Genomic DNA, 72,089 nt, shown 5'->3' on the forward strand with positions numbered 1-72,089 from the left:
GCGAGTCATCGGGAGCACAGAGGTGGTGCTCAAGACCACAGAGTTGATCCAGCAGGTCCGTAGCAGATTGTAGACTGCGTAGAGTCGACAAAAGAGTTACGCCGACAAGAGGCGTTTGGACATGGATTTTTAGGTGGGCGATATGATCCTCCTTAAGGTATCACCCTGGAAGGGTGTTATCAGATTCCGGAAGAGGGGCAAGCTGGGCCCCAGGTTCATTGGTCCTTTTAGGGTTTTGGCCTGGGTAGGTCGGGTTGCTTATCGGTTGGGTCTTCCGGCGGAGCTTAGCCAGATCCACAACACTTTCCATGTTTTTCAGTTGAGGAAGTATTTGGTGGATGAGTTAGCAGTTGTACCCTTGGGGAATATTCAGGTTTATAGCAGCCTGAATTATATTGAGAGGCCAGTTGCGATCTTAGATCGGAAGGCAAAGACCTTGAGGAACAATGTGGTTCAGTTAGTGAAGGTGCAGTGGCAGCACTGAAAGGGTTCAGAGTGGACGTGGGAGACTGAGGGGGAGATGAGGGAACATTAACTAGAGTTATTTTCAGATTTAGCAGCAGCGGACTTCGAGGACGAATTCTAGATAGGTGGGGGAGAGTTGTAACGCCCCCTTTTCTGGTATGTAATTTAAATAAGTATTTTCATTTCTTAAGGGGTACTTGACGAGTTTGTAGCCCGAATCGTCGAGTAGAGACGGGATGATCATGCAAATTGAGTTGGCTACTCGACGAGTCCATATGCTGGGACTCGGCGAGTCCGCCTGTCTGGATGAAGCCCTAATTTTAAGGGTAAGGGTCTTCACCCTATTTAAACACATTTATGCGCCCCAACCTCGCCTCCATCACCCTCAGAGCATTTCTTATCAAATCTTAGCCTCCTTAAAGAGTGTGTGAGTGATTGTTGCCTTGTGAAGGAACTTTTGGTGCACTTTGGAACAAGTAGAAGAAGGAGAAGGTTGAAGAGTTCAAGGAAGAAGTAGATCCGGAACACACTCCTTTGTGGTCATCTTTTCTGGTAATAAAGTCTCCATCTTGCTTATTGACCTTATAGATCTAGTTTGTCCCCAAATGGTTGATATTAATCTCAAAAACCCCAAATCCTTTATAATAAAGCCTTATGATCGAGTTATACTTCAGATCTAGCCTCTCTTGAACTCCAGAAGCTCATTGTAGCCACCTTTATGCAATCTTGGCCTTGTTCCAAACCCTAAGTGCTTAGTATTTGATGAGTTTGGGTATTTTAGCCTCATACCCTTGTGCATGCACGTAAAGTTGGAAACTTTACGTGTAAAACCAGTCCTAGAAGCTCAGATCTATGTTTTGGAAGCACTGAAATCGATTAGAATCGACTGTATAGTAATAGCATGCTTGGGACTCGACGAGTTGTTCTTCAACTGTAAGGCCCAATAGTTGTTTATGTGTTGTTGTATGGTATGTGGTAGTTTGGGGGAGCTCACTAAGCTTCGTGCTTACAGTTTTAGTTTTGCTTTCAGGTACTTCCGCTAGCAAAGGGAAGAGCTCGGGTTGATGGCATCGCACCCACCACAGCTTCAGTTTTATCCTGGGAGTTTTATTCAGACATTTTGTTATGATGGATACAGTTTTGTTTTGACATAGTTACTATGACTTTTGAGTACTCATTCTATGGTTCTTGTTATATATGACATTGGATGATGTGATTTTTAGTAATATTAAAACAAAAATTTTTGGGTCGTATTTTGGGTCGTTACACCTTAAGACCATAAAGTTGGAACCTTTATGCCAAAAGACCTCATAAAGACTATAGATCTGAAAGAATAAACCCTTGGGACTTCTATTTCCCCAACAACCACCCATCTATGGCTAAAAGCATGCAACTAATCCCCAATAAGAGATCTAAGAAATCATTAATCAAGGTTATAAATTTATACTCGAAAAGTGTTGGAAATGTAGCAGAGAATCAAGATCTGAAATCTCCTACTTGAGCCCCCACCTTGCACCAAGCTTTTCCTCCTTCAATGAGTTTCAAACACACCAAAACACACCCACAATAAGCTCACAACACTCAAGGAGGCTCTAGGGTTTCGAGATTAGTGTTAAGGGTTATGAAGGATGGAAATGAGGCCAACACAAGGGACTTAAGGTGTTTAAATAAGGTGCAAATCCCTAAAACTAGGGTTTCCTTCCCAGCTGCCAACTTGCCGAGTTGAGGCACCTCAACTCGTTTAGTTGACTCATTAAACTTTGCGGCCAAAACAAATTTGACACGTCGAGTTGAGGCTTCCAACTCGACGAGTCCTCCAAGAAAATGCAAATAATTGGAAATAAATTCATACCAGAAACCAGGTGTTACAATTCTCCCCCAATTGAATCAGATTTCATCCTCGAAGTACAATGTCTCAAACATTCCTAGGTAATGCTCCCTCATCTCCTCCTCGATCTCCCAATTCCACTCCTACCCCTTGCGATGAAACCACTGCACCTTCACTAGCTCCACTACATTGTTCCTCAAGGGTTTTGTCTTTCGATCTAATATTGTCACTGGTTTCTCAACATAATTCAGGCAGTCGTCCACCTGAATATCCTCCAAGAGTACAACTGCAGAATCATCCACCAAACACTTCCGCAGCTGAAAGACATGGAATGTGCTATGAATCTGGCTAAGCTAGGCTAAAAGATCTAGACGATAAGCAACCCGGCCTACCCGAGCCAAAACCCTGAAGGGACCGATATATTTGGGGCCCAGCTTGCCCCGCTTCCTGAACTGGACGACACCCTTCCAAGGTGACACCTTCAGGGGAACATTATTTCCTACCTAGAATTCCAAATTTGACTGGAGCTTGTCGGCATAGCTCTTCTGCCGAGTCTGAGATATCTGGAGCCTGCTCTGAACCTGTTGAATCATCTCAATAGTCTTGAGTACCACCTCGGTACTCCCCATGACTCGCTGACCGACCTCGCCCCAACAAATCAGGTAACTACATTTCCACCCGTAAAGCATCTCCAAAGGAGGTCGATCAATGCTAGCGTGATAAATGTTGTTATACGAAAATTCCGCTAATGGAAGATACGTATCCTAACTCCCACCAAAATCCAATACGGACGCACAAAACATATCCTCAAGAGTCTGAATCGTCCGTTCACTCTGCCCGTCAGTCTGTGGATGAAAAGTCGTACTAAAATGGAGACAAGTACCCATATCGTGATGAAACAGCTTCCAAAATATGGAAGTAAAGCGAACATCCCGATTTGAAACTATCACACCCCAAAACCAAGAACGGCGGAAACGTTCTAGGGTGGAGGACGTCATGTACAGTATCACAACAGTGTAAAGTAGTAAACAAGCAACAACATCATCCATTGCATTAAAAGTAAAGTTTTAATACATGTGTGTTCTTTCATTGTAATAAGACACCAAAACATACAATCAAAATAAAAGACGAGTCTTGTCTGTGCTCCATCTTCTCAAAACCTGGCCATCGTACCTGTCTACTGGTGACCTGAGAATACAAGTTATTTTGAAAGCGAGTATCAGCCTAAAGCTGGTGAATTCATAAGTACTTAAGTGTCATTGTCTTGTTTTGGAAAACTGTTATGAATGCCATGTAACTCCTTAAATGAAACAGTTGATATAAGTATGAAAACCCTAGAAAATCCCTTATTTCCTACTAGTATGGAATGTTGTCTTCTACCAAGACCCGAATGTTTTGCTGTAAAAATGATAGTTTTCCTTTCCTTTTTGACTATTACTAACAGTACTTAGTCTAACTCATAGTTTATGTGAATGTATCACAAAATAAAGTAATAGGAATAATGTAATCATGTAATTGTTATCCTTTTGTATTAGGATTAACACGACATCGCGATTTGCAAAATGTATAACCTTTGAACATCCGTAGATTGTTCAATTTTCCTTTGTAGCGACAGCAGGTTTAAGGAATGGTTAGTCCCGTAAAGGTACACCTAATATAAGTATTAACCGTAGGCATCCGTAGATGATCATTTACCTCTGTAGCGAACAGTAGGCTAAAGGAATGGTTAGTCCCGTAAAGGTACCCCTAGTATAAGTAATAATCATAGGCATCCGTAGATGTTCATCGACCACTGTTGCTAATAGGTGGGTTTCGGAATGGTTAGTCCCGTCTAGATATCCCGTTGAACTGGGATAGGCAGGACAATTTACACAGAAGGTACTAATAAATCATCCTCGTGAATCGAGATACAAGTATTCATGTAAGTGTATATAGGTAAATGTATCTATGTAAAGGTATTCACGTAAAGTATTCATGTAAGGTATTCATGTAAGCGTATTCATGTAACATGTAATGTATAGTATAGACTCATGAATGAACTGACTCTGATGTAATTCCTTGTAATAGGAATAATGTTTTGTATCTTCTAACTATCCCTATAATAGTTAACTGGAAGGTAATTGGTTGTCCAAGCAGGTTTATACACCCTTGCTACACAAGAGTGTGGGAAACGGAATGAAGAATGAAAACTATAACATCAATACATATATTAGAACATAAGTGTATAGATATAGTTTTGTTCAAGAAGGTAAAAATGGTTTTGTAAGACATTTATGAGTTTTTGAACAATAATAAACAATGACTTGATTTCATTTTAATAAACATTTCAAAACGTAATACTTTCGCTACCAAGGTATTTTTAAGATAGAAAAACCATTTCATGCATTACATTTTGTAGTATGTGAAATCTGCTGGATGAAAACACCGTTATAAATACATATGATTTATTTAATAACATGTTGTTTTCTACTTGTATTCCCCCCCATTAAAGCATTTAAAATCATTTAAAACATTAATTAAGGGGTATGAACTCACCTGTAGATGGTGGTTTGGATGAACTGAATGATGTAGGATAGCTAGGTGACAAGTGAAGACTTGTTCTCACCCAATGATCCTAGTTAACATATAATCCCACATATATGTATCCAATTAGACTTTAAATCACTAATTGACAAAGTTAAGACATCCTAAGGCATGTAAAACACCTTATATAAGTGCTACAATTCATAAGGATTGCATCTAAGTGCTAAAGGACCTTGCTATTGTGTTTAGAGGTGCACACAAAAACCGGATCCACGAAATGAAACCGATCCGATCCGAAAACCGGTTTCGGTCAAAACCGGTTTTGACCAAACCGGATCGGATTAAACCGGTGACCGGATTCAAACCGGTTTGACTTTACGGACTCAAAATCGGATTTACCCCCGGATCACAAACCGGATTCTACAAAAACTTGTTCTTAAACCGTCGAAAAATCTGGTAAAAGCTTAAAAAATCCGGATCAAACCGGTTTCAAATCGGATTCGGATTCTTGACCAGATTTGGATCAGATTTTGACCGGATTCGGATCGGATTTTACCGGATCGGATTGTTGACCGGATCGGATTCGACCGGATCAGATTGTTGACTGGATTGGATCGGATCGGATCCTGGGTTTGTGCATCTCTAATTGTGTTTGGGGTTCAAGGGTAAACTCCTTTGGAGTTTACGGTTTGGTGACCATAACCCCATGGGTTTACGGTCGTAAACACATGGTTTTTACGGCTGTAAACTCATGTTCTTTTTACCATTTGTTGTTTTTGAAGTTCTACAAGTCCTTTGAAGCATTTCTACTTGGTGGTTAGGCCTTTGGAAGAGATTAGGGCAACATTACACTCCTTTGAGGAGTTTACGACCCCAAGGCCATTTTCTTTTGGGTTTACTACCATAAACCCATATGGAAATTGGTATTGTTATGTTTTCAAGTCCCCAACTCATCCAGGTAATTGTCTATGTTGGTTTTTAGGCCTAAGGAAGGAATATGGCCCAAATAAACACACTTAAGGGTGTTTACGGTTTTGGGAGCTCCCCAAACCGTAAACACATAAAAATGTTGGACTTTGGTGTTTTTCAAGGCTTAGATACATCAAGGTAAGGTTCAAACATATCAAGGAAGGCTTAAACATCCAACTAGGGCTTAGATTAAGGACTTAGGCACACTTTGGTGCCTTTGTTGGTGTTTACGGCCCAAGGATATTCTTGGACCGTGAACACCTTGTTCCTTGTGTTCTTGGCATATTTTCTTGATGCAAACTTATAATACTAACTCAATAAGACTCAAGGATTGAAATACGTACTATAAGGAAGCTTGAAATATGCTAAAAATCCAAGAACACTTAGTGTGTGTTCTTGGTGTTTTTGGAAATCTAATCAAAACACAAGAAATGAATGGATGAATAGATGCAAAAACACTAGATTAAGTGTCATACTAAGTTGAAATGGCTAGAACACTTACAAGTTTGAAGATCTTGAATTGATTCTAGTTTGATACTTGAGAGGGTTTCTTGAGTTTACTCTTTCGGAGTTTACTCTTTTAGGGTGAAAAGTGAAAAGTGATTATTTTGAGGAGTAAACTCATGCTTATGCATGAGTCCACGATTTTTGGAAGTTTTTCCGACCCAAACATAAAAGTTTGGCCGTGAACTTCTAAGACACGAGGTGTTTGCGGTTTTTAAATTTCAAAACCCGAGTCGGCACTTTCTTTCACCTGTTCGTTTAAAGAATAATATTAAAAGAATCAAATGAACTTATTTTTCCCGAAAACAAGTAAAAGTGAACTTGACTTATAATATGAAGTGATTGACTTTTAGGGTTTGACCGAATAAAAATTCCGGGTTGTCACAGAAACTACTGATATCGGCACCCCATGATGTGCCACCACCTCCTGAACATAAATCTCGGCTAGCATCTATGCAAAAATACTCTCCTGGATTGAAATAAAATGCACGCTCTTAGTCAATCGATCCACGATGACCCAAATAGAATCCACTCTACGCGCAGTCCTGGGTAGTTTCATGATAAAATCCATCGTGATGTCTTCCCATTTCCATATGAGAATCTCCAACGGCTACATATTGCCATGGGGTCGCTGATGCTCGTCCTTGACTTTCCTACAAGTCAAGCACCGCTCCACAAACCATGATATATCCCGCTTCATGTAGGGCCACCAATACTCAGGGCAAAGATCCATATACATCTTCGTCGCCCCAGGATGAATGGAGAATCTTGACTTGGGAGCCTCCTTCATCATAACTTGGCACACCGCACCCCAATACGAAACCCAGACCCTCCGATGCAAAGTCAACAGTCTGCGACTATCATAATCGAAGGAAGCCACCTGTCCCACAATCCACTCACACTTCCGACGCTCTTCCTTCATAACCTGAACCCGTGCCTCCCGAATTCGTTCTAGTAACATAGTAATCACTGTCATCCTCAAGCATATACCACAAATCAGAGTTGCGACCGCCTTGGAGTTGAGAGCATCGCCCACCACATTGGCCTTCCCAGGGTGATAAAGGATCTCGCAATCGTAATCCTTCACCACATCCAACCAACAACGTTGTCTCATATTTAGGTTCGTTTGATCCATCAAATACCTCAGGCTCTTGTGATCCTTGTAAATAGTACAATGAACCCCATAGAGGTAATGCCGCCAACTCTTGAGGGCGAAAACCACAGCCCACAACTCCAAATCACGCGTTAGATAATTTGCCACATTAGGCTTTAGCTGCCTCGAAGCGTATGCGATCACACGACCCTGCTGCATCAAAACTGCACCTAAACCTGTGATCAAAGCATCATAATAGACCACAAAATCATCGAAACCCTCTGGCAAGGTCAGAATCGGCGCCTCACACAGCCGCTGTCTAAGAGTCTCGAAGGTTGGCTGCTACTCAGGCCCCCGACGAAATGTCACCGAATTCTTGGTCAGTCGGGTCAATGGAACAACAATCTTGGAGAAATCGTGGATGAATATGTGATAATAACCAACCAAACCAAGAAACTCCGAATCTCATATGGAGACCTCGGAACCTCCCACTGCATCACAACCTCGACCTTGGTCGGATCGACCAGAATACCCTTCTGATTAACAATGTGCCCTAGGAAATGCACCTCGCGCAACCAGAACTTGCAGTTGGAGAACTTTGCAAAAAGTATCACACTCCTCAATGTCTCCAGCACCTCCCTCAAGTGCTCCTCTTGATGCTCCTACGTCTTGGAATAGACCAAGATATCATCAATAGAGACTATCGCATTCCGATCCAACATCGGTCTGCACACGCGGTTCTTGAGATCCATGAACGCCGCAGGAGCATTGGTGACCCCAAATGGCATCACCACAAACTCATAATGGCCATAGCGAGTCCGGAAAGTTGTATTCTGCACATCCTCGTCCCTGAATCACATCTGATCATAACCTGATCACAAATCAATCTTGGAGAACCAAGATGCACCGTGAAGCTGGTCAAAAAGATCATCAATCCTCTAGAGGGGATAATGGTTCTTCATCGTTACCTTATTCAATTCTCGATAGTCGATACACATTCAATGGGATCCGTCCTTCTTCTTCACAAACAAAATCGGGGCTCCTCAAGGCGAACTGCTCAGTCTAATAAACCCCTTGTTCAACAGCTCCTGCAGCTGTATAAACAACTCTTGCATCTCAGGAGGAGCCAATCGATATGTTGCTTTGGCTATCGGAGCCGCACCTGGAATCAAATTAATCCAAAACTCCACCTGCCTCTCTGGAGGTACCCCAGGAAAATCCTCTAGAAATAAGTCTGGATACTCCTGCACAATCGAAACATTGCTCAAGGTCGCCTTACCCAAATCCTGGGTATCCATGACATAAGCGACAAAACCTGAACATCCCTGATGAAGATAACATCTGGCTCTCGTTGCTGAACACATAATCTGCCCACGCTGTGGTCTCTCACCATGAATCATCAACTCTCCCCCACTTGGAGTTCGAACCCGCACTAGCTGCTGCTCATAGTCAATCACTTCCCCATTAGGGCTCAACCAATCCGTGCCAATGATGACCTTGTTCCAACGCAAAGGAATGGGAACCAGATCACCTGAATACTGCTCACTAAACAACTAAAGGGTATAATCCCAATAAACCCTCGCGACCCTGACTGTCCTATCACCAGCAATCTCTACATCCAGAGGACGATCTAGCTCCACTAGTGCTCCAAAAAATCTTTTGCTAAGCGACTCCTCCGCCGTCAACTGAAACGCCCTGATCTTCACCGTTGGTGCATCTGCCCGGCCCTGACGGCCGTCAGTAATACTCAATGTCATAGGAGCGGGTGCTGACACCAGTTCTGCTGCAACGAACTCGGACAATGGACCTTCTTGTAGCCCCTATGATTGCACTGAAAGAAAATAAGGTCAGATAACAGAGTGATGGGGTGGTACCAGTACAATCTCTACTAATGTGACCAGTATGGCCACACTTAAAGCCGCCAGAACCCACCCCTCTGCACGTCCCCTCGTGCATATTGTCACACTTGCCACAGCAGCTACAACCCTGCTGGCCTCTCGGTCTAGAATTAGATACCCTGGGCCTCTTTCTCAAACCCTCAACACTCATCGTAAAATATCGATTCCTCTTCTTTTCCATCTCTAAGTCGATCTCTCTCTCTCTAACACTCACTATCATGTCTTCCAGCGTCTTGTAGCTGGATCTGCTAACAAACAGCCGAATATCGCTCCTCAGCATCTCATGGTAACGGGCCTTCTTCATCTCCTCATCCACCACATACTACGGAACTAGAAGTGCCCTCTCCCTGAACATAGTAGTGATCTCAGTCACCGTCTTAGTAGTCTGACGGAGATCCTAAAACTCTCGCGTCAGCTGCTGTACCTCAATCACTAGTTCAAACTCGGCTCGGAACCTAGTCGAGAAATCACTCCAGGTCATCGAATTAATGGCATCACCTCCTATAGCATGCCCTAACTCCTCCCACCAATCATGTGTCCTGTCCTTCAGGAGGCAGGATGATAGTCTGACCTTGTCCCCCTCGAGACAACGACTAGTACGAAAGATGTTGGCAACATCTTCTAACCACCTACTGCTCGCAATGGGGTCCCTAGCCCCATGATAGACTGGTGCTCCACATGCCTGAAACTCCCTGAAGGTCAGAGAGCACGTCCCGATCAATGCCACAATCTCAGCACGAAATGCGTTCAATATCTCATCAAGAATCTTCAGAATACCCTCCTTGATCGTGCAAAAGATCACATGAGTCTAATCAAGGATGCTACGCATAATCTCAGACGAGATGAACTCCTTCGTCTGGTCATCACGCTGCCCGACTCTAGAACCTGAGCCTGAATCCTCCCTGACACCGGAACTGCCTACTAGCATGCCTCGCAATAATGCCATACTGAAAATAGACCATAAAACTATCAGAATAAGCATCAACGCGTATATCGGGGAAAATCATACTACACAAGCTCCCTGACTTCATTACAACCCTCTTTGAAATGAGTACGGATCATCTGCTTACAGTAGTAAGAGCCCATACTACCTTCCATATCTATCTGTACTTTCCTCAAGAAGTGCCTTCACTCAGCCAAGTTACTCTATAACCAAAAAATCCCTCACAGCTAGGGCTCCTTGCACTAAATCTCATCCTAGGTTTTCCTAGGGCAATCCCCACTCCACTACCTGCCATCAACTAAAGAAGGAACTCATGCTAACCTTCTCTAACTAGCTCACGAATACAATCACATATTACAAAGACTAGATAATTTTTCGAATGAGAGATCTCTCCCTACAACGGTTGGACTCAAACAAGAGCTGTGCAATAGAGCTAAACCTAACCTTCTGAAATCATTTTGTTTTCAATATATGTAACTTAGTATATTCTCTTACTAACTAGTTGAGATTAGCAAGAACTCCTAAAAGCACAAAGCAAGCAGCATTCCAGCATCAAGTAATCAGAACAAAGCATAACCTAACCAGGCCATCCTATCACCGACGGATCAGTACTAGCATGCAATTCTATAAGCTCAAAAAAACAGGCATACAAAGGCATCTCTCCTAGATCCTTAGCCCTAATCTAGCATGCGATTCACAAATTCACAATTCAGAACATATCATAACATTTATGGGTATTTTGGGATAACTTACTTGAGCTCGGCTAATTGCATGCACCACACCCTTTTCTTTTTCTTTATATATAAAAATATTTTTCTTTTGAAAATTTCTGCCAAGTCCTCAGTTTGAGTTTAGACACACCGGAGAGTGTGCCCGAATCCCTCAAACCAAGGCTCTGATACCATCTTGAAACATCCAAAAATATGGTCCCAAAAATTTCTTTTTAATAACAGATAAAATAGTATATTTTAAATAACATCAAACCATTTAAGTAAAACCCAATGTATCATTTTTTCATAAAATCAGAGTAAACATCACAAGCGGAATCCCAACGGTGTGTGCAATGCAGTCATCTCGAGCTCTTCCCTTTACAACCGGAAGTTTGTGAAACATGAACTAAAAACGGTAAGCACGGAGCTTAGTGAGTCTCCCTAAAATACCACATAACAATCATACAATAAACATATAGTGGCCCCCGCCTTGTCATCGGGCCCCATCCGGCATTGGTCCCTTCTCGGCATCGAGTCGCGCTCGGTAAACGGGCCTCACCCAACATACAATAGCATATATCAAATAACCACATTTACATACAGTAATCACATAGCATACAAATATCCATCAGGCCCTAGCCCGGAAAAGACATAAACACAGGCACATGCAAGAGTCACAAAGAAGCTAGCATACTAACAACATAGCATTAACATGGCCGACATTGGTGCCTTCGACCCACTAAACCCGATAAAGAAACTCACCTCGAATACAAAAGATAGCTGAATGGATCCCGGATCCGAATATCGACTCTACTCAACCCATAAACATAAAAGATTTCCTTAAGTACAACACAAAATGCCCAAAAGCCCATCATAGGTCAAACTTGGTCAATGACTAAAGTTAAAGTCAAAATCAATGGCCTGAGTTGACCTAACTTGCCGAGTTACCCTTCAACTCGCCGAGTTTCTCCATCAGTTTGCAAAGTCGGGAAGAACCCGATCCAACTCGCCGAGTTTACCAGAAATCCAACATCTTAATTTATTAAGCCGACCTTATCAAAACTAAGAGCTTCATAACTTAGATCTTAACTAAAATGGCCTCAAGAAGGGTAAAGTTTCCAACTTTACCCCTAAGAACCACCAAAATGGGTTCAAAACCCAAAGCCTAGGATTAAAATGGTAAGGACTTAACTATTAAGCACTAAATCACCAAAGGCATAGCCCCAAACTACAGATCTGGCCCTAGAAGCTGAATGACTACGTAAAGTGTCTAACTTTACACACATGTTAGACTAGGATAGGCTCAAATGCTTAAAAGAGGCCAAAAGAAGGACTTAATGAATACATGAATCCCTTAAAACCATAAAGTTGAGACCTTTATGCCAAAAGAGCTCATGAAGACTATAGATCTGAAAGAATAAACACTTGGGACTTTTATTTCCCCAACAACCACTCATCTAAGGCTAAAAGCATACAACTAACCCCCAAGAAGATATCTAAGCAATCATTAAGCATGGTTAGAACTTTATACCCGAAAAGTGTTGGAAACAGAGCAGAGAATCAAGATCTGAAAGCTCCTACTTGAACCACCACCTTGCACCAAGCTTTCTTCCTTCAATGAGCTTCAAACACACCAAAACACACCCACAATGAGCTCACAACACTCAAGGAGGCTCTAGGGTTTCGATATTAGGGTTAAGGTCTATGGAGGCTGGGAATGAAGCCAACACCTGGGACTTAAGGTGTTTAAATAGGGTGCAAAACCCTAAAATTTGGGTTTCCTTCCCAACTGCCAACTCGCCGGGTTGAGGCACCTCAACTCGTCGAGTTGACTCATTAAAATTCGTGGCCAAAAAAATTTCGACACGTCAAGTTGATGCTTCCAATTCGATGAGTCCTCCAAGAAAGTGCAAATATTGGAAATAAATTCATACCAGAAGCCAGGCGTTACACTTTGGGCCTCTGTGAGTATTCAAGCTCCAAGATTTATGATTCTATGTGCCTAGATCTAGACTTTCATGCATTTTTCTGCATGTTTAGACTAGTTGGAGTGATCAGATTCCATAAAGTTGGAAACTTTATGGATCTTTAGAGTCTGTTTGTGCCTAAAGATGCTAGATTTGAAGTTTGGTGGAGTTTTTAATTCATGCAAGAGGCTTTGACCTCTTTTTCACCATATGTGCCCCGACTTGAGTTCAGGACGTGCATAGTACATGCATGTCTTTAAAGCATCGGTTTTATGGTCCTTTAGGGTGTAAGAAAGCCTTTAGGATAGTATAGATGAGTGGGTTAAAGGATTAAGAGCTTAATGAATTAAGTCGGCGAGAGTAGCTCCCATGATTTTGAGGACTGGCCTTCATGACGTGGCGTGAGGTGGCCTCGCGATTGTTTTGTCCTGAGGTCACCACGACGTGGTAGAAGCATGGCCACATCATGTCGATTGGCTGTGAGACCCTTGCCTGTTAACTTTAACTTTGATCGTTGACTTTTTGACCAAGTTTGACTTTAGGTCAATTTAGGGGTTTTTGGTTGTAGTTTGAGATTTGGTCCCTGCTGGTTGTATAAGTGAGCTATAGTTCCAGTTATTGGATCTGTGAGCGGTGTTGTTATCTGGTAGACTATGAGGAGACTTTTCTCGCTATACTTTGTACCAAGGTTGTCAAAATTAGGATCCTATATAGGATAGTTTTGGGTTTGCAAGATTGGGATTAGAATCCTAAGATCCCACAAAATAAAACATAATATTAATTTATAATTTTAAAACATGAAAAATATTTCAAACATTCAATTTTTCATTCAAAAGTTAAAAAAACTTCAAAATAATAATCATAAGTCACAATACAAAATGATAAAAGGTAAATTAGTAAAGGGTAAAATACATAAAGTAGTAAAAAAATTCATTTAAAAAAAAACAAGGTAATCTAGGATCGGATTGGATCCTGATCCTACGATCCTACCTTTGATTCTACCCCAAATACGATTCATTTACGATCTGAGCCTTGTTTTTTATACTTATGCTCGTAGGATTATACGATTCTACTGATGGGTTATGAGCATAACATCATTCCTTTGGTGTACATGCAACCCTAATTGCTTTGATCTAGGTTTTTCTAATTTGAACATACAACATTGAATACCAAAGCAATAACCCTATGACTAGCATATAACAATCGAAATTGACATATAAAATAGTTAGAATGATTACCTCAACTTGTTATGTAGTAATAACAAGAACTCCTTGACCTTTGAAAGCTTAGTGACTCAAATGTTGCACCTCTAATGGAATCACAAACACCACTAGCAACAAGGAAGAACAAGAGAGAGAGAGAGAGAGGAGAGGCTCAAATCAGCTATGTAATCCTTCTAGGGTTCTTCCAAAATCACCACCCAAGGGTTCTTTATATAGCTGAGCAATCAGGGTTTCAGTCAAAACCCTAATCCAGTTGCTTAGTCCTTAAACAACCCAAAGGATTCTTCCAGAAGGCCCCTTGGATGATTTCTATATGGACTCCCATATAGAATTCGTCCATTGCTTCCTTATGGATCCTAAAACCAACTTTGTAACTATCTTATAATTATAGTATCAGTCCCCTTGATTTAATTAATCTCTTTTGACCAAAAAACTAATTCTAAATTAACTCTTGATCAATATTGATTAAACCATATGATTTCTCTTTTAATATATTATTCACATAATATAATAATAAATCACAATTAATCATCTTTCTCCATGATTCATCCTATCAGTTGCTAAGGTGATGGAAACCCAAAAGGACCATGCTCATAATCAGGTCAAGTACATACCAAAATAGTTATGGGCTTAGACACATAATCCAACAATCTCCCACTTGGATAAGTCTAATAACTATTTTGCAAGTACGACTTCAGAACCTGATTAGCAATCGTAGCTTCCAAAAGCCACTGTCGAACTCTGATCTTATCAGTAACGTATCCTTTAGATAAGGGATCATATATTCCTCCATTCAAGATATAGTATAGAATGAGACATGGATTATAATTATTCTCTCTGTCTATGTGTTGTTTCCCGATTTCCGATTCAAGACGACTGACAATAGACTTCAGTTGAACACATCAACCTAGTACAGGATTGGCCAAGCGCTTAGGGTGTCATCACTAAATCATCGAGGAGTCCACAAATATCGCTTCTATCTCTCTTAGGGTAAAAGGAACGGATAAACTTCGACTCAAATGCTTGCTTGTACTTACTCATCAAATCACACACAACAATATGTTTTATAACACCAAGTTACTGATGTGTTTACATATGTCAATGTGCAACCGACTTGCAAACTACAACTCACATGTTTCCGTTTCAAGAATATAAGATATTATCGTCTCACAATCACCCGTGATAAAATCAATGAAGCGATTCACGTGAGCGTGGGTTTAATCAAATACTCAAATCTTATTTTAGGAGCACTCATGAACACTACAACAGACTTTTTCTATGTCTAAATCGCTTCAGACAATCTATAGTTGGATTCATGACAATCTTACCTCATTACCTACTTCCAAAGTATGATTGACTATGGATGTTTGAATAACCTAGTTATTATGGAGGTCAAAACATGCGAAGTGAAACACAAGAATAATTGAATCCAATATGGTCTCAAAACTTTTGATTATAAATAAAACACCTTTTATTTAATCACCATATCGATTACACATTATTCATTGTATAATGTTTCAGATAATCAACTTGATACTTGAATTGAAATAATAGTTATCGCATGCTCCAAGCATGCATACTATGTTTTTCTATGGTCTTTACTTTGTGAAATAGATCAATTTAACACATTTCCAATGTTGCTCATTTCATAATTCCCAATCCTTATCACAAGTGTAAGAATACCAAATTCTTGCCACTATTAGAATATGTTAGATTCTAACACTTCATGCAATGACCCTTTTGTAATGTCACAACACAGAAGTCACAAAGACTTCGCCAATGATATTACAAAGTACTCTATGAAGTCTCACATTCAAAGTACATTCCTTTGAACATCCTTCTTGCATAAAAGTTTCTAATCTACATAGATTCTTAACATCCAACTCCCATTATGGAAAGATTTCCATATTTTCCATACTGTTGGGCTTATAGTGTTACGTCATGGGCTCGGTTCTTAGCCCAGTTTTGGTATCCGGTTTCGGCTTGTCCAACCGTGATTGTTTTTATTCTAGGGTTTTAGTATTTAAGGTGCATGAATGCATCCTTAGTAAGTAACGCTTTTATTATCTCTCCTATCAAAGTATTGTAAACCCTAGCTCGCCTCTACAGTGGAAGTTCTTTATCGAGCTCTGTTGAGGCGTGACTATATTTGAATCATAAGCTTCATATTGATTCCATACTGTGTTCTTAATCGTATTGTGTTTGAATTGTTTGTTCTTTATCAATGTACCTGTGAAAGATCTAAACGATCTAGAGATTAATTCTCATCAATTGGTATCAGAGCAGGAGGCTGTGTAATTCATACACATCTCTTCTATTGAAGAAGTTATTAGTTTTTTTCCACATTTATTGATATTAATTGAGCCGTCATTCCAAATTGGCGTATCTCATTAATTATCGATCTTACTCTAACGATAAATTACAAGTCCGATCTTAAACAGGTTATCGATCAAACATCATCACAATGTCTTTGGATGATTCACAAACCAATCCAATCAACATCTCCAATAGTATTGGATCAAAGATAAGGATTCCAATCTTATACACTCAGGATTATGAAGTTTGGACGCACCACTTCGAAGATTATGTGATCGGCTCAGAGGATAACGGGTACTTGATCTAGGAAGCAATCGCAGTTGGTCCGTTTGCTCACTCAAGCACTTCAAAGATTGTCAAAACTCAAAAGGAGTACAATCAACTCGTGAATGATGTAAAAGACTTTCCTCAAGACGAGAAGGAGAAGTTTCAGTGCAACATCAAAGCCTTAAGAATGATTAGGTTTGCTTTACAATCGGACACATTTCGATTGGTGATTTCATGTGCTACAACAAAAGAGATATGGGATAGGTTGAAAGAATTATATTCTACTGATGAAGATCTGGAACATTCGATTCAAACCTTGCTGCTTTCTGAATTTGGCGATTTCAAACAGAAACCCGAAGAGAAACTCATTCAGGCCTTTGATCGGTTTAATCATCTTCTCAGTAAGATGATAAAGAACGGGATCGAAAGGAAGGTCATTGTATAGAAGGTTACCTTCATGAACGGTCTTAGACCTGAATGGATGGTAGTTGTGTCCACAGTGAAGGCACACGAACAGTTTAAATCGTATTCTCTGGCGAAACTGGTGGGAATTTTGAAGTCCCATGAAAGTGCGGTGTCAAAGGAAACGAACGTGGTTTCTAGTTTGGGGTCATTAGCTCTAATTTCAAAAGGAAAAAGTGTTGTTGAAGAAGAAGAATTGGATGTTGCTGACTATGATCTAACTGGTGAAGAGTATGCCCTGATGGTTTCCAATCCAAGAAAGTTTATCAAAAGAAAATTCTTAGCCAACAAGAACTGAAATTGGCAGGGAAGTTATAGTTCTGAAAAGGTGAAGGAGGAACCAAAGATGGGTTCAAAGTCAGAAGGAGACGAAGATTGGTGGTGACTTAGGCTTTGATTGCCATTATTGTGGAGGCAAGAATCACTTTGCCAAAGACTGCATGTTGAAGTAAAAGGCAGAAAAGGTTGATGAGGATGATGAGGAAGCGAACCTCCTGAGACGATTGGAGGAGATCAAGAAAAGAAAATCAGCAACTAACAATAACACCATGAATTCTTTGATTGTACAGGATACATGTGATAATGATAAGTTTGGTGGAGTGGAAGTGTGGTCCACGGATTCAAAGGACGAAGAAGTGTGAAAGCCGGCTCATGGCAAGGCTATGCTGGTGAAAGAAGAATATGTTGCAGGAAGATGTTTGATGGTGATAGAAGGTGTATCACAGATGCGAGGGTACACAACAGATGGTGGACTGGAAGATGAAAAGGAGCGAGAGGACAGGTGTTTCGCTGCGAAACCTGTTAGTGCACATATCAACGAATGTGATGAGTTGATCAAGAAGGTACAAAATATTCTTGCTTCTCTGAAAATACCTATTACTAACTATTAAAAGGAACTAAATAGCTTAAAATCTAAATTTTCTAGTATAATTAGTAGTCTTACCCAAACACGTGTCACAAACTCTAACCTGACTGATCAAATTAGCAGGATATCGTTGAAGAGTTAATTAGGTCTAGGGATGAGTCAATCTATTTGCAACGAGACAATCTTAAGCTTTTGAAACAGAGAAACGTTTTTTGTTTGATTGCGAAAAGACTTTATTTTAATATCACTCAATTGCATCTCGATTGTGAAACAGGAAAGAAGATACATTGCATGATTTTACCCTTCCTTGAGTTAAAGGAGGATGAAGTCGATGTCGAAGCTTACAACTGTGAAAATGTTGTATCTTCTGACGAAATCTCTCCTGCCTACAAAATTGGTCTTGACAAAATAGAGTCCTACATAAAGTCAAAATACCATAAGGACATGCTCAAAAATCTGTTGGATGAAAATGATAATTTGAAATTAAGAACCGCAACTGTACAGAAATTTGACTCGTTGAATGCCAAATTAACTTCAGAAAATAAAATTGATGTTGAAAATGCATCTGAACTTAATGAGGATGATGACATGAGTGAAATATATGTAGAGGATGTGGCGGACTGTTTAGAATTTGTCAAAAGCAAACTCGAACCAAACAAAAATCTGATCTCTGAAAACTCCGTTGAGTTCGCTCGCTCATCGACAGACAAGACCAAAATTCTCAAGGAAAAATCTATTGTATATCAAAAGGTTCAAATCACTCCAAATCAAGTCTACACAGTTCAGGGAGTCACTCCTCAACAAACAACAGAACTGATAGCAATGATAGAAGAAGATATTGCAAATGGATGTGAGGAGTTCTTCTGGTCAGCGGCAATAGATAACTCTAATGAAACAAAAGGCCTATCTAAGAAAACCTCATGGAGAGTAAAGGGTAGGTACGTGCCAGAACCACTTAATGAGCCTACAAGATATGATGTGCCAAGCACAAGTGGCACCAAAACATCTTTGGGCGAACATGTGATAACGTCCAGTGAGACATCTTCATCAAAGAGCGAAAGCCATGCTCAAGTACCAAAGAAAAAAGCCAATATTCATAAAAATCCAAAACAGGTGGTAGAACGAAAGCACCAACGTAGTCTGAGATTCAAGAAGAATCTCTCAGAAAGAAAACAGTTTTGGAGATCTCAGAATCCTCATTATGCAAGGTATGAAAAGACACATAAGTCACGAGGAGAACCAAGAAGCAACCTAAAGGAAGGTTTTGTTGCTCGGCATGAATGTAACCGAAAGGAAGGTTTCGGTTCTCGGCATGAATGTAACCGAAAGGAAGGTTTCGGTCCTCAACATGAAAGCAACCAAAAGGAAGGTTTCGGTCCACAACAGGTAAGCAACCGAAAGAAAGGTTTCGGTCCTCAATACAATAGCAGCCGAAAGGATGGGTTCAGTGCCAGGTTCAATCAGAAGAACCGAAGGGAAGAAAGTCCTCGTTCTCAACCAAGGAAGCGCAATAATCAACACTCTAATAACGCTTCTAAACCTTATTCTTCTCACTCTTACTCTAAATCTTATTCATCAAAAGATTTAAAGGGAAAAGGAAAGCTCTTTCCAAAAGATAACAAATGCCCGAAAGAGATCCAAAAGCATGCAGACGTCAAACTTTCAAATCCTATGTATAATGAATCTAAGTCAAACAAAATCAAAGTTTTTACAATAAAGAGAAAAGATGAAACAACTCTAATAAAAAGAACTTATATGGTTGATGTTTCACTTACTATTCCCTGTTCTGTAAAAGGCTCACAAGGACCCAAGAAACTTTGGGTTCCTAAATCTGCTTGATATTTTGCAGGTTATACGTAATGAACAGTTTGACGAAGAATGGTACATAGATAGTGGCTGCTCGCATCACATGACAGGTCGAAGGGAAGAATTGAGGGAGTTTCAGTCTCTGAAGGATGGTGGAAAAGTGAAGTACGACAACAATTCGTTTGGAACTATTAAAGGCTATGGAGTGATTACGAATGGTGATTTCTCAATCAGAAAGGTCGCATACGTTGAAGGACTGCAACACAACCTCATCAATGTATCACATCTAGTAGTTGGGACCGGATTGAAGGTCTCCTTTGATGATGAAGGCTCAGAGATAGTCGAAAAGAAGTCAAATAACATACTGCTGAAGTCGAAGCGAAAGGGGGAAATGTATCCTTTGAATCTCAATCCAATTCGAGGGAAACCTGCAGTCTTCTTGCTAACGAAGGCTCACTCAGACGAAAGTTGGGTATGGCATTGAAGGCTCGCTCATCTCAATTTCAAGGACATCAACAAGCTGGTACTTGGGGATCACGTTCGAGGTCTTCCGGTTCTTAAATTCGACAAAGAACATTTATGCACAACTTGTGAAATAGGAAAGCAAAGTCGACAAGGTCATCCTTCTATTACCAACACAAAGGTGATAGAACCACTGGAGCTGTTACATATTGATCTATGCGGTCCCTCCTCTATTGAAAGCATTGGTGGGAACAAGTACATTCTTGTCATAGTTTACGACTTCTCTCGTTTCAAATTGGTATTCTTCTAGAAGCAAAAATCAGAGGCAACTCCAAAGCTCAAGCTCTTCATAAAGCAAGTAGAGGTTCAACTGAGAAAAGTGGTTCGTAACGTAAGAAGTGACAATGGCTTGGAATTCAAGAACAAGGATTTCGAAGACTTTCTGGCTGAGAAAGGAACGACTTACAATTTCTCTGCTTCATATACTCCACAACAGAATGGAATCGTCGAAAGGCGAAACCGATCTCTGTGCGAAGCAGCTCGAACTATGCTAAGCTTCGCTTCCATGCCTTTATATTTCTGGGCTGATGCTATTGCCGCTGCATGTTACACTCAGAACAGATCATATCTAAACAAGCGATTCTCTATCATTCCTTATGAGATCTTGAACAATCGCAAGCCTAATGTGAAGTTCTTTCACGTGTTCGGTTCAAGATGCTTCGTCTTCAACTCAAAGGAGAATCGAAACAAGTTTGATGCTAAGGCTGATGAAGGAATATTTTTGGGCTATTCTTTGCACTCGAAGGCGTATAGAGTTCTGAATAAGCACTCCAAGAAGATTGAAGAGACATACTATGTCACTTTTGACGATAGCTATGTCAAGAAGTTGAAGACAACTGAAGGTGCAATGCAGGAAATCTTTCCAAAGTCTAGTCAAGTTACAGTACCTATCTCAAGCCTTTTCGATTTTGAATCCAAGGCGGAAGATAACAAAGTCGATAGTCTGAAGCAAATTATTGACAATGTTGCACAGAAGATGGCTGCTGATCAACCAAAGGCAACCGAAAGGCCTGACTCAAGAAAATCTTCTGGTGACCGTCCTTCTGTCCAGGGGAGGGTTCGTCTCTACCAAATAATCAAGGTTCTTCATTTCAGGGGAAAATTCATTGTCACAATCATCTAGCTCAACCGAAAGTCCAAATGAAGGGGAACATTCTGATCTAGAAATTGAACTCGTGTCATCATTCGAGGGGGATAATACAAATGTCAATGATGATGATACACTATCAGAATTTGAAGAAGAAGTCAATGCAGAACCGGATCCCTCCTGTGATCCAAATTACACACCTCTTATCAAATGGACCAAAGACCATCCTCAAAGTCAAATCATTGGGGAATCTTCAGAAAAGGTATTAACTCGATCACAGATCAAAGCGAAACAAGATGAACTATTCTCTCAAGTAGAATTTTGCATGTTCAACTCTTTTGTCTCCAAAGTTGAACCGAAGACTGTGAATTTGGCTCTTGACCATTCTGATTGGGTTCAAGCCATGCAAGACGAGCTGAACGAGTTCGAAAGAAACAAAGTATGGCGTCTAATTCCAACTCCAAAGGATGCTTCGGTTGTCGGTCTCAAATGGGTATTTAGAAATAAGATGGATAAGGAGGGGAATGTGATTCGTAACAAGGCCCGGTTGGTTGTAAAAGGATATTTCCAAGAGGAAGGTATAGATTATGAAGAGACCTTCGCTCCAATTGCAAGATTAGAGTCGGTTCGAATCTTTCTTGCTAATGCTGCACACAAAAACTTTGAAGTCTATGAAATGGACGTAAAGTGTGCCTTTCTCAATGGAGAACTTGAAGAAACTGTGTACGTTGAGCAACCGCCAGGCTTCATGAATGAGAAGCATCCTGATCACTGCTACATCCTAGACAAAGCAGTATATGGACTGAAGTAGGCTCCCAGAGCATGGTATGAAACTCTCACTCGATTCTTAAAAATGTCAAAATTTAAACAAGGTTCGGTTGACCCAACCTTCTTTCGTAAGAGAGAGGGTAACCACCATATGATAGTCCAAATTTACGTTGATGACATCATCTTCGGCTCCACGAATCCCAGCTTAGCAGCTGTATTCAGGAAGTTGATGGAAACTAAATTTGAGATGAGCTCAATAGGTCCAATTAACTTTTTCCTTGGCTTAAATATTAGACAGGGACCCGAAGGCATTTTTATCAATCAGGGTGCATATACAAAGACATTGCTTGCCAAGTTTGGCATGATAGGAGACTCCAAAGTGAAAGTTCCTATGGCTTTTGGGACTAAGTTACACCATCTTTGGAGAAGCCACCCGCTGACATGACGCTTTATCGTCAAATGATTGGGTCACTGATGTATCTCATAGCCAGCAGACCTGACATCATGTTCTCAGTCTGCTATTCTGCCCGATTCCAAGCTAACCCACGCGAACCTCACATGCTAGCCGTGAAAAACATCTTTCGCTATCTGAAGCGAACTTCCTCTCTCAGTCTATGGTATCCAGCCAACTCAGGTTTCTTTGTCCAAGCATTATCAGATGCTGACTTAGGTGGTTGTGGATTGGATCGTAAAAGCACTACTAGAGGTTGCCAATTTCTTGATGGTAAATTGGTTAGCTGGAAATCAAAGAAACAAACCTGTGTTTCTCTCTCTGGTTGTTTGGATACAGAGTCAGCTTAGAGACTATGGGCTGAACATGAAGAAAATCCCACTATATTGCGACTCTGAAAGTGCAATTAGGATTTGTCATAACCCAGTGCAACACTCGAAGACAAAGCACATAGCACTGCGGTATCACTTCATCAAAGATCATGTGGAAGATGGCAACGTGGAGATTCACTTCATTAGGACCACTGATCAACTGGCAGATATATTCACTAAGGCTTTACCTGAAGCAAGTTTCAACAAGATCTTACAAGGCCTAGGAATGATGGAGCAAAATCAGTACCAAAATCGCCTTCACTTCATTAAAGGTAAGAAGCGAAATCGAGAGAACCGAAATGAACCGAACGCTCGGTCTATTTCGGGTTCAGTTCAACTTAGAACCGAAATGAACCGAACGCTCGGTCTATTTCGGGTTCGGTCCTTCTGAACTCATTCACTTATTTTTCATAAAAAGGGATTTTTATTGTATTCTTTTGTACACTCTTTTATATACTCATTTTTATGTTTTACTTTTTATTTTTTTATTTTTTTTATTTTTTATTTTCATAAAAACCAAAAATATTTTTCCTTTTTGTTTTATCAAAAATTTTCCACAAAATACAAAAACATGTTTCCTTTTATTTTTCTAATGCTTTTCTTTGTATAAATGCTACTCTCCATGGTCAACCTCAAGAAGATATAAATTCTTTTCTTTGAATTAGTTAAGTGTCCCTAGATGCATGCTGCTGCATGTTGACCAAAGCCTCTAAGGATTTTGAGTGAAGCCTTAATAACATGATATACACAAATCATGTTTTCCCAAACTAGGCTGTTACATTCACTCTAATCGTGAGCTACCTTACTCTTCTCATATTGAGTTTAGAGTTTTCTGCTTGGTCCTTCTTTTATAGCAGAGGTACATTCGTTTCTTACACCACCTATATTATTTTTCTTCATTACAGTTCATCTCACTAATGTAACCCTTGAGACTCTCAGCACTTACCGCTGAGGTTTATGGTTATACAAAAATTTGTGTTAATGATCTTAGTCTCGTGTCACTACGTACAAAGTGAAACCCACAATTCAAAACCTTTAATGAATTGACGGTGCACCATTACCATGGTCTAGCTCTCATGAGTGAAATCTCTTTTTATTTTGAGTGATCCTTCTGAAAATGTCTATCACCAAGACTTTTCTTCCCCAAGGATCCAGTTATATTTTTTTTTGGAGATTTCTCAATTGTCAACAAGTCATTGCATATGTTTCCCACATACTTGTTTAACAGGCCACATTGGTCTCACAAGTACTTCGTTCAGTTTCGGTCTTATATCAAGAACCGAAATCATGAATTGAAGTGAAAGCCACCCTTTATAGCTTTAATTAAAAAGATGCCTTTCAGTGCTTCTTAAGAAGTACTTGATCGTTATTGTACGGGAAGCCACACAAGCACTTTGAAGTATCTCTTGACTTTGAAGGAAGAGATTCGTGCCCGAAATCAGTCGCTTTATGTCTTAACAAGACATCACAAATTCCCATAAAAAGTTTGATTTATTTCTTTATCATTCACACTCTATGCACGAAAATCTTTGGTTTTCCAAAAATCTGGTTCTATTAACGTTGAGCTAATTTTTACAGCTTCGTTTCTAAAATCATTACGGTGATCGATAAAGATAAAGGTGATGACGGTTCATGTAAATTTTGTGGGTGAAGTTTCAGATAAAGTTCTTGGATGAGTCAACAATTATCCAATCATTTTGAAGATTTCAAAAAGGTACTTTCTATGGAAAGGCGCGTAAAAGTGAAACGTCATTTCTCTCTCCGGCGTCATCATCGGGGCTGCCAACTGTCCACTCCATCGCATCAGGAACGGTTTCACATAATGCCAAGATTTCAGCCGGATATTTCTCTCTCCTACTCGTACGTATAAAAGGATTTCTCACCCTCCACTTTACTCTTTTATCACTCACAAATCCTCAAAAAGAAAAGGGCGCTCTCTCTCACTGTTCATCGTCTTCTTCTCAAGCTTCATCAATGGCGGGATCATCTTCTGTTCAAGATACATCTGCTCACTCCAACCTTCTCACCATCAAGCCTCAACAAAACCTCATCATTGATCTTACACCCTTCCTCTATGAACTCTACATGTTGTACGTCGTCGAATGCCTCAAGTACTCTCCTCTTGTTGATGCTTTTACAAAGGTGGAAGTAGTTCCCATGACCTGCCTCTCTCACATCCATTCAACCGCTTACTATGACAAGGTTGCTGAGAGGATTCACTTTGATATTCACAACGAGAAGACTTCCATCTCTAAGAATTGCTTATGTGCCCTAATTGGTCTTGCTTATGAACCCACTTTGGTAAACCCCGACTCGATTACTACTGGTCAACTGTTCTCCATGTTCTACCAAATGGGGTACACAGAAAACCTAACCACCATTACCAAATTTAAGAAGTCTTGCCTTCCTCCACAATGGAACGACCTCTTTACTCATCTTTTCAAGGGTCTCTCAGAACGTAGCGCCGGCTCAGACGAAGCAAGCAAGTCATTTATGACTGTGCTTTATGGGTTGTATAATGGGGTTACTCTGGACTATGGGGCAGTCATATGGCAACAACTGGTTCAGAGTTTATATTCTTCATCTCGACATTTTGAGATTTCATGTGGTAGGTACTGGTCTATTATCACATAGTGGGCGATGGATCGTCTTCACGTTCCTATCATGGCAGACTCCCTTCTTTCCTCTATCACAACCTTTCACACCACGAAGATCATCGTCATAGATCCTTCCAAGTATTCCTTCATTGGATCGATCCCAACAGCTATGTATGCCTATGTGACTGAGGCAAGCAAAGTCATTCACGAATACAAGAAACTTCCTTCTTCGGGCCCAAGGGAACTCACTCCTGCCCATGACTCACTCTATCGTGGAAGCAAACAAGCCTGCGAAGAGGGGAAAGAAACTAGACACACAAAAGGAGGTGAGAGTCAGTAAACCAACTAAGGGACAAACTCCCAAGAAGCGAAAGTCTGAAAAAATTGCTCCTTCCCAACCTAAGCAGAAGAAGCTGACAAATCCAGCCAGAAGACTCATTCTTCAATCCTCTAGCGATTCGGATTCTGAGTATGTTCCTCCTGGTAACAAACCTACTACTCCCACAGAATCAGAGAGCGAAAGCTCTAACGAGGAGACTTCGGATTGTGGTGATACTCCGCCTAGATCACCAACACCTGAAGTACATGTTAGCTCCCCAGTTCCTTCTTCTCCACCTGCTACAATCCCCATTTCCTTACCACCAACCTCCCCAGTTATTTCATCACAACCTACATCTACTATTCCCATTCCCACTCCTATCTTCTCAGACGCAACCAAAACCACCACCACTGGAGCTCTAACCAACGTATCTGATATGGGGGTTCAGTCTTCAGTCCCAGAAACAACCAAACCCTTATCTCCCACACCATCAGCCGAAACCAACCCTATCCTGGGAGGCGAAGACATGGAATTTGATTCCTTTTACTACAACCCTTATCGTGTTCAAAGTGACGAATATGACGATGCTCCTCTCACCAAAAAGCATCTAAAGGAGCTAAATGCCAAACTTGATACACTCATGGCCTCTTCTTCCTCTCACACTCCAAATTCTGAATCTGCTATTCAGAAAATGCTTGACTCTTTTGTCACAGCACATGAGGCTTCCATCTCTCGTGCCACAGAAGCCATTCACAATTCCACCAAAGTGTGTACAGAGGCGACCGAAAAAGTCGATTAACTAGTTCAAGATGCTAACATTTTTCTTGAGCTCTTACAGGGAGCCACTGCCTCAAATGCTTCCAGAGTGACCAACTCAATAACCACGCTTGAAGAAGCCTTTGCTGTTGAGAAGCAAAATTTTGTCCATCTTCCCCAGGATATTCAAAAGGACAACGCTGCTCTTCTTTCCTCTCTCAACGATCGTCTTACCAAGCTTCAAGATGACCTCGCTATGGAAAACTCCCTGATTGATGAACTTGCTCGCAAGACAACTCAACTCAAGACCAAAAGTGTTCATCTTTCTCAGGCGAACAATGAGGCCACTGAACTTCGTTCTGAAAGAGCTTTTGTCAAGAGTTGTGTCTCCGATATTCATGCCGTTCTCTTGGGAATTTTGGAGGCTCATGACCCTATTCTGACTATTACTATTCGACGCCATCTTGCTGACAAACTCCGTCCTTCCCTTGGGATGTAGAGTCGCATTGAAGGTGTTTCCGAGGCGATGTTACCTCCGAAACAAAGGGGAGAAGGACTCACATCTTCATCTCAACCTTCTCCTAAGTCTCAACCTCCTCTCACTTCCCAGCCAGAACTACAGAAACCTAATCATGCGTCAGGTTCGAGTCCTAAGTGTAAAGGCAAGGGTCCAATAGTGGATGACAGCGATGAGGAAGAGGAAACAATTGTTGATGCCTTGAAGCGAAAGGCAAGGGAAAGGGAAATCGATCTCAATGCCAAAATAGTGAAAGAAGCTGAAGAAAGAGAAAGGAGATTAAAGGAGGCTCAAGATCTCCTAGAAAGCAAGAAAACTCTTTTTCCTTTCTGAACGTTAGAGAAGCTGATCAAAGAAGCCATTGACTCTCCTAGCACTCATTGGCTTGAGCCAGTAGTGTCTTTGGACTGTGAAAACACAAAGGATTCACAATTTGACATTCCTATCACCTGAAAGGCGTTTGTGTTTCACTGCTTTCTTGCCGTTGCAGAAGTCTCACATCCAGACCCGAAGGTTGATCGTGAGCTCATCGATTACTACTTAGAGTTCTCTCAACCACAATATGTCACTTGGAGCGCTCAAAAAATCATCACCGTTCGGGTCCTTAAGCCTCAAGCAGCAGGAAAATTTATCAACGTCAAGTTCAAAGTCACAAGAAGTTCGTCTTTGTCTGAGCATACTTTCTCTCTTGCTGATCTGCCCAATCTTAATCCTCATGATTGGATTGTCCTGCACTACATTCTACTCTCCAACCCTGTTGAGTATGAGCCAATCATTGATCATCTTAAAAGATTGTTAGTCTGCTACGTTCTGTAGGTAGTTAAGATGGATTAAGAGGTCGCTTCGGTTCTTAAAAAGAAACCCACTATTCTGCCAGTTGGTTCTGCAAGTGACATCAACAAGATGAAGATAGGAACGATTGATCCAGTCTTAAATTCTGTGATGTTCACCAAACAGGATGGCAAGAAGTGTTTGTTTGCCTTAACGGATAAACATCTCTTCACTACTTCGTGCTTGGAGTATGTTCTAAGGATTATTCACAAATGCAAGCAGAACAATGAAAGCGACAAGAAGTACTTCACTGATATGATACGATGGTATATCCACTTTCGCCATGTTCTTCTTGCTGTAATTCCTTGCTTATTCAAAGTGGTGAAGCTAACTTCAGCTAATCAACCGAAGCGAAGGTCTCGCCCCAATTAACGCAAATGGGGAGATTGTTGGGCTTATAGTGTTGTGCCATGGGCTCGATTCTTAGCCCAGTTTTGGTATCCGGTTTGGGCTTGTCCAACCGTGATTGTTTTTATTCTAGGGTTTTAGTATTTAAGGTGCATGCATGCATCCTAAGTAAGTAACGCTTTTATTATCTCTCCTATCAAAGTACTGTAAACCCTAGCTCGCCTTTACAGTGAAAGTTCTTTATCGAGCTCTGCTAAGGCGTGACTATATTGGAATCATAATATTCATATTGATTCCATACTATGTTCTTAATTGTATTGTGTTTGAATTGTTTGTTCTTTATTAATATACCTGTGGAAGATCTAAACGATCTAGAGATTAATTCTCATCACATACGACAACACATTCTAAATAGAATCCTATCTATTCATAATAATGCTGATATGTTCCATCCAATACTATACTTCAAACTGCCCATAAGTGACCAATCCTTGGCGAACCTTAGATTGTCCTTGACAGTTGTTTAATTAATTTCAGTGATATCCGGTTCTAGTCCTTTTTCCCTCTTAATGCCCTAGGAATTTGGAAAATCAGAACGGTCGAATATTACAACATATGCAATCGATCCTATACCTGAAGCGTATGGGATACGATACGCAATGAAAACGTGATACTTTACCAGTCTCTTTCCATAATATTGCCATATATAGAATTCCATTCTGTTGAATCTTTTCAACATAACATTTATATATGTACTTTGACTATATTTGATTGAAATTTCTCGATCTAAGCTTTTAGATTTGAAACGAAGTATAATATTCTCTCCCTTAATTATAGCAAAACAACCTTTCAACCTCTGCAACTTTTCGAATTGAAACTTTTTTTTTCTATAATTAATATTGCTAGCTTGCAACACTTAACAAAATAATCATGCTCCCACTAACATGATAATTATTTCCTTACCAGCATAACACTTATGCTCCCACTAGCTTTGACATGTATTCAGAAATCAGCTGGACTTTCTAGAAATCAATACTTATTGACCTTCTTACCAAAGTTCATATTTCTGATACGTGATGCTTCGATAAGACTTTATCTAATCTCATAGTCCTTTAATTAGAAAGCTCATATGTGTATCTAAACTATTTCAGAACTTATATCAATAAGCTCCAAATGTTCAGACTAATTGCCAAATCTCACAATTCAAACTATGAAGAGGGATGCCGTGATCATAATCAAAATTTAGAATGCAATTTACATAATCGCTATCTCCTTAAAATCTTCTTAGTGAAAGCATTTCCTCACAATCATTTTCATGAAGCGGGGAGAAATCTTACCACTTAGATTTTATGGTGCATGTGCTCCTATCCATGTGAATTTGTCATAACCATTATCACAAGACAAGGTTGTGACAAATCAAACCTCATATGGACTGAACCTGTTCAATCTTAATTTCTTGCCACTTGGCAGAACGAATGGCTACCATTGCTTCCAAGTTGTTCAGTAGCTCACCTATACTAGTCAATGCACTTTCATTGAGAAATGTGTTTTGCCTTATACAATCAAATGACAACTCATAGAACTTACATGTGTAGTTAACTTATATAGAATGGGAACAGAAACATGAATATGTCAACATGATAGGTTATAAACCTCAAGTCGAGTGCTAGTGTAAAACAATAGGTTAACTCTTGATAAGTTCTTGAAATCCTTTTTTAAGATCTTTAATGCTCCCATTGACCTTTTGACACATATAATTCTCTTTTCAAGAATCATTTCTTGAAAAACAAATATTCAAAATTTGGTGCGGATTCTTATCAAGACTAACACTTTACACAATAGGTTTTAGTTGGTCTTTTCAAAATTTGGTGCGGATTCTTATCAAATATTCAAAATTTATTCTAACTATTATGCAGCAACTCAAAAATCCAATAATCGAACCATGCGATTGAAATCCATTTATTCGCAATCAGACTCAACATACTTTTCCTTTAAGCTTCCTTTCTTTTCTTCGATCCTACAAAACATCAAAATGCAATCTTATCACATCATGTAGTAAGAATCTACAAACAGGAACTTAATAGAGTTAGATAGTGGATTTTGTTGGGTTATGAGCAATCTAACACTCCTATGGTGTACATGCAACCCTAAATACCTTGGGTCTATGTTTTCTCTATTATACATGCAAATATCAATTTTTCCAACGTATTGTTCTAACTAGCATAATATAACGAACACATAATATAAATTCTAGTAGAATTACATACCTCTTGCTTGGTGATTGATTCCATGGAGCTCAAGAGCCTAGTGCCCCAAATGTGACACCTCAAATGGTTCACACAACATCATATGCACTTGGAATAACTTAGAGAGAAATCATCACTTCATGAAATCGGCTTGCCCTCCACACATAGACTTAGTCGCCGATTTTGACAAGAATGATATGTTTATATAGTGTGACACAATAGGGTAAACCCTAATTGTCATGGCTTACCATCTCCTTGGATCCATGGGTTCAAATACACCATGGAGCATCCTATGAGTTTTAGCCAAACTTGATAATCCATGGAGTATTAGCCCACTATACAAGTATGGATGATTTACACAATCAACCCATATATTTAATTAGTCTTCTTTTGATCACTTAATTAATTCTAGATTAATTCTTGATCAATAATAATTAAATAATTTTATTAATATATTAGAACTTTTAATATATTAATAAACCTTAAGTGTTATTTCTCTCATTTTAGTCTATCCAAATGCATGATGCCATCCAACCCAAATGGACCATGCCGGGTCGGGTCAAGTGTATACCAATTATAGTTATGGACTTAGACACTAATCCAACAGTCTCCCACTTGGATAAGTCTAATAACTATTATTGCAAGTACGCCTTCATAACCTGACCAACAATCGTAGCTCTTAAAAGCTGTTGCCGAACTCTGAACAAATCAATGACGTGTCCATTAGATAAGTGATCATATATTAAGTTGATTAATCGAAACATGAATAATGAGTAATCAATAAAAACACTTTTATCTAAGCACCATATTGATTACTCATTATTCATGTTTCGATTAATCAACTTAATACTTGAATTGAAACAATAGTCATGCCATGCTCCAAGCATGCACACTATGTTCGTCCAAAAATATAGCTATACCATACTCCAAGTATGCACACTATGTTTACATGTGGTCCTCTCTTTGTGAAACAGATCGATTGACAAGATTTCAATGATGCTCATTTCACAATCCCAAATCCCTTACAATAAATGTAAGAACACCAAATTCTTGTCATTTATCGTAATCTTGTTAGATTCTAAACTTATATGCAATGATCCTCTTGTAATGAATATGCACACAAGTCACAAAGACTTGGCAATAGACATTACAAAGTATTCCAATGGAAAGCAATTCCATGGAAATGAAGTCTCAAATTCAAAAGTACATTCCTTTGAACATCCTCCTTTGCATTAAGTTCTTTTAATCTTCCACCTATGGAAACAATTCCATATTCCCATTTTGAACATCACCTTTTGAACAATAGTTTCCTCTTTTCAAAATATGTCAATATGGTCCTTTCCAAAGTTTAACACTATACTTCCAATTGTCCATGTGCAACCAATCTTTGGTAAACCTCAGATTGTCCTCGATAATTGCTTAATCATTTTAGTCATATCCGGTTCTATTCCTTTTTCCCTCTTAACGCCCTAAGCATTTGGAAATTTTAGAATGGATAAATATTATAGCACATGTAGTTAAACCTATACCCAAAGCATATGGGACACGATTCATGCTATAAAATTTTTATTTGCCATATTCTCACAATTCGAACTATGAAGAGGTATGTCGTAATCATAATCAAATTTTGAGAACGCAACATATATAGAATTTCCTTATGTTGAACCATTCCAACATAACATTCTTATATATCCTTGACTGAAGTAGATTAAAATCTCAATCTAAGCTTGTAGAATTGGAATGAAGTATAAAATCCTCTCCTTAATTATAGCAAAACAACTTTTTCAAGGCGAATTGAAACTTTTGTTTTCTATAATTAATATGGCTAACTAGCAACACTTAACATAATAATCATGCTCCCACTAGCATAAGGATTATTATCTTACTAGCATAACACTTATGCTCCCACTAGCTTTAACATGTATCCAGAGATCAACTGGACTTTTAGAAATCAATACTTTATTGACTTTCTTACAAAAGTTCAGATTTTTGATACGCAATTGCTTTGATAAGACTTTATCAAAATCATACACCTTTCCTTAGATAGCTCACTTGTGTGTCTAAACAATTATGAAGCGGGATGACGTAATCATAATGTTTAGACCTTTTGTCATTCTCACAATTGCTATCTACTTAAAATCTACTTAGTTCCTCACCATCATTTTCATGAATCGAAGAGAAATCTTATGAAACTTAGATTTTATGGTGTAAGTGTTCCTATCCATGTGAATTTGTCATAACGATAATCACAAGACAAGGTTAGTGGCAAATCCAAAGACATATGGACTGAACTTGTTCAATCTTAATTTCTTGCCACTCGGCAGCACAAGGGCCTACCATTGCTTCCAGGTTTTTATGCAAACAATTGAGAACTCATAGAACTCATAAGCATAGTCAACTTTTAACTGGAATAGACACAGAATCAAGAGTATGTCAACAGGATAGGTTACAGACCTCAAGTCATGGGCTAGTGATTAATGAAACTCTTGATTAGTTCTCAAAACTATCTCAAGACTCCCACTGTCCTCTTGACATATAAGATTCTCTTTGTCAAGAACCAAACCTTGACAAAACAAATATTCAAGAGTTAGTGTGGATTCTTATCAAGTTAAACACTTCTCACAATTGGTCTTAGTTGGTCTTTGTCTTATCCAAAACATCACAACTTACCAATCTCAAATGTACAAGAATAGGAAACATCTTACTCTACATTTGACAAGTTTTAAAAACTTTCTAAAGACTATGTCACTCAAGTTACAATCTTGGAGTATAACTCCAAGATTTATTTTTGGAACGAAGTATGATTTATCTTTTGATTTAACCATTTCAACAATTCATGATTCCTCTCCTTAGGCAAACAAATGCACTAAGGTGTCCTTAGAGGATCAATTGTGATATGGTTCCATAATCACTAAGATAATCATAAAACAAGATACATTAGTACTCTCCCATCTCTTCAGATTGGAGAAACTTTTATCTTTCTGCTTTATTTGATTTTTCTTATCCGTTATGTCATACATTGAAACCTTTCTAATGTTTCAGAATTACACTTAAACTTGTAAGCATAACCATATTTACTAAGCTTTAGTAAATCATGACGAATAGTCTTTGTGGTGGACCTGATCAACGCACACCCAAGTGTACCCGATCCCTTTGTCCTTCACTTGACTCACATATACATGTGAACAAGGAATTAGTCTTAATTTCCCAAAGATGAAAAATTCTCATTCATCATACAATACAATTTGCATGATTCCAAGTTTCTATCCAACTGAACCTTGGGTGATGAGAATCTTTCCTTATTTGGTAAATTATGACACTACCACAAATGAAAGAATCAAATCCATTTACCAATATTGCTTATCAATGGAAACAGATAAACAACAATTTTTTTTTTCACAAATGCCATTGTATGGATACTTAAAAATAAATCAAAACAAAATTTTCTTTAATTTTCAAACTTGCAGAAAAAAACTTATCCTTACAATGAAAATACATATGAAAACTTCTTGTTATCTACTCCTAAGCAATATTCCATAACTCTTATGCAGTGGCTCAAAATTCTAGTCATCGAACCATGCGATCAGAATCAGCACACTCTTTCATTAAGCTTCCTTTGATTCTTCCAAAACATCAAAATGCAATTACATTTCATTATGTGTTAAGAATCTCAAAAGGAGACTTAATAGAGTTAGATAGTAGACTTTATCTGAATCAAAGTCAAACTTTTGACTTTTACCAACCTTATGAAATTTCAGGTAAATTGGGCAGCTTCGCAACCAATGTCCCTTTGATTGGCTAACGAAATATATGGACTCTTTGGAAATGGTGTACGGGACTATCACAGACTTAGCCATTCTCTTTACCATTAGGTCAAGTGACTTGACCATGACCGATCCCTTTCCATTGGGAAGAGAAAGCTTTTCTTGATTTCCAGTGTCACAATTGTCAATATCCATGAAGTTTTGGGAAGTTGATCGTCTAATCAAATTTGCTTTACCAGTGTTCCAAATCATTGCTGATTTAGCAGCACCAAGCAAATAGATAAGATCATTAAAGGGTCATGTCGTGATCTGTCATCAGGGAGTGACTGAAGAACCAAGTCAACAACTAGCTACCTCGAGACTTTGACACCTGACTCTCCCGACTTGTCAATATGTGACTTAACCTCTAATATGTAAGCACATATAGACTTTGCTTGCCAATAGGGATTGAGTGACTTAGAACTTATCAAGTCTTGAAACTTGTGGGATAGGGAGATTTATTGGAGGAGGTGAAGTGCAATTTCCAGTCCCACTAATGCGCAACAAAGGGATTGATCTTTCACCTTGGTTGCCATTTGGGATATCATCTTCATTAGGAAGCTTGTTCCTAAAGATTTGGGAAGACCATAGTTGTCTGAAGGAGACATCTATAAGGGAGAAATTCAAGTTAGTTGATTTAAAGTCCTTAATATAACACCCAATATGAAATATTAAGGCTAGGACCCAATAACCTATTTATAACTGGAAGAGGGATGCCGTAATCCAAATTATAAAATAGTTGAAGGTAGGTAAATGATGATTTACCAATTTCCAACATGAAAAATGAAATATAATTAAGTTTTAATTGGATTTGAAACTCCTAGATCTTTTGAGATACATTGAACTTTCAATGGCATGTTTGAATCTCGATTGTTCCCTCTCAAGTTTGTGACTGGGATGCCGAGGATCACAAACAAGGTGTGAATAACCATGCAAATTGACTTGGTACCCTTAACTTTATCACCTAATCGATGTGTCGGTTAACCACACACGCTCCACCGATCTATAATAAAGTCAAGTTACCCTTTGGCACTCTTACTAGTCCTTATTAGTGTGCCGGTTAACCACACACGCTCCACTAACGACTTGGTAAGGTACAAAGTGTAATTTCATGGGTTAGCACCTTTTTCACATTTTCCTAAGTAACTAAGATTGGGAATTTATAAGTGTTTAGTTACTTAGTATTGATCATTATACTTTTAATGAAGGGAGAATTATAGTCCTTTCCTACCCGTTCCGCTAACGACCCTCCACCAGTCAAGGAAGCGGTGGGTGAGAGTGGATACCCATTAAATTGTCATTTTATAGACAGTAACCTTATACCCCCCCCCCCCCCCCTTATAGACCGGCTTCGTGAATGAGGCCTACTAATGGTAAGATTGACTTTATCTTATACATATCTATATAATTAAAATTATAATAATAGTATAAGATTGTATTTTAAACATTTAAAATACTTGGTGGTTTAATCTATTAATTAAACTATACTCTTAATTTAATTAAACTTAAACCATGTCTTTATGGAATTATTAACTCTTTTAATTAAACACTTTTATTAATTTAATGAAGTCCATAAAGTTTTGAATTTTAACTTTTAAAATTGTAGAGTTTGGAATTAAAGCATTAATGTGTGTGAGTCTTTACAAATTCCAAAACATGAGGGCAAGTTTTGAAATTATTCAAAACCTTTCATTTCATAACTTATGATTTTAATGGTTCATTAAAATGAAGACTCTTCATTTTTATGTAACTCCTTATTTTTTAATAACAATTTTAAGGAAGTGAATTTTCAACATCCATAACTTGAGGACAAGTTATGGAGTCATCAAAACAATTTAATGAAAAGACTCTTCATTTTTTGTGTAACCTATGGAACTTTTATGAGCTTTAAGATTCATAAATGTAACCTTTAATCTAACTTTGATGACCAGTTATACAAACACCTTTTATGAACTTCTTTTAGATTAATATGGATTGAAAGCAACTAACAAATAATATTCTTCATCAATCTAAATTACTCATAAAGTAATGCAACACAAAAAATACTTTTGGTAATCCATAATTTGAGGACAAGTTATGGACTTCATACAATTTCATTCAGATCAAGAAGTATACTAACAAACAATTTGCACATAATTCCTATGATCTACCAAAACTCATAAGCAGGAACATTCATAATCAACATTTTTCAAGAATTACATAAACCCATATAAAACTTGGAACTTTGATTATAGCATTGAAATTGGTTTAGCATAATCATTACCACTTAAAAAACAGGTTTTATAAGTTCAAAACAGTCAAAGGTAATGATTCTAGACCAATTCCAGCACCAAAACTCGAAGATATATTGTCAGGGGGTCCAACTCATCGAGTTCATGAACGAAATCGGCGAGTTGGATGAGTTTACACTTGGAATCGTCGAGTCCCTTTATGGACTCGGCGAGTCTGCTGTGCAGACAACACCAAAATTCGATTTTCAGCCAATTTGCATCAAGTATAAGCGAAAACAAGCCTAGACTCTGATACCACTGTTGGGTTATGAGCAATCTAACACTTCTATGGTGTACATGCAACCCTAAATACCTTGGATCTATGTTTTCTCTATTATACATGCAAATATCAATTTTTCCAAGGTATTGTTCTAACTAACATAATATAAAGAACACATAATATAAATTCTAGTAGAATTACATACCTCTTGCTTGGTGCTTGATTCCATGGAGCTCAAGATCCTAATGCCCCAAATGTGACACCTCAAATGGTTCACACAACATCATATGCACTTGGAATAACTTAGAGAGAAATCATCACTTCATGAAATCGGCTTGCCCTCCACACATAGACTTAGTCACCGATTTTGACAAGAATGATATGTTTATATAGTGTGACACAATTAGGGTAAACCCTAATTGTCATGGATTTCCATTTCCTTGGATCCATGGGTTCCAATACACCATGGTGCATCCTATGGGTTTTAGCCCAACTTGATAATCCATGGAGCATTAGCCCACTATACAAGTATGGATGATTTACACAATCAACCCATATATTTAATTAGTCTTCTTTTGATCACCTAATTAATTCTAGATTAATTCTTGATCAATACTAATTAAAGAATCTTATTAATATATTAGAACTTATAATATATTAATAAACCTTAAGTATTATTTCTCTCATTTTAGTCTATCCAAATGCATGATGCCATGCAACCCAAATGGACCATGTCGGGTCGGGTCAAGTATATACCAATTATAGTTATGGACTTAGACACTAATCCAACATATTTTACCTGAAGCAGAGTCATACATCTTGACTCTCGCATCTTCGCAATCGTTCAGGTAGATACGACAGCTTCGCATCCAATGCCCCTTCTCTTGGCAATAGAAACAAAAGGACTCTTTTGGAATAACACATGCGACAATCTCCGATTTAGCCTTTCTCTTTACCATCTAGTCAAACGGTTTGACATAGGCCAATCCCTTTCCATTGGGAAAAGAAGACTTTTCTGGACTTCCAATGTTGCCATCGTCAATGTCCATGGAAGTTTAGGAGGTTCTACCAATCAAATTTGCTTTACCAGTGCACCAAATCATTGCTGATTCAGCAACAATTAGCAAATAAGTCAAATTAATGAGGGTCACGTCGTGGTCCATCATATAGTAATCTTTAATGAACTCACTATATGAGTGATGAAGTGATTAAAGAACCAAGTCAACAACCAGCTTCCTTGAGACATCGACACCCAACATCCGTGTTTGACAACCAATATGGCTTGAGTGACATTGAACTTTTCAAGTCGACGAACACGTGGGTCAGGGAGAATAATTGAAGGAGGTGGAGGAAGTGAAGAATGATTTCCATTTCCATGATCTAATTGTGGAACATCATCTTCATGTGGAAAGCTTTTTCCAAGGGTTCGGGAAAACCATAGTTGTTAGATTTTGACATCTACAAAACGGGAGAAATTCAAGTTAGTTGATTATAATCCTTGATACAACACTTAAATGAAATATCAAGGCTAGGATCCAACCGAATATTCTGCAATTAGGAAGAGGCATGCCGTAATCCAATTGCAAAATATTTGAAGGTAGGTAAATGATGATTTACCAATATCCACCATGAAAAACGAAAATTGAAAATTAGGTTTTAAATGAATTGAAACTCCTAGATCTTTTGAGATTCATTGAACTTTTCAATGGCATGTTTAATCTCGATTATGCCGTTCATGTTTGTGACCGGGATGCCGAGGATCACAAACAAGGTGTGGATAACCATGCAAATTAGCTTGGTACTCTCAAAGATGTTTATCAACTAATCAATGTGCCGGTTAACCGCATATGCTCTATTGATCTATGATAATCTACGAGCTACCCATTACCATCCTTCATTGGTCCCATATTAGTGTGTAGGTTAACCACACACGCTCCACTAACGACCAAGAAGGTGCAATGTGCAATTTCATGGATTAGCACCAACTCTACATTTTTCTTAAAGTAACTAAGATTTGAGAATTTATAAAAGTGTTTAGTTACTTCGTATTTCATTATACTTATAATGGAAGGTTGTGTCCTATCCTACCCGTTCGGGTAACGACCCTCCACTAGTCAAGAGTGCGGTGTGTAAGAGTGGATACCCAATGACGGTCATTTTACAGGCCGCTTCCTTAAACACCCCTTATAGACCAGCTTCGTGAATGAGGCCTACTAATGGTAAGACTAACATTGTGGCTTCTTTACTTCAATTTTAGGCAATAAAAATGAGTTTTGGTAATTATCCTCATCATAAACAACTCAAAAAATCGAAAATCCCGGCAATAGCACCCTGGACTCGCTGAGTTCATGCAACTCGTCGAGTCCACTGCTGGACTCGCCGAGTCGGCTTCTCAGACAGCAAAACTTTGACTTTTTGATCCTTTGGCAGTTCACTTTTGCATCTATTCAACTAGAAAAATGACATAGTCTTTGATACTACTGATGGGTTATGAGCATAATATCATTCATATGGTGTACATGCAACCCTAAATGCTTTTATCTAGGTATTTCTAATTTGAACATACAACATTAAATACCAAAGCAATAACCATATGACTAGCATATAACAATCGAAATTGACATATAAACTAGTTAGAATGATTACCTCAACTTGTTATGTAGTAATAACAAGAACTCCTTTACCTTTGAAAGCTTAGAGTCTCAAATGTTGCACCTCTAATGGAATCACAAACACCACTAGCAATAAGGAAGAACAAGAGAGAGAGAGAGAGAGAGAGAGAGGAGAGGCTCAAAATCGGCTATGGAATCCTTCTAGGGTTTCTAGTGGCCGATTTTGGCATGCCCAAGGGTTCCTTATATAGCTGAGCAATCAGGGTTTCAGTCAAAACCCTAATCCAGTTGATTAGTCCTTAAGCAGCCCAAAGGATCCTTCCAGAAGGCCCCTTGGATGATTTCTATATGGACTCCCATATTGAATTCGTCCATTGCTTCCTTATGGATCATAAGCCCAACTTTGTAACTATCTTATAATTGTAGTATCAGTCCCCTTGATTTAATTAATCTCTTTTGACCACAAAACTAATTCTAAATTAATTTTTGATCAATATTAATTAAACCATATGATTTCTCTTTTAATATATTATTCACATAATATATTAATAAATCACAATTAATCTCTTTCTCCATAATTCATCCTATCAGTTGCTAAGGTGAAGGCAACTCAAAAGGACCATACTCATAATCAGGTCAAGTACATACAAAAATAGTTATGAGCTTAGACACCTAATCCAACCATGTGTTGTAGGCATGGTGTGATTGCATTGTACATGTATTGTTGTGTGGGATATTTGGAGGATTTCACTAAGCTTTGGCTTACGGTTGTGGATTCCAATGTTTTCAGGTATTTTAGATTATTAGGGCAAGACGAATACGTGTTCGTACACATTCTTCTACTGATTTATGTTTCGGGAGATGATTTTGATACTTTGACTTCTATGGTTTTGTCTTCAAAACAATGTTTGATTACTTTTGAATTTTATGAAAATATCTTTTGAAGATGAAAAATTTTATTATGGTTTTTGAGACGTTACATATTAATATAATTTCTTATTTATTTATTTATTTATTTATTTATTTATGATAAATGATATGTTTACACACAACTAGTTTATTTTTTTAGTTTTTTAAATGTTATGTTTTACAAATCAAAAAATTGCTTATAAGTTACTATTTAAAAAAAAAATATACTATTATTTAAACGAGCTTATTAAATTTTGTTTTTAAATTCTTTAAAATATATCATTTATTAATTATATAAAAAATACAATCTTTTACTTGCATTTATATATTATTTTATATGGTCTCAAACTAGTTTTGTCAAATATTATGGACTAACAACTAATCGTTTATTTCGCCAAAAAAAAAAGACTCTGATTTTGGCCACTTGCTGACCAACCCTTCCAAAATGTAATCTATTGCAAATATTTATGTCATGCTTCACAACTTAAATATAAAAAGTGATTAATTTCGGATGCTTTTTGAAACATTGTCTTCTAGATTCGACTAGGTTCTAGAATGGAAATAACTGCGTTTTCTATTTTAAAATAAAAAATAATACACATAAATTTATTTATCGAATATATAAATCATGCGTTTTAAGTAAGAAATGTTTTCACAACATCATTTTAATAGCAAAATTATTTTAAGAAAACTTAGCAAATTAAACATGTTGGATCCTACGTAGCCAAACAATATTTGAGGTTCACGTTTTTACTCAACACAATATAGTGAAATGTATTCAATTACATTATTACCCTTGTAGGATATTCCCGCCAAATTCTTTCCCTTAAATATTACAAGCTTCCATTCCCCCTTCGTTTCAATATAAACCAGTACGCCCATTGTCGCTGGCGAAGTCCAATCACTCTTTCTCAAATACACTCCAACAGGAGGAGCTTTATCGAAAATGCATTCCATTTTTCCGATGATATCTAGATTCTCCGACCACCACAATATCCATCTCCGCCGCTACAACCGCCACTGTCTTTCGCATCCTCTTCCACCGCCGCTGCCACCTCATCACCAGAGCACAAAAATCCTACACCTCCCGCATAATTTCGGAATCTCCGCCATAGAAGCCGCTCAACCCTTGGACTACAAATCCAAAATCTTCGAACGTATCACCATATACAAAACTCTGAAAATTGGCATTGTAGGGTTCGGCAACTTCGGGCAGTTCCTTGCGAAAACCCTAGTCCGTCAAGGCCACACCATCCTTGCACACTCCCGCTCAGATTACTCCGCCATTGCTGCTGAGCTTGGCGTTTCATTCTTCTTTAACGCCGATGACCTTTGTGAAGAACACCCGGATGTAATCATTCTCTGCACATCAGTCCTCTCAACTGAAAAAGTACTCCGCTCATTACCATTACAAAGATTGAAACGTAGCACATTATTTGTTGATGTTTTATCTGTTAAAGAGTTTGCTAAAGATTTGCTCATGCAAATATTACCATTAGATTTCGATATTCTATGTACACATCCGATGTTTGGGCCTGAAAGTGGTAAAGATAGCTGGAAAGGTCTTCCATTTATGTATGACAAAGTCAGAATTGGCCATGATGAATCAAGAGTTTTGCGTTGTGAGAAGTTTCTTGATGCATTTGTAAAAGAAGGGTGTTTAATGAAGGAAATGACATGTGTTGACCATGATCAACATGCAGCTGAGTCTCAATTCATAACTCATACAATAGGGAGGATCTTGGAAAAGCTAGATTTGGATAGTACTCCGATTAACACAAAAGGGTATGAAAGTTTGTTGGATTTAGTTCAGAATACATCGAGTGATAGTTTTGAGTTGTATTATGGATTGTTTATGTACAATAAGAATGCAATGCAACAGTTGGAAAGGTTGGATTTGGCTTTTGAATCGTTGAAGAAAGAGCTGTTTGGTCAGTTACATGAGGTTTTGAGAAAACAATTGTTTCGGACAAGGGAACGACATTTGGGAGTTTTACAAGAACCACGAGCTTTATTGAAGCTACCTCCGAATGGGAATGGACATGCACTTCCACAACGATCAGGTTCTTCTATTAGTTGAGGACAACAAAAGATTTTCGAAATCATTGTTTATGTTAATTCTTGTTCTAGTGTTTGATTATATGTTAAATGTCTTAAATACCATTTGGTAGAGAGAAACAAAGGAATCTTGTGGGCTCAATTAATTGTAACATCCCTAATGATATGCTCCAAGATGGGTGGATCGACCAAAGGGCTTCTAGCCCAGCGGTATCAGGTGGTGTCCTCCCTCTTTGAGGTCGAGGGTTCAAGTCCCGTCGTGGACATAGGTGGAATTAGGTGTTAGTTTAAGAGTATATTAGTATATTTGTATTTGTCGGTTCAAAAAAAAAAAAGATGGGTGGATCGAGGGAAATCCACATGGCACATGTTGAGTTGCCTAAAGCAGAAAATATCTTCTGCTCATTGTGTATTACCCACAAACTTGAAAGTAATGTGTTGTAAGTTTTTCCTTTATGATGGTTATGTAAGAATTGTGTAACAAAAGGGACAGGTTGCTAGCTATCTAATTCTTGAACATTTGTGAAGCAAAAAAGGAGAGGGATATTGGTGTGTTGTTTGGTAGGAAATTTTTTAGAAATGTCCAAAATCTTGAGTTGCAGCGAAGTTAATTAAGTATCTACCTAGTGCTTCTGTTGAAGAAATTCTCAAAGTGATTAGTGCATAGGGGTCACTGGAAAATTCCTATAAATGCAAGCACATTTTGATGATATATTTAATAATTATCATGTTGTAGCTAGTGTGATATATAAGAAGTATATATAAGTGGAATCGCATTTTTGGGCAATCACGCAAAAGTTGGTTGGAACACTTTTTGACAACGACTAATGCATGGTTATAAGGTGCTCGGTTCTGTTGGAATATTAATCTACAGATGTTAGTTGTTTATGGAAGTTGAAGTTAGTAATCAGTTTTTTTTTTGGAACCGACAGACACTACAAGGAAAAAGATCATTAGTGGCGATTTCTGTCGCTGCTAAAAGGTGAAGTTGTCGCCGGTAATAGTAATAGTGGCGACGTGTTGCCGGTAATAAGTCGCCACTACTGCTTCGTCGCTATTGATCAACATGTCGCCCGTAATGAGTATTGTCGCCGCTAATAAGTTCATCGCCGCCAAAAGTCTCGTCGCCGTTAATGACTATGTCGCTGGTAATTACAATTTTCATTTTTTATTTTTTTTATTTTTTTAATCAACGATTTTGGTTGCCGGTAATAATGTCGTCGGTAATTACATAACAACATTCGATTAAATATAAAAAATAATAGTGTCGACGCTAATTACAAAACAAACATCTGATTAAATATAAAAAGTACTAATGTCGCCGGTAATAATGTTGTCCGATAATTACATAACATCCGATTACATATAAAATGTAATAATGTCGCCGTTAATTACAGAAAACAACCAAAAATTTTAGAATCTAACAATTGTAGCAAAGCGTGACAACAAGTGTAATATGCAAATAAAACTCATCCCTACATACCAAATACACAAATTTCACATTCATATACCACATTTACAACAAATATACATACATTCACATACACACACAATAACATCCTACTTATAACAAACACATATAATTTCACATATATATATATAGATAATAACATCATATATATACTTCTACCAAATACTCATATACCACAAATACATCAAACACACATAAATTGGCATATATACACCAAATTCACATATATTCATACAAATATCAAATATACACATAATTTTCACATATGACAATTTTCACATAATTTCACATACAAATACCAAATTCACAAAAAATTGAAATAATAGAACCTGTAGTGGTGGAAATCAATGGATATGTTGCCGGAAAAATTGGTCTTCACCCAAAATACCCTCACCCGTAAACCCAAAAACAACACCACCAAAAACACTAAAATTGAACAATTTCTTGCAATTTAATCATCAAATGCAGCTAGAAATCGAAGTTAAAATACAAAGACAAAGAGATACAAGAACTTCAACTTACCTTTCTTCAATAGATAGAGCTAGAAATCAATCACGGGAAGCCATAACCACCCTTGATCCCTAATCTCACACAATGTGGGGGGGGGATATGTTGTTGAAATCAACGAATCGAACACAAAATCGGGGGAATTTGGAAGAGCAGCAGTAAACAGATTGAAAATGGGAAGAAATGAGCAGATTGCGTGCGTTTTTTTATCTTCGAGAGCCTTTAGCGACAACGCTTTTAGCGACGACAATTAGGGCTTTACCGGTGACACGAGTCAATAGCGGCGACAATATGGAGGGAAGGGTACCACGTCATTTTTTAGGTAACTATTAGCGGCGATTTTTTAGACTTTTAGCGGTGACACAAATGTTGCCGGTATTAAGTTTGTGCCGATAAGGGACCCCAACCGTTGGATTAGATACTTGATCGAACGGCTGAGATCTATCAGAGGGGGAAACGCAGATTCGGGTGGTAAGCCTTTAACGGCGACACTATTATCGGCGACTTAGGCTTTTAGCGGCGACAAATGCTAGAGTCGCCGCTAAAAGGCTCTGTTGCCGGTAATAGTGTTGCCACTAAAGGCCGATATTCTTGTTGTGCGAGTTGCAAGTTAACCATTAATAGTTATGACAGTTAATTATCAATAGATCGATATGTACCATGGTTTAGAAATGATTATATAACATCATCTGTTCATGTCTCCTCCGCCACCACCTTTGACACCATCCGACCCCATCTTTGCTACCTCCATCACTAATACCACTGCCACATCAGCCACCATTGTCTATTATGTCACCAACTCTCATAATTATATATGATTACTCAATTTATGAATATATATATATATATATATATATATATATATATATATATATATATATATATATATTTATGATTACGCATATACGTATAAACATGTATAATTATATATGATCAGACCTCTTTACCATATAATCATTTATGATTAGGCATACCTAGCTACTGTCAGTACGCTGGAGCGTTAAAGCGTCAAATGAAAAACATGTGGCTAAGTTGAATCTCAATATCTCTATTTTTTTTAATCTCAAGCGAATCGTTCCATATATATATATATATATATATATATATATATATATATATATATATATATATAAAATAACATCTTGACGATGAGGTATTTCCAAAATTAACCATTAAGTATGAATGATTATGATTTGGATAGTACTCCGATTAACACAAAAGGGTATGAAAGTTTGTTGGATTTAGTTCAGTATACATCGAGTGATAGTTTTGAGTTGTATTATGGATTGTTTATGTACAATAAGAATCCAATGCAACAGTTGGAAAGGTTGGATTTGGCTTTTGAATCGTTGAAGAAAGAGCTGTTTGGTCAGTTACATGATGTTTTGAGAAAACAATTATTTCGGACAAAGGAACGACATTTGGGAGTTTTACAAGAACCACGAGCTTTATTGAAGCTACCTCCGAATGGGAATGGACATGCACTTCCACAACGATCAGGTTCTTCTATTAGTTGAGGACAACAAAAGATTTTCGAAATCATTGTTTATGTTAATTCTTGTTCTAGTGTTTGATTATATGTTAAATGTCTTAAATACCATTTGGTAGAGAGAAACAAAGGAATCTTGTGGGCTCAATTAGTTGTAACATCCCTAATGATATGCTCCAAGATGGGTGGATCAAGGGAAGTCCACATGTTGAGTTGCCTAAAGCAGAAAATATCTTCTGCTCATTGTGTATTACCCACAAACTTGTAAGTAATGTGTTGTAAGTTTTTCCTTTATGATGGTTATGTAAGAATTGTGTAACAAAAGGGACAGGTTGCTAGCTATCTAATTCTTGAACATTTGTGAAGCAAAAAAGGAGAGGGATATTGGTGTGTTGTTTGGTAGGAAATTTTTTAGAAATGTCCAAATCTTGAGTTGCAGCGAAGTTAATTAAGTATCTACCTAGTGCTTCTTTTGAACAAATTTTCAAAGTCATTAGTGCATAGGGGTCACTGGAAAATTCCTACAAATGCAAGCACATTCGTAATATATTTATTAATTATCATGTTGTAGCTAATGTTGTAGCTAGTGTGATATATAAGAAGTATATATAAGTGGAATAGCATTTTTGGGCAATCACGCAAAAGTTGGTTGGAACACTTTTTGACAACGAGCATAAGCTGCTCCGTTCTGTTGGAATATTAATCTAGAATTGTAATCTCTGTGGCATTTATTAGTTACTTAACAGATGTTAGTTTTTTTATGGAAGTTAAAGTTAGTTATCAGTTTTTTTGGAACCAAAAGTTAGTTATCAGTTAACCATTAATAGTTATGACAGTTAATTATCAATAGATCGATATGTACCATGGTTTAGAAATGATTATATAGCGCCACCATCCCCACCACCACCACCTTTGACACCATCCGGCCCCGTCTTTGCCACCTCCGTCACTTATACCACCGCCACCTCTGCCACCACCACCTATTCTGGCACCAACTGTCATAATTTTCATATATGAGTACTTAATTTGTGAACATATATATATATATATATATATATATATATATATATATATATATATATATATATATATAATGATTTATGATTAGACATATATGTATAAACATGTATAATCATATATGATCACATATCTTTTCCATATAATTATTTATGATAACGCATAGCTCGCTACTGTCAGTACGCTAGAGCGCTAGAGCGTCAAATGAGAAATATGTAGCTAAGGTTGATGCTCAAGATCTCTATTTTTTTTAATCTCAACTGAACCGTTGCTTATATATATATATATATATATATATATATATATATATATATATATATATATATATATATATATATATATATATATATATATAGTAACATCTCGACGATGAGGTATTTCCAAAATTAACCCTTAAGTATGAAGGATTTTGATTTTTAGCCCTTGAGTATGAGAAAGCTTGCAAAAGGGCCATAGTGGCATTTTTTGTAATTTCAGGCCAAAGTTGAGTACGTTGGGCGTACATGTGCGGGTCTATTACGTTGGGCGTACGTAACATCCTGTTTCCCGTCATTTCTTATTTCAGAGTCGTGGGCCAGAAGTTGATTGTCTAAAATCTTTGGGTCTTAAGGAGGTAAATATTAGATCTTGTGGAAGGAGGTAATGATGGTTGAGAGATCTAAACCTTGAATTGTGTTTTGGTTAGAAGTGTAAAAAGGGAAAAGTCTTAGGCCGGGTTAAAGCATGAAATATGGATTTTTGTCTGAGAAGTTTTTAGCCCAAGATATTTAGATAATATTGTAGAGCTCTTCAACACTTTTCCGTGGATATAAAGAATGTTAAAAACAGATTTGGAACGAAGAAGTTACGGTCGTTTGAATTTATGATGCTTTTTTAGGTTAGCCGTCTACGCTGGGCATACTAAGGCATCCTTAGTACGCTGGGCATACACAATCAGTGCCCAAACTCTATTTTTGTAGATTGAGCCCTATTTAAGCTGTTTAACTTCCCCAAACCTACTCCATTCTCAGTGTAACATCCCAAGTTCGGAAATGCAAGTTTAGGGTTCAAAGTGTAAATAAGGATGGTTAACTCGGCGAGTCCATGGGTAGACTCGGCGAGTTGAGTCGCGATTCTGGTCGCGTGTTAAGTGGCCAACTCGGCGAGTCGGCGACTGGACTCGGCGAGTTGGTGCTGAAGAGAGAAAAACCCTAATCTTCGGGATTGCACCCTATTTAAACGACTTAATGTCCTCCCTTCAGTCCCCTTAGCCCCCCTTTGAAGTCCAGAAAGCCCTAGATCCGTTGGTGAGAGCATTGGAGAGCAAATTGGAGCTTTGAGAAGTGATTGGTGAAGAGATTTTGAAGATTTAAAGGATTGGAGCAAGGGGCTTTGCAGAGATTGGGATTATTCTTCAGTTGGAGCTTTCTTTTGAGGTAATAATTCATTGCTTGAGCTTTTGTGCATCTAGATCTATCATTTGTGGAAGTTTTGGGAGCATGTCTAGTGTTATGATGGGTTTGGAGGTAGGATCTGAGGTTGCTACCTCAGATATGGGATTGAGATGATTTAGAAGTGCATAAAGTCCATGTCCTTGAGTTGTTGGTGAAGCCTTCTTGTCCCAAACCCTAGCCTTGAGTGTTTATGGCTTAGATCTCTTTGGATTCACGTAAAGTTTGCCATTTTATGTGATGGATGGCTTATAGAAGAGTAGATATATGGATTGGAACCCTTGCATGACTTGGAAGGCCACTGTATGGGTTAAGAACTAGAGGTACTCGGCGAGTCACATAGGTGTACTCGGCGAGTTGTATGACCATGAGCATGGACTCGACGAGTTTGAAGAACAACTCGGCGAGTCTGTTGAAGATTGCCTTGGACTCGGCGAGTCTGGTCGAGGTGTCCTAACCTTTTCTGGTTGAGCTGTGAACCGGTGAGTCAAGGGATGACTCGGTGAGTCGAGTGTGGAAGGACTCAGAGTTGTTGGACTCGGTGAGTCTTGGGGCGACTCGGCGAGTTGAGTCGTGATATGAGAGTTTTGAGTATGGGAACTCAACGAGTCAACGGGTTGACTCGGCGAGTAGGGTCAACCAGGAAGGTTGACTTTGACTGAGGACTTGGACTTTGTCCAAGGGTTGACCAGTTGACTTCCATGGGTATTTTGGTAATTATTGGTATTTATTGGTTTGGTTTTTGGTAATGATCAGTGGCGTAGTTCGGGCCGATAGTCGGAGTAGCGTGATCTTATTCTTCAGTCGGCAGTTGCAGGTGAGTTATCCTCACTATACTAACAGGGTCTACGGCACCAAGTTTGGCCCTCTATCGGATGGAAATCCGGGTATTGATGTTATGTTATTGCTTTGCTATGTTTGCATCCTGGTAGTTAGGATGGTATACGTTAGGGACCTGGTTAAGGTTGGTATCCTAATAGTTAGGAGGGTATATGTGTAGCCGGAGGGTCTTATGTGCTATGAAGAGTATGAGATATATGCTGTTAGAAGGTCTTATGTGCCATGAAGAGTATGAGATATATGCTATTAGAAGGTGTTATGTATGATGAAGAGTATGAGATATATGTTGTTAGGTGTTATGAGAGTTATATGTGTTATGTTACGATATGAGCAGCATGTTACGGACCGGAAGGTCATCATGTTATATGTGGTTATAGGATATGTATGTGCTATGTGTGTCATGTATGATAAGGACCGGCAGGTTAAGATGATATGTAACATCCCGGAATAGCAAAGAGTATAGTTGAAGGGCTAAAAGAGTAAAATTGGAAGGGAACTCGGCGAGTCCATGGGTGGACTCGACGAGTAGAGTCGCGACTTGGTCGCGTGTTAAGTGGCCGACTCGGCGAGTCAGTAAGGTGGACTCGGCGAGTAGGCGCCGAGTGGAGAAAACCCTAATTCTCGGGGTTGAGCACTATATAAAGAACATAACATTCATTCCCCCAGCCTCTTTACTCATCCTCAGGTCCAGAAACCCTTAGCCTTCGTGTGTGAGTGATCATATTGCATTGGGAAGCTTGGAGAAGCAATTGTTGAGGAAATCTTGAAGGGTAGGAGGCTTGGAGCAAGGGGCTTTGCTTGGATTCGAGTTCCATTGTAGTTGGGGCGTTCTTTTGAGGTAATATCTCTTCCTTGGGCTGTTATTCTTATGGATTCATCATTATGGGGTTTGTGGGGAGCTTATCTTTTGGTGTTTTGGAGTTTAGAGGTTAGATCTGAGGTTGCTACCTCAGATCTGGAATGGAGAAGGGTTGGAATGCCTGAAAGTCCCTGTGTTTGAGTGTGTTGTGAAGCTATCATGTCCCAAACCCTAGCCCTAAAGTGTTAAAGGCCTAGATCTCTTTGGATTCACGTAAAGTTTGCCACTTTACGTGATGGATGGGTTGTAGGAGGCTAAATCTATGTTTTGGATCAATTGCATGACCTGTAGTGCTTCTGTATGGATTCAGATCGGTGGTACTCGGCGAGTCACATGGGTGGACTCGACGAGTTGCTTGAAGATGAGCTGGAACTCGACGAGTTGGAAGAACAACTCGGCGAGTTGGATGAAGATGGCCTGGAACTCGGCGAGTTGTATGAACAACTCGGCGAGTAGGTTGAAGATAGCCTTAGACTCGGCGAGTCTTGTCGAAGAGTCCCAATATTTTCTGGTCCAGTCGAGAATCGGTGAGTCAAGGGATGACTCGGTGAGTTGTGTGCGAGTGGACTCAGAGTTGTTGGACTCGGCGAGTCTCAGGGTGACTCCGCGAGTTAGGTCGCGGATTGAGGGAAGTCCTAAGCTTGGGGACTCGGCGAATCATCGGGTTGACTCGGCGAGTAGAGTCAGTCAGGGGTTGACTTTGACCTTGTCCAAGGGTTGACCAATTATCTTCCGGGGGTATTTTGGTAATTAAGGGTATTTATTGAGTTGAGTGTTTTGGTGTTCAGTGGAGGAGTTCGTGTCGGAGTTTGGAGCAGCGGGATCTTATCCTTTCAGCCGGCAGTTTCGAGGTGAGTTATCCTCACTATATCAACAGGGTCTAAGGCACCAAGGCCGGCCCTTATCGGATTGAGATCCGGGTAGTTTTTGTTATGTTACTGCTTTGATATGTTTGCATCCTGAGCGCTAGGATGGTTTATGTTAGAGACCTAACTGAGATCGGTATCTTGAGAGATAGGGAGATGCTATGCTAGTGACCTGTTAGGTCGGTATCCTGGTTAGGATGATGATATGTTATGTGATCTGTTTGATCTGCTTGTTGACTGTGAATTGCTATATGATTGTATGTATATGTGTACATGGTTGTTTGGACTGGAGTTGGGTTGAGGCGGGTCCTGCTTTGTGCTGTAGGCCAAGATACCCAGGGCGGATCGATTGTTCCGAAGGCCCAGCGAGTGGTCCGGATAGGCTGTAGGCCCCAAGAGGGCGGACCAGACATGCCGAGGCTCGGAGAGTGGACTAGGCCGACTGAAGGCCCGGTGCGGGCGGTCCAGTCATACTGTAGACTCAGAGAGTGGACCAGGTGGATTGAAGGCCCGGTGAGGGCGGACCAATCACACTACAAACTCGATGTATGTGGTTAGATTCGGAGAGTGGACCAGGTGGATTGAAGGCCCGGTGCGGGCGGACCAATCACACTGTAGACTCGAGGTTTATGGCTAGACTCAGAGGGTGGACCAGGTGGACTGTAGGCCGGTGCGGTGGACCAGTCACACAGTAGACCCAAAGTGCATGGCTGTTCTGTGATCAGATATGTTGTGGCATGTTATGCATGTATGGTATAAGTGGTTGGTATTTTGGGGATATCTCACTATGCTTTCGGGCTTACAGTTGTGGTTTTATGTTTTTCAGGTTCTTCAGGAGACCGTGGCAAGACGAAGGCGTGATCGTACCGCTCCTCATGATTTTCTAGTAATGTGATTCTGGGAATACGCTAAATGTTTTGTATTGAAAACCTTTTTGTAATGATTTAATGGAATCGAGTTGTTTTTGAAAAATTTAAAATTGGTTGTATTTTTCGGTCGTTACAAGTTGGTATCAGAGCCTATGTTTGAGTGAATTGGAGAAACACTCGTGTGACTCCAGTCTCAAATCGAGGAGAGTTTTCAAAAGAGAGTTTAAAATGGTTTTCAAATGAGTAAAGGAGGACGCGGAGGTACGATCAGCCGGAGCCAGTAAGTAACCCCAAAATACCATGCATGTTATTTGTTTTTGAGCTTTGATAGAACAACATGCTAGTGTTAGGCTAGGGATCTTCAGGATTTCATGATAATGTTGCGTGATTTGTGATGCCTATAGCCTAGGGTTTCCTTGTGGGAGATTTTCAGAGTTCCTCTAGTGGTCAGGGTTGAGAGTTATTATGCATGTTTTCACTAGGGTGTTGTGGTAGTACTTCATAAAAATATGGGTAGGTGTGGAAGGTAGTATGGGCCCGTACTACTGAAAGCACAGGACCCATACGTGTATCAGGGAAACCATGACCTCTAGGGTTGGGTTGAGAGAGTTGGATCCCAGGATAATGGGAAAAGTCTGAGATTTTGTGTAGTGTTTTTCAGTATGGAGATTCCGAGGCATGATGAGAGTGGATCCGGATCAGGATCGGGAGCAGGAGAGGGAGTTCCGGGCGGGTCAGTACCGCCCGAGGTTATCGGTCAGATGAGCACGTGTGAGTTGAATGCGAGGATTCGTGAGATCCTGCGTGATGAGATTGCTGAGTTGTTCCTGGCTGAGTTGCCAGAGTTGTTTGGGTCGATCAAGACCGCCATGGTTGAGTATTTTGATGAGCGCTATGCAGCTCTCACAGAGACGGCTGTCGCGGCGGCTACAACAGCTGTAGCAGCGGCAGGAGGAGGAGCTGGTCGGGGCTTTCAGTATCGGGACTTCGACAATACGAAGCCTCCCACCTTTGATGGAGTTCAGGACCCGATTGTTGCTATGAGGTGGTTATCGGATGTGGAGGGGTGTTTCTTCACGTGTTCATTCCCTGCTGATCAGAGGGTGAGGTGTGCTCTGAACCTGTTGAGGCTCGGAGCGAAGGATTGGTGGAGATTGACCATGGGGTCATATTTGGATGCGCAGAGGGCTGCGGTTTCATGGGATCAGTTCAGGGAGATGTTCAGCACTCGTTATGTTCTGCAAGTTGAGAGGGAGAGATTGGCTCAGGAGTTCCTTGAGCTGCAGCAGGGATCAGAGTCGGTGACTGAGATCACCAGGATGTTCACTGAGAGGGCGATGTTTTGCCCAGAGTTCGCTTCGGAGCAGGCTCAGATGTCTCGATATCTGAGCATGCTCAAGAGGGACATCAGAAAGTTTGTGTCTGCGCAGAGGTGCGAGACCTTGTTGGAGTTGCAGGAGGCCGCTAGGCGGCGTGAGTTAGAGATTGAGTTGCAGTTGCGTGAGCTGAGATAGGCTCCAGTGCAGTCGCAGCCGGCGCCGAAACGGTCCAAGACCGTTGATGTTAGAGTGGGGGATCTGAGAAGCCACACTTGTGGGAAGTGTGGGAGGGGTCACACCGGAGTTTGTAGGTTCGGTGGTGCATGCCGCAAGTGCGGAAAGGAGGGGCACTATGCGAGGGATTGTAGACAGTCAGCGCCGGTTCGGGATTTGAGGATTTGTTATCATTGTCATCAGGTTGGACATTTGAGGGTCAACTGTCCACAGCTTGCTGTGGGACCGGTGCAGGCTCCAGCACCGGCCACTTTGAGGATCACGGGTGGAGGTCAGGGTGGAGCGGAGCCCCCAAGGGCTCAAGGTCGTGCTTACCAGCTTGCGGCAGAGGAGCTCAGAGCAGTGTCGGATGCAGCTGCGGGTATGTTTCTTTCTTGATATCTTGTTATCTTGTGATTATTGTGGTGTTTTGTTTATGTGCTGGTATCTTTGTGTGGTTTCGATGCGGTATTCGTCGTTTTGAGGGTTGTGGTTTGGTTATGGGTTATTGTATTGGGAATTTCGTTGGTTATCATTCATGAGGGTTATTAGTGGAAACCTGGCATTGCTTTGAAGGCCGGGTAGCATCTGCTTTCTGAGGAGTGGTTAGATGCAGATTGAATTTCTTTCGAGCGGGTTAATCAGTGTTGATGTGGGATCTTGTTAAGGTTGTTTATGCCTGTGTAAATCAGTCCGCGTGTAAGTGTTGGTTTTGTGCAGAGCTGTTTTAGGAGGTCGGTGATGGCGACCGGTGGTTGTTAATCAGTGCTACAAGTAGGGGAGAATTGGAAAATTCTCCGGGAGATTGATGAGTATTTGAGGGTGCTTAGCTGCTTGGATTTCAACAGTGGTTCTATCAGTCAAGAGTATAGGCTGGTACGAGTAAGCAGCAGGCATGCGGGGCGGGATACAGACCTAGGGCTTTCGATTGTGGAGGGTCTGGGAGCAGGCCGGGATCGAGCGTGTGCGATTGAGACAGAGTTCGGAACCCTTAAAGGGTTAGAACAGTATGCATGGGAGGATTTCCGGGAGAGATAGCTCGGAATGATGAATGCTAGTTGAGCGGTCCGGATAGACTGAAGGCCGGTAGGCATACCAGTCAGGCCGAAGGCTCGAAGAACGGTCCAGCCAAACTGATGGCACTGAGAGCGGTCCAGATTGGTTGAAGGTTCTGAGAGTGGTCCAGATTGGCTGAGGGCCTGGTGAGGCGGTCCAGTCATGTTGAAGACTCTGCAGGTATTGCTAGTCCGGTTGAGGAGATGGATTGAGTATGTTGCGATGTGTTAGCATCAGGAGGTTTGGCCCCAGGTATTGATCTTGATTAGTGGAGATGGTGCATGGACTCGAGAGTCCTTGCGAGCAGAGTCAGAGCATGTGTGTTGCATGGATAGCGGTTATGCTATAAAGGGGTGGTGCAGCGTTGGGTGAGCACCGTGGCACTTGTTGTGGTGACAAGGCAGCCAAGTGGATTTCCTTGGTAAGGAATGAGGGAGGAGTGTAACTCCGAGAGGGAGTGCAAGTTCATGGAAGTGAAAACGGCAGAGCAGAGATGATTAGAGCGATCCGAGTATGGTTATTGAGCAGCATGTTTGCGGCAGTGGAATGGAGTCACATCCGGATTGGGATGTCTGCTGAGGTCACGGAGGGAATTCCGCGGGTGTAGAGCCAAGAGGCTCGGAAGGGATGCAGGGAGAGAGTCTTGGGCTCTCAGTGTGATTCTGATCAAGGGTTGAGTGCATAGTAGTGGTTCACCCTGGGGGATGCTTGGAGATATCATCAGAGTATCGGGTTTTCCCAACCTGAGGGTGCTAGAGCTAGTTCAGCATGTGTATGTGATTACAAGAGGAGAACTCATGAGAGTTGCTCTGAAGAATGTGTCTTTCTGTCAGCAAAATGATTAGAGTTGGACTCGGATCGGGAATCCGGTGGTGCATGGTTATCTTCTAACTCATATGGGTCGAGTGATGGTTGTGATTTGGAGCAGTGATGCATCTTGGGTAATTCTCGATTGTTGAGTGTGATTATCAGAGGGTACGGCCGGTGCCTGGTTTGAGACGGTGGTCAGGACACCACAAGGAAAGAGGAAATGAGTTCGAGTTTCGATGGTTATGCCTTGAGGAACCTGGTTCGGTTAGGGCCAGGTGGTGCATCGTGGGAGTATTTTGGAGTTGAGTTGCCGTAGGCTTCGAGGATGAAGCCTAAATTAAGTGGGGGAGAATTGTAACATCCCAGAATAGCAAAGAGTATAGTTGAAGGGCTAAAAGAGTAAAATTGGAAGGGAACTCGGCGAGTCCATGGGTGGACTCGGCGAGTAGAGTCGCGACTTGGTCGCGTGTTAAGTGGTCGACTCGGCGAGTCAGTAAGGTGGACTCGGCGAGTAGGCGCCGAGTGGAGAAAACCCTAATTCTCGGGGTTGAGCACTATATAAAGAACATAACATTCATTCCCCCAGCCTCTTTACTCATCCTCAGGTCCAGAAACCCTTAGCCTTCGTGTGTGAGTGATCATATTGCATTGGGAAGCTTGGAGAAGCAATTGTTGAGGAAATCTTGAAGGGTATGAGGCTTGGAGCAAGGGGATTTGCTTGGATTCGAGTTCCATTGTAGTTGGGGCGTTCTTTTGAGGTAATATCTCGTCCTTAGGCTGTTATTCTTATGGATTCATCATTATGGGGTTTGTGGGGAGCTTATCTTTTGGTGTTTTGGAGTTTAGAGATTAGATATGAGGTTGCTACCTCAGATCTGGAATGGAGAAGGGTTGGAATGCCTGAAAGTCCCTGTGTTTGAGTGTGTTGTGAAGCTATCATGTCCCAAACCCTAGCCCTAAAGTGTTAAAGGCCTAGATCTCTTTGGATTCACGTAAAGTTTGCCACTTTACGTGATGGATGGGTTGTAGGAGGCTAGATCTATGTTTTGGATCAATTGCATGGCCTGTAGTGCTTCTGTATGGATTCAGACCGGTGGTACTCGGCGAGTCACATGGGTGGACTCGACGAGTTGCTTGAAGATGAGCTGGAACTCGACGAGTTGGAAGAACAACTCGGCGAGTTGGATAAAGATGGTCTGGAACTCGGCGAGTTGTATGAACAACTCGGCGAGTAGGTTGAAGATAGCCTTAGACTCGGCGAGTCTGTTCTTGGACTCGGCGAGTCTTGTCGAAGAGTCCCAATATTTTCTGGTCGAGTCGAGAATAGGTGAGTCAAGGGATGACTCGGTGAGTTGTGTGCGAGTGGACTCAGAGTTGTTGGACACGGCGAGTCTCGGGGTGACTCGGCAAGTTAGGTCGCGGATTGAGGGAAGTCCTGAGCTTGGGGACTTGGCGAGTCATCGGGTTGACTCGGCGAGTAGAGTCAGTCAGGGGTTGAATTTGACCTTGTCCAAGGGTTGACCAATTATCTTTCGGGGGTATTTTGGTAATTAAGGGTATTTATTGAGTTGAGTGTTTTGGTGTTTAGTGGAGGAGTTCGTGTCGGAGTTTGGAGCAGCGGGATCTTATCCTTTCAGCCGGCAGTTTCGAGGTGAGTTATCCTCACTATATCAACAGGGTCTAAGGCACCAAGGCCGGCCCTTATCGGATTGAGATCCGAGTAGTTGTTGTTATGTTACTGCTTTGATATGTTTGCATCCTGAGTGCTAGGATGGTTTATGTTAGAGACCTGATTGAGATCGGTATCTTGAGAGATAGGGAGATGCAATGCTAGTGACCTGTTAGGTCGGTATCCTGGTTAGGATGATGATATGTTATGTGATCTGTTTGATCTGCTTGTTGACTGTGAATTGCCATATGATTGTATGTATATGTGTACATGGTTGTTTGGACTGGATTTGGGTTGAGGCGGGTCCTGCTTTGTGCTGTAGGCCAAAATACCCAGGACAGACCGGTTGTTCCGAAGGCCCAGCGAGTGGTCCGGATAGGCTGTAGGCCCCAAGAGGGCGGATCAGACGTGCCGAGGCTCGGAGAGTGGACCAGGCCGACTGAAGGCCCGGTGCGGGCGGTCCAGTCATATTGTAGACTCAGAGAGTGGACTAGGTGGATTGAAGGCCCGGTGCGGGCGGACCAATCACACTACAGACTCGATGTATGTGGTTAGATTCGGAGAGTGGACCAGGTGGATTGAAGGCCCGGTGCGGGCGGACCAATCACACTATAGACTCGAGGTTTATGGGTAGACTCAGAGTGTGGACCAGGTGGACTGTAGGCCGGTGCGGTGGACCAGTCACACAGTAGACCCAAAGTGCATGGCTGTTTTGTGATCAGATATGTTGTGGCATGTTATGCGTGTATGGTATAAGTGGTTGGTATTTTGGGGATATCTCACTAAGCTTTCGGGCTTACAGTTGTGGTTTTATGTTTTTCAGGTTCTTCAGGAGACCGTGGCAAGGCGAAGGCGTGATCGTACCGCTAAATGTTTTGTATTGAAAACCTTTTTGTAATGATTTAATGGAATCGAGTTGTTTTTGCAAAATTTAAAATTGGTTGTATTTTTTGGTCGTTACATGATATTTATGTATGTGCTATGTATGCTATGTATTGTAAGGACCGGAAGGTTAATATGATATGGACCGGAAGGTCAACATAGATATGGGATGGAAATCCCCTGAGACATTCGGATCGGAAGATCCCATGGAGTTATGGCCTGGAGAGGCGTATGTGCTGTTATGGCCTGGAAGGGCGTATGTGTTGTATGTAGTATTTTGGGGGTAACTCACTAAGCTTTCGAGCTTACAGTTTTCAGTATATTGGTTCAGGTACTTCAGGAGATTGTGGCAAGGAGAAGGCGTGATCATACCGCACCTCATGTTTTATGTACTTAGGAAGTGGTTCTGGGAAATGCTATGATATTAAATGAATTGGAAACCTTTTTGTAACGAATTAATGAAAATGGGTTTTTTTGAAAATTTTAAATTTATTGTGAATTTTCACGATTTTACAAGTTGGTATCAGAGCCTTGGTTTGAGTGAATTGGAGGAACATTTGTGTGAACCCAGTCTCAAATCAAGGGGAGTTTTCAAGAAGAGAATTAAAATGGTTTATAAAATAAGTAAAGGAGGATGCGGAGGTACGATCAGCCAGAGCCAGTAAGTAGACCCCAAAATGCCATACAAAGTTATTTGATTATGTGATATGTTAGAATAGCATGCTAGTACTAGGTTAGGGATCTTCAGGAATTGCATGATAGAATTGCCTGATTGCATGATGCCCGCTAGCCTAGGGTTCCACGTTATGTAAAGTAGTTAGCAGTTCCTCTAGAGGTGAGGATTGATTGTTGCCATGTAGATGTTATCGCTAGGGTGTTGTGATGATACTTGATATAAATATGGGTAGGTGTGGAAGGTAGTATAGGCACGTACTACTGAAAGCACAGGACCCATACGCGTATCAAGGAAGTCACAACCCCTAGGGTCAGGTTGGGAGTTGGTTCCCGGGTTATTCGGGAAGCATCTGATTTTATGGCGGTATATTTCCAGTATGGTGGGTACGAGGCATGTCAGGGGTGGATCCGGGTCAGGATCGGGATCAGAAGAGGACGGTCAGGGTCGATCAGCGCCACCCGAGGTCATTGGTCAGATGAGTACGGATGAGCTGGATGCCAGGATTCATGAAATCCTACATGATAAGATTGCTGCTATGTTTCGGGCCGAGATGCCAGAGATGTTTGGGTTGATCAAGAGCGCGATGACAGAGTATTTTGATGAGCGGTATGCAGCTCTTACAGAGACGACTGTCGTAGTAGCTGCAGCGGCTGTAGCAGAGGTAGGTGGAGGAGTCGGACAAGGTTTTCAGTATCGGGACTTCGATAATGCAAAGCCCCCTACTTTTGATGGAGTTCAGGATTCGATAGTTGTTATGAGATGGTTGTCTGATGTGGAGGGGTGTTTCTTCACGTGTTCATGCCCTGCTGACCAGAGGGTGAGGTGTGCTCTGAACTTTTTAAGGATCGGGGCAAAGGATTAGTGGAGGTTGACTACGGGATCGTATTCTGATGCGCAGCGGGCTGCGGTTACATGGGAGCAGTTCCCGAAGATGTTCACTACCTATTATGTTCCACGGGTTGAGAGGGAGAGGTTGGCTCAGGAGTTCTTGGAACTGGAGCAGGATTCGGAGTCGGTGACGGAGATCACCAGGATGTTCACTGAGAGGGCGATGTTTTGCCCTGAGTTTGTCTCGAAGCAGAGTCAGATGCTTCGATATCTGAGTATGCTTAAAAGGGATATCAGGCAGTTTGTGTCTACGCAGAGGTGTGAGACCTTATTGGGGTTGCAGGAGGCCGCTCGGCGGCGTGAGTGGAGATTGAGTTACAGTTGCTTATGAGTTCTATGGTTCTCATTTTACTGCAAAAGACAGAGCATGTTGGTCAGTGAAAGTACATTGATCAATATAAGTGAACTGCTTAACAACTTGGAAGCGTTGGTAGGACCTTGTGCTACCAGAAGGCAAGAAATAAAGAATGAGGAAAGTAGAGTCCATGAAAATAAAAATAAATTTGATTTTGGATTTGTCCTCAACCTTATTTTATGATTGTAGGTTGGAAATGATAGATTCACATGGATGGGAACAAATACACCATAAAATCTAGGTGGAAAAAGGTTTCACTCTAATTCATGAAAAATGATTATAAGGAAACACTTTGGCTAGTAGATTTTAAGGATTTGATAAATATCATTGTGGTTAGTGATTGTGTTAATTACGTTCTCAAAATTTTTAATATGATTATGGCATCCCTTTTCCTAGTTCGAATTGTGAGAAATGGAAAGAAATAGTTCGAACGTTTGAGACTTATAACTATAAGTTCTGAAAGGGTTTAAACACACACATATGCAATCTAATGAAAAGTGTATAAGCTTGAGAAGATTGACTAAACACTTACCGAAGCATTACATATCTGAAATCTGCACATTAGTAAGAAATTCAAAAAGTATTGATTTCTAGAAGTCCAGTTGATTTATGGATACATGTCAAAGCTAGTGGGAGCATAGTTGTTATGCTAATAGGAGCATAATTGTTATGCTAAATATTTCAGGTAGGGAATATTGGTTATAGGAAACAAATATTTCAATTTGCAAGTTGCAAAGTTTGGGAATTGTTTCGCCACAAAAAGATTTAAGGGAGAGGGCACTCATACTTCATTTAAGAAGTAAAAGTTTAGATTGAAGCTTTAATAAAAACTTAGTCTTAGACATATATGAATAACTTGTTGAAATGATTCAACATAGGAAATTCGATATATGGAAATATTATAGCAGGATCAGTTCTTTATGTAAGACATTATGAATCGAGTCCCATATGCTTCGGATGTAGGATCAATCTCATATGCTATAATATTCACTTGTTCTAATTTTTCCCAATTCCTATGGCATTGAGACGGAAAAGGACTAGAATCAGATGTGACTCAAGTTGTTGAACAACTATCAAGAACATTCCGAGGTTTTACCAAAGGATCGGTTCCTTGTGGACAGTTGGAAGTATGGTTTGATTTGGAATAACCATATTGACATGTTTTAGATAAGGATGATTCTTGATCAAAATTGACGATCGTATGGGAATATGGATATGTTTCCATAGGGGAGTTGATCTACATGTGAGTTATGAACTTTAATGCAAGGAAGGTGTTCAATGTGTATACCTTGAAGTTGAGACTTAATTTCCATAGAATTGTTTTAAGTAACAAAGTTTCAATGGAACATTTTGTAATATCGTTGGCAATGTCTCTGTGACTTTGAAGCCTCGACATGACAAAAGGATATTGCATGTAAGGTTGAACTCTAACATATTTAGTAATAACAAGAGTTTGGAATTTTGAAATCAGCATCATTGGAATGGTGTCCAATCGATCTGTTCACAAAGGAAGGAACATAGAGAGACATAGTAGACATGTTTATAACATGGCATGACTGATGTTTAATTCAAGTATTTAGGTGATTACTCAAAACATCATACAATAAATAAAGTCTAGTTAACATGGTGATTAAATAACAAGGTTTTTATTTATATTCAATAGTTTTGAGACCATAGTTAATTAGGTCATTATTGTGTTTCACTTCGAATGTTTTACTTCCCGAATTATTGGAATATTCAAAACTCCACAGTCAATCGTACTTTTGGAAGTAAGTAGTGAATTAAGACTGTCATGAATTGAATTGTAGATTGTCTAAGGGTTTAGACATAGCAATAGTTTTGCTGCAATGTTCATGAGTACTTGAAAATGGAATTTTATGTATTGGATAAACCCATGCTCAAGTAATTACTTCATGGATTTTTTCACGAGTAATTTTGAGATGATAATAACTTATATTCTTGAAACCAAGATATATGAGTTGTTGTTTACAAGTCAGTTATGCATTGATAATACATAAATGCATCAGTAACTTGATGTTATAAAACATATTATTATGCGTGATTTGATGAGTAAATATTGAAATCATGTGAGTCGAAGTTTATCTGTTCCTTTTGCCCGAACAAGAAAAGCGATATACGTGGACCCCTCGATGATTTGATGATGACATCTTAAGCGTTTGGCCAAGCCCGAACTAAATTAATGTGTTTAATTGGTAGTTTGATTTCAGTCGTCGTAAATCAGAAATTGGGAAACAAATCTTAGCTAGAGAGATTGATTATAATCCATGTCTCATGTCCTTAATATATCTTGTAGAACAGAGCAATATTTGATCACTTATCTAAGGACACGTAGCTACTAGGTTAGAGTTCGACAGCAGCTTTGCGAGCTACAATTTGTTATTTGGTTTTTGAAGTTATACTGACAACTATAGTTATTAGAATTATCCAAGTGGGAGATTGTTGGATTAGGTGTCTAAGCCCATAACTATAATTGGTATATACTTGAATTGACAGTAGCACAATCCTTTTGGGTTGCCCTTAAAACTAGAAACTGGACATGATGACTTTTAGAGAGAGGTTGAATTTATTATTTGATTAATAAATTGAAATAAATGATTTCTTAATGAATTATGAAAATAATATACTAATTATAAATCATATTATTTAATTAATATTTAATCAGAAATTAATTTAGAATTAATTTTGGGATTAAATGAATTAATTAAAAGTACAGGGGTTGTTTTGCAATTTATTGATAGTTGAGGAATTGGGCTCTTGGACCTCCTAGATGGGTTGGACGAAATCTTCTAGTAATACCCTAGAAATTTCGTCCAAGGGCCTCTTGGATAGACTATATGAGTTGCTTAGGCCTTAAGCTAAGGAATTAGGGTTTCCTCCAACAAACCCTAGCTTTGGCTCTAAGCTACCTCAGCTATATAAGGATCTATAACTGCTCATGATATTTTGGCCACTCCAACCCTAAGAAGGGTAGCCAAAATTCCCAAGTCTTCTCCTCCTCTCTCCTCTCTCATCCTCTTGCTTAGTTTGGTGTGAACCATTAGAGGCACAACTTTTGTGGTGCTTGTTGTCAAATCTTCAACAACACTAGGGATTTGGGTTGTTATTACTATATAACAATCAAAGGTATTTTTATTAACACTAGATGCAAATTTCAATTATAATATAGTGTTCCTAGGGTTTTTCCTTTTGATGTTCAATACTTGTATGTTTAATTAGAGAAAACATAGATCAGGAATATTAGGGTTGCAGCACATATAGGATTGTTTGTTATGCTAAAAAAAACCCATCAACATTATGGGTTATTTTCAGTATGGTGTTTATGAGAGGATCTGGTTTTGGTTCTAGAGCGAGTGGTCAGGATAGGCCGGGGTTGACTGATGATCAGATTCGGGAGATCATCGTCACTGATCAGGCTGTTGTTGTTCGGATCTCTATGTCAGAGATGTTTGGGTCTACCAAGGCCGCCATGATTGAGGTTATTGAAGATCAGTATGCTTCTCTTTTGGATGTTGTTATTGCTACAACCACCGTGGTGGTTTCTGTGGTAGGTATTTGAGGGGAGAGATCTTTCCAGTACTGGGACTTCGACAAACGAAGCCCCCATAGTTTGATGGGGTCGGGGACCCGATTGTAGTGATGAGATGGATTTCTAATGTGGAGGGTTATTTCTTCACATGTTCTTGCCCTACTGAAAAAAAATGTCAAGTGCGCCTGAACCATCTCAGGTTGGGGGCGAAGGATTGGTGTAGATTGGTGACTAGTGCTTACACTTATGAGCAGAGAGCTGTTGTTACCTGGGAGAAGTTCTCGGAGATGTTCCATGAGAGGTATGTTCCCATGGTGGAGAGGGAAAGGTTGGCTTAGGAGTATTTGGATTTGAGGTAGACTATTGATACAGTGATAGGGATCACCAAGATGTTTATAAAGAAGTCTCTTCTGCCCGTAGTTTCCTGCCTCTGAGCAGGCTTAGATGATTTAGTACTTAAGTATGCTCAAGACGGATATTCGATAGATTGTGTCTACCCAGTGATACAGTACCCTCGATAAGCTTCAAATTGCCTCGAGCAGGCCATATATTAAGATAGAAACCCAGGAAAGGGAGCAGTCCCAGCCTACCACAGAGTGGTTCAAGTCCGTCGGCGGAGTTAAGGATCTGCTGAAGGGAGGTGCAGATCTTTTGTATGTCCCAGCTGTGGCTAGAAGGGCCATTTTGGTAGAAATTGCAGATGAAGTGCGCGGGTTTGTTTCCATTGTGGCCAAGAAGGCCACATCAGAATTCGTTGTCCTTTTCTCATTTTCGGTGAGGTGTTCGATCCCTCACCCCTAACTTGAAAGTTACCTAATGGTCGTCTTAGGACGGTCGGAGTCCCGAATACCGAGATTTGAGTTAGCAATTCTTCTATTTAACAATTTCTACGATATTGGTATTTATCTATAATTCATGTTTATGTTTGGAAGTTTGGTTGTAACCTTAGATGATCAATTGAATGAAATTTCCTTGTTCGCTCCGTTTTAGTTGAATTATTATTATGAATGAATTAATTATATTGTCCTCGATTGTATACATGATGGAATTTTTGAATGTTGTGTGGGTTTAGATTCTCCTATGTATGTGGATATCAGTGGTTGGGATCAAGTGGTAGGGAACCAAAGGACTGCAAAGTTGTCATATTCTAGTATATTTCAAGTGGGGGAGTGGAACCTCGTAGCAGGAAGACCTTATGCCAAGGTTTGGTTCTCATTTAGATTTCTCCAAGTTTAAGACAACCGCAACTGATGAATCTTTCGGTTTCGTGTCAAGATCGTCATCCGCTATTGGATTTCCCATCAAGCTGTAATAGTTTTAGCTGTTGCATCATATGTAGGGCGTGATTGTTCTAGAGAATCTAAGGTGTTAAGAGACCGGGTTGAGGGATATGATGAGGGATTCCTTGTCTATTCTTGTTTGATTGGGCTCGAAGGTCTGAGTCACGACCTGAAGACCTAATAGGATCAGTTAATTTGTGTTGGCCTAAGTTTCATTGTTGGTTAGTGAATCGGGGGTAGGCCTGAGTACCGTTGTCAGTTAGTGGATTAAGGTTAACCTTGAGTGTTATCAGTAGATAGATTTGCATGGTTGTCGAAGCCAAGTAGGAGCATAGCCTAGTTTGGTATGTGACCAATTGGTTCTCGTCACGATGGTGCACTTATGTGCAGAATTAGCATGACAGCGTTTGGCAGAGGAGGTTTCGAGCCAATCAAATCTGCTGGTTTTTGATTAGTTTGGTTCATGTGAGGGATTACATCATGAAGTGGAAGTGAGAGCTGATTTTGAGGACAAAATCTAATTCAAGTGGGGGGGGGATTGTAACATCCTGTTTTCTGTCATTTCTTATTTCAGGGCTGTGTATCAGAAGTCGATTGTGTAAAAGCTTTGGGCCTTAAGGAGGTAAATATTAGACCTTGTGGAAGGAGGTAATGATGGTTGAGAGATCTAACCCTTGAATTATGTTTTGGGCTAAAGGGTAAAACGGGAAAAGTCATAGGCTGGGTTCTTGCATGAAATATGGATTTTTGTTCAAAACGTTTATAGCCTAATATATTTATATAATATTGTAGAGCTCTTTAACACCTTTCTGTGGATAAAAAGAATGTTTAAATCGAATTTGGAACGGAGAAGTTACGGTTGTTTGAAGTTAAGACGGTTTTTGGGTTAGCCGTGTACGTTGGGCGTACAAGGGCATCCCTAGTACGTTGGGCGTACCAGGAGTATGGCGTATGCAATCAGTTCCTGAACCCTATTTCCATGGTTTTAGCCCTATCTAAGATCCTTATGTTCCCCATACCCACTCCATTCTTAGCCTCCACCTCTCCAACCCCCTCTCTTCTAACCCTAACCCTAGTTTGTGCTCAAAGAAAAACTTTTAAGAAACACTTGAACAAATGTTAGTACAAGATAATAGTTGCGGAATAATTTATTCTCAAAGGGTCAAGTTAGCTCAAGAATAATATGTTAGAAATGTTAGATAGTTAGTTGCGGAAATGTAAATGACGAAAAGTTATATCAAGTAAACATGAAACTGATTCTTAACAAGGTTTGCATTCAAACACAAGTAAGTAACTGTGATCAGTTTAAGATGAAGAGGATCTCAAATATTAGATAATATAGAGAAATGAGAGAATGATCTTTGTATTTCAGTGAAAGTTCAATAGATCGTGAAAGAGATGTGTAAAATACATGAAGAAAGGAGACTCTATTTATAGAGTTCTATAAAGTTACATCTGAAATAAAAACTCAAATTCCTTAGACTTAAGTGACCATGCAAGGTTCACAGGACAAAGTAATGCTAATATGAGAAGTCAGATACCAAAAGTATTCATCTATCTTCACTGTGGTAGTGACTGCGGATCACTATGGTTCTCAGGGTAACTTCTTCAACATTAACTGCGATAGACACACATCAATTGCAGTAGCAACTCCAACTACGATAGAAACAAAATACGACTGTGGATTCTTAAAGTTAAGAGGGTCACTTTATGTAACAACATTTTCCCCCACAGTGACCTCTTCAACTTTCTTCTTTACTTGTTGAGCTTCATTAATTTGATAAGGATCCACTAGAATTTCCTCACTTCTCCAAGCCAATGGATTATTCTAGTTATCTCAAACTTGACTTCATCTGTTGTGTTCTTGGATCTTTGAACCGAAGCCAGAGTTGTTTCCAGTTGCTTCTTGTTCAATCTATGCATTGCGGTAACAGGAATGAAGTATTTGAGATCATTGTTGGATTTCTTATACACAACTCCTAACTGCAGAAAGTTTGTTGCACCGAGAGACATTTCCTGATAACCTTCAGTGAAGCTTGGTGTAGACTCAAACTCTGGAAAGTTGAACTTCTTGGCAAGGACAGGATGAATATACGCATCTATTTTCCCAAAATCATAGACCAGTTCCTTAAGAAACTCACAAGCTTTCTCATAGGCAATCTTCATTTCCGGGTTCTTTTCAGCTTTGATCTGGAAAACCCTTGCAATCAGGAAAACTTCTTTGGGGTTCATGCAAGGAAAATCAGCCAGCGTCCTAATATAATCATCTCCTCTCCTAGTAAGGGTATACTGCACAAAGTTAGTCTTCTTGAATTTTGCCACTTTATAATTCTTCACCCCTGATGGTCTGTCATTAGACCAAATCTTTTCAAAGTCAGTTCCATGATTGGCATGAAAATAGTTTAGGTGTTCAAATTCAAGAGGAAGCCTTTGATCATATGGGAGGTTGAGGTCAAATGGCTCGAACACGGGGATGAATTTAGAGTTGGGAGAGACTGGAATGTCCGAATACCCATCGGATGGAGGCTCAACATAGGTCAAGATAGGCCTATAATCATCATCGAGAAGCCTTCGGGTAGGATTTACCCAAGAGTTGATCAAGGAATCATCCATGGTTGTATCGAAACCATGTGCCCTCCATATATGTTCAAAATATTCCAATCTCTTTTTCTTTGAAGTGTGGCAGGGGAGTCTTAAGAATGATCTGAGGACATTGTTGGTTCCAAGTTTCTGAATTGCGGAGGTGTCTAATGAGGAGATTGTTGCGGATCCTGTTGTAGTGGAGTTTGTTGTGGAGATGGCACCGGAGTTGATTGTTTTGGACAAGGTTGGAAAAATCGCTCGACGTTAGCTAGTCGGTGGACTAGGATCAAGGGATTAAGCGGCTAGGCGGAGATTAATCGGAGGATTAATCGGGGACCATTAATTGCTACTTTGTTAGATTTTAAAAAATTAAATATGACTAATATCATATAAAAGTTCATAAATACCACTAATATCATAACAAAATAGGTTAATATGATAAATACTACACTAATCATATGTCAAATAGTTTCTATTAAGATAGAACTTCTTCAAAGTGTTAAAATTTCATTGGGTTCTACTGTTTTAGTCATTTTGTATGCGTGGATTAATCTCTAGGCGCTCTCTAATCGGTCAAATAGCGCCTAGGGATTAATCGTAGATTAATCGGGATTTTTACAACACTGGTTTTGGAGATGGTTGCGGAGTAGGAATTCTTGGAGGAGTTTGATGAACAAAAACAGTCTTGGAATGAGAATGACCTTCATGAGAATGCAGAGGGGACTCACTTCCCGTTTTTGAGGAAGTAAAAAATTGTTGCTCCTCAAACCATTGATCAAGTCCATCAATTTATGAAAAAGGCTTCATTAAATTGAGACTCCATTGCTTCACAGTGTTGCTGGTTGTTGGGGATTTCTTAGTTGAACAGGAGTTGATAGATCTCCTAGGTGAGCTGCAAAATCTCATCAATGCTTGAATTTGCAGTTAGAGATCTCTATAGGCCATTGATTGTTGTTTGTAGAACTGCAGTGTTGGATTCATACGCATTGTGGGTTTCATCTACCAGTTGCTTCGAATAAACAAATTGTTTGTCAAGAGAAGCATTGAATTCATCCTTCAGTGTTGAGATTTCCTTGATGATTCAGTCAGAGTGGATAGGAAATCTTTATGATATGAGGTTCGGTGATTATCCAAGTGTCTGATTCCCATTTCTATTGCAAGACTAACTTGTTGAGCAAGTAACGTTTCCCTTCTCTCAAGAGTTTCCACTCTTTCCACCAAAGACTGCAGTATAGGAACTTCGGTATTAGTTGGTTCCTTGGTTGTGACTGCGGCCAGAATTTGATCAACCTTGGCCTAGAGACTTAGAAACTCCTTTCTTGAGACTACAATCTTTTTCTTTTTCTTTGTTTTTGGCTTCTAGGTGGAGTGTTGGGATCCACTCGACTCTTCATCTTCAAATAACATCATAAACTCTTCTGAATGAGGGGGCTGTTGAACATCTTCCAAATCAATATCATCAAGGCCAAACATTGGTCATGAGCTTATCTCTATTGCAGTTCCATCATCACTAGAATCGTGGATTTCATCATTTTGAGGAGCTTTTGATGTACCAGCACCACCTTCCATGAATTTGGCTTGTTTAACTGTTGCTTCCATCTGAGACATCCATCGCTGAATCTTCAAGATTTCGTGAACAGTTTTCACGTTGTTGAAGAAGTCTGTCCAATACTTTGCAACTATTTGATGGTCCATCTCTTTTTGTTGTTGTTGCTGAACTTGCTAAGCTTTCCTGGCCTGCACTGCCCTTTTGAACGCTTCAAACTTTCTGATTCCGGACTCAGTACTTGGATGGTATCGAATCCAAGAATCATCAGATTGGTATCCGTCAAATCCTTGATTTCGCACCGAGGTGTCCCTCGGGTTCATGGTTCCTTAGAGGACTGTGCTCCCCATGCCTAGACCACTTGTGAGTAATGGTGGCGGAATAGGTTTTCCTGAGCTTCCACGGTCTCCTTTACCTGAAGTCAAGTTTGGTCTTGGCTCAATTCCAGAAAGGGCTGAAGAAGTGCCCTACGGTGCAACATGTGTTTGCAGTGTTTGTGCGACACGAAGGAATATGAAGTTCAACTCCTTAAGTTCAAAGTAGTGTAAGTGTCATATCCTGGAGACCTTAGGGCGACTCGAAACAATTGGATCCACTTGGGATCCAACTGGGGGTGTGTCTCCATGGTGGGATGAAGCATATACACTCATTGTATGTGAGTGGTGAGATGGGGTAAGAACAGGTGAGCCTGCGGTAGCTCCAATGACTACCAAAGTCTTTTGAGAGACTACGGTATTAGTCGTGATACGCATTTGGATTTGCCTGGGGGTAATCTTGAGTTTCTTTTGTCTAAATACATCTCCTGAGTTCAAGGACTCATGATGTGAATCATCTGTAACATTGACTAGGGTATCCTGAGTTTTAGAGGGAGAGTGATGAAACCGTACCAGAGGTTTCTGCAGTCTTGGACTTATGTTTCTTTTTAATGCCATCACCTTTTTTCACTGTATTGATTGGGCCTTTCCTTGATGTCACAATAGAATTAACCCTTTTGACTTTAGGTTGAGCTACTTGGTATGCGGTTGAAGGGGGGAACCTGTGTTGTGGTATGGAATGCGGTACTAGGAGGAGCCTGTGTTGTGGTAGGGACTACAGTAGACTAACTTGGTCTGGGCGGGGAAGAGTGGTATGGTTCAATACCACTCGTAGCCACAATATGGTCAGCTACATCAAGAGTAGTTAGTCCAATGGACTCCAAAATATACATAGGTAATCTCCTAAGGGGTCTAAAAATAGTTGGATCTTTAGAGGCCGTGTACCTTTTCAGATCGTGAGTGGAAAACAGGTTTGTGTCATTGCCCATATCATGCTTGGCATCCTTGTGCAAATCTGAGATGCATAGCGACCAGAATCGAGAAAAAGGGATCTTGGTTGCATCTTCTCTTGGAGATTCCTTGGGAATGTACTGCAAGAAGTCGTCCAATAGAATTTGACCGTAATTCACAGCATTTCCGGTGTAGATTCTCCAAACAAGTTCCAGGAGCTTTATCCCCATGTTGTCAGTTCCACATGTTCTTCCGGAGAGACTTCTAATGACGAAGTGGCACACAAACTGCCACACAGCTAGAAGTTGATTCCTTTTTAACTCGCTGATTCCTTTGAGTTTCTTCTGGTAGCCCACTTGGTAGAGAGTTGATACCACGTTGTTAGGGCTTGGAGAGTAAAATCTTGTAGAATGAAAAACCCTAAGGTTGATTGCATTTAAAAACTTTTCTTTCATGAGAATCACCAGTGAATCATCCACCAAGTTGAGATGCACCTCTTGAAGGTTATGGCTTGGACGGAATGCAGAGAAAGCACACTTGAAGAGGAATGCAATTGGAACTGCTTCTGTGAATGCATTGAAAGTGCCATACAGTGGATGTTTTGGAAGGAATTTGATCATCAGTCTGATTACGTCGTTATATGATGGATGATCTTCGAAGATGGCTCTGAAATTGATCGATGCGAAGGAAGGACTGTTATCATTAATGGTAGATTTAGAACCAGTTGGGCGAGCAGAGCCGGAAGCTTTTGATTGCTTCCTTCAAATACCGGATTTCACCATTTTTGTTAAAAGGTTTTTAAAAATTGAAGAAAGCTATTTGAGCAAGAAGATGGAGAATAAAGAGTTCGTCGAAGGATTCAGATAGCGTACAAGCTATCTTGGGAGAAATTCGGGGTTTTTCATACTTCCAGATTTCAAATTTTATTGTAATTAATTTAACAACAGTTGTTAAAGTTAAAAACCTTTGGGTTTTTACCATTGTCATCTGTGACATCCCCTAATTTCTCAGCCAGAAAAGACCGATTTAATTTATGCTTTTTAAAATCAAATCAAAGAAATCTTTATAAAAGATGTTGTGGAATTGGTCCCCAAAACAAAATATGATAAAAGTTTGTCAAAACCTTTCTTTAAGAAATATAACATTTCCTTTTATATCAAAACCTCGGGATGTCATGTTCCGATACAGATCAAAAGCATAAACAAGACATTATAAGCCTTACGAAAGTTATTTGTAACTACTGGCCTATAATCCAAAATTCACTCATCATCATCATCTGACTATGCTCGGGGTCCTCTACCTGTAATATAAACAGTTGAGTGGGTCAGGCTTGGAAGCCTGGTGAGCATATAGGGTTTTCAACCCACAATACATAAATTTATTATGTTTAAACATCAATCAATCAACCTAATTACCCCAAACCCCATTATTTTTTTTATTTCTTAAGGGTTTACCCTAAGAATCAACTATCCCTCCTTCCTAAGGATTCATCCTAAGGAATAGACACAAAGTCACCTCGTGACCGGGGTTTATACAACGGGCACTAATTCCATAGCTGCCAAAGTTTATTCAACATGTGCTAAGTCCATAGCCCTCATTTATCGACAGTATTATTTACAGGTGTTCTCTCCTGCAATACAAGTCAATGGGTTTTAGAGTACAACAAATGAACATATAGTTCATTACACCTACAGGTTGCGGGTCTGCTAGTGTTCCATAGATTGTCTAGAATAGTCCATGGTTGTCATCCATACTCTGCTGAATGACTACAACAACAACAACAACAACAACAACTTCGAGGCCTCTCACCTTTCTAACACACATCAACTATTTCATCTACCCATGTTCTACCCAACATATTTTGTAGATAAAAAGCATATACAGTTTAAAACTTGTATAAAACATCAATTGAACAGTCACCTCAATTAAACAATTAATATATTTACACATAACACGTATTTCAAGGTAAATACTTCATATCTATGTGTAAATTGAAAGTAACTACACACTCACATGATTTAATGAAAACCGGGCAACAATTCGTTTCCTAAAACGATCGTTTCTAATAAAACCAGGAGTTTTATTGAGAAACCGGGCTCTGTGAAAGTTCGGGCTTCGAAACCAAAAA

General features: G+C 39.8%; 1 pseudogene; it reads left to right on the forward strand.

Moving 5' to 3' along the window:
* Window positions 1–41,336: 41,336 nt before the first annotated feature.
* Window positions 41,337–43,028, forward strand: LOC145074943 (arogenate dehydrogenase 2, chloroplastic pseudogene; annotated as a pseudogene).
* The last annotated feature ends 29,061 nt before the right edge of the window (window positions 43,029–72,089 follow it).

Source organism: Lactuca serriola, chromosome 9 (assembly GCF_051521515.1).
Source record: "Lactuca serriola cultivar US96UC23 chromosome 9, Lser_US96UC23_V15, whole genome shotgun sequence".
Lineage (NCBI taxonomy): Eukaryota > Viridiplantae > Streptophyta > Magnoliopsida > Asterales > Asteraceae > Lactuca > Lactuca serriola.